Below are 68217 nucleotides of genomic sequence, written 5' to 3'. Positions count from 1 at the left end.
CGGGCTGAGTGGCGCCCAGGTCGGATGTCCCATCCTTGCGAGGGAATTTGGGGACGAGGGCACTCCCCAGCATCCCTCAAGCCTGTCTAAAAATCCGGCTGTTTTATGAGCCCCCAGGCACGAGCTCCCCCTTTCCCAAGGGAAACCATTCCCTGTCCTGCCCACAATCTGCACTGGGACGCTTTCAGCCCATCACCTTCCCTTCCATACCCGCGAGCACCAGCGGCAGGGCTGGGATGTGGATGCTGGTCCCCTGCCTGCCCCGCCTGCCCTGCCCACGAAGGGTTACAGCCAGCCCGGGTTGCTCCGATTTCACCCTTCCATCTGCTGCTGGCCTTTTTGGTGGGTTTGAATTATTTTTCATAACAATGCTGTGATACTTTATATTCGGCACACCCCAGCTGGGGAATAGAAAGCGGGTCCGGGCTGGGAGCACCCGACCCAAAGGCAAAGGTCTCTGCAGTGCTTCCTAAAAGCTGGAAGCTGCCTGCTGCGGGCATGGGAGAGGGACCGGGGTGGTGCCATCCTCCCGGGGAGCTGGGGCTGCTGCCAGCACCCAGGGCTCCCCACTTGGGCTTTGGTGGGGTCAATCCTTCGTTTATAATTGGTGGTGAAAATTAAACAGGAGCCCTGCAGCGGGCAGGGGAAGGCAGCGGGAGCAGCCCAGGGACAGCGCTGGGAGCGGCTCGAGGTGGGTGTCACCTTCCTGCAGTGTCCCTAACCTGGTGGGGACCCTGGCCGAGGGCCCCCGGCGCGGCGGCTGCAAGGAGGCGCCTTTGGAGCGGTGGCGGTGGGGCGATGCCTGCGGACGGGACCCGCCGAGGAGGGAGGAAGGCTGCCGCGGCCAGTGGAGCCAAATTTGGTGACTGGAGGGGGCGGGGGGGGGGCGCAGGGTGTGACGGGTCACCCTGGCAGAGGCTGAGACTCCTCCTCTGCGGGGAGGAGGACAAAGGATGGAAGCGGCTGCCCCGTTGCAACACATCCCCGGCGAGCACAATGGAAATGCCATCCTCCGTCTTGTGAAACAGGAACCTCATATGATCTCGCAGAAGGCTTGGGGACACTCTTGTAGGTCTGAGCGTGACGCTCCCCGGGCTCCTTTCTCTGCCCGCAGGGGGATAGGGAGAGCGGGGAGTCCCCCAGAGCATCCCTGCCCTGGTGAGGACCCAACTGTCACCGCTGTCCCCTGCGGCACGCTGTACCCGCTGGCAGGCGAAGGTGATGCCCTGCCACTCACCCTGGGGCCAAAACACCCCCAGGTTCCCCCCCAGCCCCACCAAAACACCGTCCTATGTTTCCCCCACGGCCCTGCCGAGCATCCCCCTCCTGCTCTCCTCGAGGACTCCTAAATAAACTTCGTTCTCCCTTTATGTTCTTGACCCCAGATTTAATTAGACCCCCATTTCCTGCCTATATGAAAAATCACTTCCCCGAGCAGGTGGCTGCGATACCGCGGGGGCTGTTGTTGTTTTCTTTGGGGCGGGGGGAAGGTGGTAAACGGGGGGGGAAGAGTTTGTTGTTTATTTTTATATTTACAAAGCGCAGCTTTTTCCTGGTGCCGGGCATCGGAAGAGTGGCAGGATGTGACCTTCATCCATCTCCCCCTCGCTCACACAATGCGGCCCCGAGCACCGCGGGCCGTCGCCGGCTTTGTCCCCCCGCGGGCGGCGGGCACCTCCCGCGCCGCCCCGCCGGCACCTGGCGCCCGCCGGCACCGCTGCCCCCCAGCTGGGCCCCGCCGCTCACACCGGGAGAAAAAGGAAAATAGAAAAAAAAAAAAGAATCAGAAAAAAAAAAAAAAAAATAATAGCAAGGTTGCCGGTTTCCTCTCTGGAAAACAAGCTGGAGCTGAGCGGGGCAGCAGCGTGGGAAGGAGGGAGAGAGGGGTCCCCTTGAGCCCCTGGGGAGCCTCCCCTTCTTGGGGAGTGGCCTGGGCACGCTGCCTCCTCCTTCACTCCGTGTGTGGGGCAAAGCAGCATTTTTCAGCCAGGCCTGGGGCAAGTGAGCCCTGTTCTCCCGTGCGGGGGTCAAACACACCTTTGGCCCCGTCCAGACGCAGTCCTGGCATAATCCGGGGCGGAAGGCAAGGAGGGGATGCAGAAAACATCTGGTTCCCTCACCCTGACATCGTGGGGAGCCCCCAGCAGGCAAGAGCCCACCCAAGCCCCAGCAGAGACTCGCAGAACGGGAGCTGCTCTCTGTCCCCATCCCTCGGAGCATCCCGATCCCTGCAGGCTCCAGCTGCCGGGATCTCTGCGGGAGCTGATCCCAGCAGAGCCACAGAGGTGCGGAGCTGGCAGTGCCCGGCCTCCCTGTGCCCAGGGCGGGAGGGATGAAGACATAATGGAGTGCGCTCTCCTTGTTTTCCTCCTTCCCACGAAGCACCACGGTCCCTCAGCCTCTCGGTGTGGGGAGGGACCCGCTCTGGGCCCGGCCGCACTCGCTCGTGCAGATCAGAGCCTGTGGTGATAAAGCTGCGGGGACAAACCTCTGATGTGACCCCAAACCAGCGCTGGCATCCACCAGTGGTACTTGCTGGTGGCAAAGGAATTGCTGCAGGGTTTTACAGGGACAAGGGGTCTGTCACCCCAGAGCATCTTTCCCAGAGGGTCCCTCAGCATGGCTGAGCTCCACTTGGAGCTGCACAGCTCTGTCCAGGGGGCTTGAACAGGGGCTGGCACAGCCAATGTGACCCCCCCAGTACCCAGTACTGAACACTGCCAGCTGGCACAGGGCTGGCATGTCCCAACCTCCTGGTCACAGCCTGGATCCTGGAGCAGGGGTAGTGCAAGAGCATGGCATGGCACAGCATGGAATGACACAGCACAGCACAGAACAGCATGGCACAGCATGGAATGGTGTGGCACAGCTTGGTATGGCATGACACAGCACAGTATGGAGTGGTGTGGCATGGGAAGCATGGCACAGCATGGCACAGCATGGCACAGCTTGGTACAGTTTGGCACAGCGTGGCACAGTTTTGCACAGCATGGCACATCACCAGGGCTGTCCTTGCTCTCACAGAAACGCCAGCACCTCAGTCTCACCCTGGCCAAGCATCCAGCAGCAGAAAGGAGGGCTCATTAATTTCTCTTTTAATTCCCCAGCATCCCCCATCCCACTACCTGGTCAGTGCCCTGCTCAGGACCCCAGGCAGGAGCAGGTGCAGTCCCAATGGGGTACAGCACCCAGCAGCCCAGAACAGAGCACCCTAAAACCCACTGGACCCCCACCAGCACCCAGGGAGCCCCCCTGGTGTGCTGGGCAGGGGGTGCCCACCTGGGCACAGGGCTGGGTGTGCTCGCACAGCGCTGGCCAGCGCTCTTGGTTATCCTTACATTTGGCATCAGTTGCTTCCATTGGGCTCCATAGGGGAGGGAGAGAGAAAAGGAAAACTCAGCTCAGGGCGATTTAATAAGTTCAGTGTTACGAGCTGGGGAAAAGCTGTGGAACACACAAGTGGTAACGCAGGATTAATCTTTCCTTTAGTCTTGGGAATTATGTTTTCATTAATCCTAATTTTTCCAGATGTTTCACTCCTTATACCATGTTCTTCAAAGCCTCTGTGGCTGCAAATTCTAATGAAGCCATGAGAACATTTTAAAGAGAAAGATTCAAAGCTTGAATTGCTTCCTTTTTTTTTTTTTCCTCGGGTTTTTCTTTTTCTTTTTTTTTCCCTCCCTCTTTTCCCCCCGGTTGGGCTGTCGGGGAGTGCATGCGTGTGCGGTCCCAGCGCCTCCACATGTTGTGTTACACAATGTGCTAACAAGATGGAGAAGGCCACTCGGACCGCGTGATGCCGGGGTGACGTCTGTTGGGCTTTGTGTCCCCCCTACCCGGCAGGACCCGGCTGCGAGGGGCTGGGGAGGAGGGGGCTGGCCCCCAGCCCGCCGCCTGACAGCCGGCACCGGGGCCCGCGGGGTCACAGCTGCTCCGGGGCTCCCAAAGCATTCCCGGTGATCGCTCCCGGCTCCTTCGGGCAGCAGGAGGGTGCTTGTTGTGGCACCTCCGGAGGGGATGGAACAGAGTCGGGGCTGCGCGGGTAGCTCGGCTTTGTGGCGGGGTCTTTAGGGAACGGGGAATTTTGGGGTGCTCCAGGCTGGAGGGAGCTGGGGTTAAAGAGTGATGCCAAGGTCAGGGGTGTTGTCGGCAGTTTCTTCCCATCACACGGCGCTGCCCTGCAGGGATGAGCTTGGAGTTCCTGCTCCCCCCTGCCCAGCAGCCATCTGGGTGCCAGTGCGTCGCCGCTGGGTGATGGGAGCACCCAGCCCCTTCACTGCCACAGCAGCATTCCCGAGCCTTGCTCCCCTTCAGGCTTCCCTCTGCATCCATCCTCAGCCCGGCACAGCCGCAGGATCCGGCCGCCACCGCCCGGTGTCCCCTCCTCGCCGGGAGCCCTCGTCTGACGCAGGAGGTCAGGCAGGACGATCGTAACCATCCTGCCGGTCTCCAGCACCCGGGATTCAGATCCATGTACTTATATGGCCTGCAGAACGCGGTGGGAGCACGACCAACGTCTGGAAATCCAGATATGACTAGATCCCTTCATTAGTAATTTCTTGTACATGACTTTCTAGACCATGGGGATTTGTTAAATTTGCAGGAGTGTTTCTCACAGTGCCATGGACTGGCTGCTGCCAGCATATATTGGCTCGGATCTGTCAGATCCTGTTGCCTTATATGACCCTCGGTTAATTCAGCTTTTCTTTGTATCCAGCCCTCAGCGGGGAACTCCTCCAGCAGTCCCAGCGTGGATCCTGCTAAAATGGTTCCCCAGTCCTCCTGCCATAAAACAACTGCCCCCCCCCAGTGAAAGGGGGATGTGGGGGGTGGAATTCAATGCTCCCCTCCCTCCCTGCTGCCCAGGCCCTCGCCAGATGCTTCCTCCATCCCTTGTCCTTTGGTGCCAAGAGAAAACTCGGCGTGCCTGAAAACGCCACTGGAGGGATTTGACCTTCTCCCCACAGGGACCGTGGCATCCCAGAGGTGCACCCTGCACTGTGGGGTTAATCATTCGCTGCCTTCAGAGGTGCTCCAGGGCTTGGGGGGGACTTTCACCTTCCCAGTGACCTCTTGGAATTCTGACCTTCTTTTATGGGTGCCATAAAGGTTATTTTTTAATCTGCAACCTAGCAGGGTTTCCCCCCTCTCAGCTGCGGGGTCTTTGGTCTGGGGAGTACTTGGGCATCACTGCTTTTTGTGCCTCATCTGGTTTGGGAAGTGGAAAGGCTGATGGGATGGCCTTTTTCCAAGGGAAAGAAATTGTGGTACCCAACAGCTCATCGAAGGAATGTGGTGTTGGTTGGCCCTGTGGATGTGGCAGAGCTGAGGGTGCTGCTGTTGGGGATGTGAGGTGCTGTGGGTCACAGGGAATCCCAGAAGCCCAGAGACACATCCCAAATCCCCAGGTGCTGCCAGAGCAAGACTTCCAAGTGGAAAAAGATCGTGTGTCCAAGGACATCCTGCAGACTCTGCAACTCCCTATTGCCCACTGGCTGAGCCGTGCCACCCCCTCAAGCATCCCCTCCCCAGGCACTGAGCCCAGCCCTGCACAGGAGCTTCCCCCTGTGTCCCCAGCATCTCCTGACCCAGCAGAGTCCAGTGAGGGACCCCGACCTCCTGGTGCCCCGCAGAGATGATGGCCAGATCCAGGAGAGCATTTACATCTCAAACTTCCCAAATTGCTCTTTGTCCTCTCCAGCAGATCTGGCAGTGCTGGGATGCTGCAGAAGGATGCTTCCCTCCAGCATCTTCCTCCTCCTCCTTGCAGGAGGCACTGAGCCATAACCTTGAAGTCTTCCAAGCACTGTGTTTCTTAAAAGACCTGATCCATAGCTTTTCCTTTTAGCATTTGATTTAACCACACCTTAAAAAAGCTGCATACCAAAGCAGGAAGAGGAAGGCTGAGATGCTGTGGGGAGAAGGAGAGGAGCAAGAGGGCAGCACCCACCTCTAGCCACACTGAGGGAAGCCCAAACTCTGCTGACCCAGAGCCAAAATGCTTCCTCGGCTCTGTAAGAGCAGCCCAGCTCCTCCATCAGGAGCACAACCTGCTCCAAGCATCTCCCTGGGCTTGTACATCACATGCAAAGGGACACAGGCAAGGAGCTGGGGGCTGAAATCCCCTTACTTTAACCATTTTTATACCAGCAACCAGGGGAGGCTTTGCCTGCACCCTTTGTCCTTCATGCCACTGCCTGGTGGAGCTGGGAGCTGGCAGCAGCCATGGGAGGTGGGTTGGGCTGTGCCCCTGTGCAGGCAGAGGCAGGAGCAACAGGAGCATCCTGCCTATTCACCCCATCCCGTGCCATCCCATCCCATGCCATGCCATGCCATCCCATCCCAACCCATCACCATCCCATCCCATCCCATCCCATTCCATCCCAACCCATCCCCAGCCTCCTCAGGGACAGCAAAGATCCAAATGGCACCGTGAAGACCCCAGCCCCACATTTCCTTGGGTGAGGGATCCCCATGGGAGCATCCACCACCATCAGCAGCACCAGCCATGCAGCAGGGACATGTTAGGGGCAGACAAAGCATCCCAACTCTCATCCCAAAACCCCCAGTGCTCCCACCACCCCTCAGTTGCTGTTGGCCATGGCTTGGGCGCAACGCAGCCCCATCTCACCCATCAAAGGCATTGCCTTCAAAGCACCACCTCCTCCTCTCTGTTGCCCCCATTTCCAGCATCTTTGGGTTGAAAAATGGCCGGGGAGGGTTTGGCAGAGGAGCCTCGTGCAGATTATTCAACAATTGTTTCCCATTTTGCGCCCTCGCCTGCCTCATCCTTCAGTAACAATGACGAAGAGCGGCGCGGAGCCAGCGCCCGCGGCAGGGGTGTTGAGATCAGGGACAGCACAAAAATATCTCCTCTCTGGAACAAATATTTACCAACCCTTCTGCCTTTTGTTCTTGTGGTTCTCATATATTTTTTTTTAATTTCTTTTTTTCCAGACATTCACTGGCAAAATGTCACACTAAGCAGCAACCCAGAAACTTCGGGGTAGCAGCTTGGCTGCTCTGAGCTTTGTTTTTCTCGCGCGCTAATTGTTAATGAACATCCAGCCATTTAAGCCAATGCAAACCTGTGAGAAAACGATCTTTGCAGCCCTGGCTTTATGAGGCTGTGCAAAATCCAAGTGGTGGATAAGGAAAACGTGCATCATCCCACAGAATGGGGTGGTGGCAAGTGCCAGAGCCAACCTGGAGTGGAACGTGGCAGAGCCAGAGCGGGAGCTGGCGTTGTCTGAGCTGCCAGCATCACTCCCGGGCTGCAGCAGGGAGGTCCCCATTCCCGGATGGGGATAAGTTCAATGGGGGTGAGTGCCATGGCACCCCCATCCCTGGCCAGCTCCTCACCAAAGTCCTTCTCCCTCGTCTGCCCCACCACAGGTTTTCCTTGTTTCCCTTCAAAATCATAATGCCTCTCATGTCCACTTTTATGGCGGCCAAACAAGAACATGTGGTTATTGTATGGGTGTTGTGTTTAAAGAAAGGAGGGGCAAACCCCTCCTCTTCTGGAACATAAACTTAGATCTTTGGTTAATAATTAACCGTGGCCATAAAATCCCAGATGCAGGAGCAAGCAGAGCGCACCCCAGCAGCGCTGCTGGGCTGTCACCTCACACCAGTGCCCTGCTGACCACTGACCACCATCCCCTCCTGTCCACTCCAGGATGGCTGTGCCATCCTCTGCCAATCCCCGTCGCCTCCTGCCCCTCTTCCTGGGGCTTTTCCAGGGCGCCCTGCTCCTCTTCTTTGCCCTCTTCGTCACCTATGATGAGCCCTCGGCGCAGGCAGAGGATACCAGCTTGGTGACCAACCAGGTCTACAGCACCTTCCCCTTCTTCCAGGACATCCAGGTGATGCTGGTGGTGGGTCTGGGACTCCTGCTGACTTTCCTGCCCCGCTATGGGTTCAGTGCCCTCACCCACAACTTCCTCCTGCTCAACTTCTCCGTGCAGTGGGCGCTGGTGCTGCAGGGCCTGCTCCACCACTTCCACCATGGCCAGATCCACCTGGACCTCCACAAACTCCTCATCTCTGAGTTTGCTGCTGTGACAGTGCTCATCTCTGTGGGGGCCATCCTGGGGAGGGCCAGCCCCTGCCAGCTGCTCATCATGGCCACCTGTGAGATCCCCATCTACCTCGCCAGTGAGTGGGTCATTGTCACCTGTCTGGGCGTCCTGGATGTGGGTGGCACCATCACGATCCACGTCTTCTCCTGCTATTTCGGCCTTGGCGTGTCCAAGGCTCTGTTCAGGGCAACGCAGCAGCCACCGCACCCCAAGGAGACCCCAACAACCAGCTCTGACCTCGTGTCCCTGGTGGGGACACTCATCCTCTGGGTTTTCTGGCCCAGCTTCGTGGCTGTCCTCTGCCAACCGGGCGATGCCCAGCACCGCGCCATCCTAAACACCCTCCTGGCCATGAGTGCCGGCGCCATCACCACCGTGGTGGCCTCCAGCCTGCTGGAGAGGGACGGCAAGCTCAGCCCCGGCCACCTGCAGAACGGCAGCCTGGCCGGCGGGGTGGCCATTGGCGTGGTGGCCGACATGGCCATGCCACCAGTGGCCGCTCTCGCCCTGGGCAGCCTCTCAGCCGCGGTGTGTGTCCTGGGCTTCAGGCTCCTCACCCCGCTCCTGGCCAGGAAACTCACCCTCCACGACCAGTGCGGCATCCACAACCTCCACGGCTTGCCCGGCATCCTGGGCGCCGCAGCCAGCGTCGCGGCCGTCCTGGCGGCACCCAAGGACACCTCCGGGTCCCATCCCTCCCAGCTGTCCCCCGCTGGGGGCAATGCCAGCGAGGCGGCGGAGGGACAGCGGGGGGACCGCGGGGCGGGCGGGCAGGCGCTGTGCCAGGCGGCGGGGCTGGCGGTGGCCGTCGGTGCCTCGCTGCTCGCCGGGCTGCTCACCGGGGCCGCCCTCCGGCTGCCCTGCCTGGCCCGGCCGCCCGAGCGGCTCTGCTTCGATGACTCGCTGTATTTTAAGATCCACGATCAGCCTGAGAGCCCGGGGCCAGACGGCAGCGCTGAGGAAGGAGCCCTGGCTCTGAAGGAGCAGGTTTAGGCGGTGGCGTTCGTGCAGCAGCAGGGAGGGCCAGGGAATGTTACCGGCAGGGTCAGCAGGCAGGAGATGTTGCCTGCTCTCACTCCTGCCCCATGCCTGGGGCCAGCTGTCGAGGATGCCGGCATAGCTGGGTCAGCACCGCAGCACTGGTCACCTCTCTGTCCTCCTGCCCTGCAGCTGCAACCCCCCTCCCTTGTCCTAGGGGCTCCCAGCATCCATTCACTCCCGGCAGCAGCCAGACAAACGACCTGCTCAGGGTGTCTCCCCCAGGATGGTTAATAGTCCCCGAGGAGCCCAGACGGCGGCTCTGCAGGGCACTGCCTTCGGCTGCCTCACTCCAAGCCAGCGGCATCACCCTCAGTGCTCACCCCGGCCCTCAGCTCCCGATTCCCCTGCCCACAACGGGCAGCACCTGGAGGAGGCTGCCAGCTCAGGCCACAGCTACAGGAGAGGAACTCAGCATCCACTGCCCGGAACGTGGAACTGCAGCAGCAGGGAGATGGTCCCAAGCAAGGGACTTTACAGCGACCTGATAACCTGAGCTGGGCAATTCACCCTCCAGGAGAGTTTACCAAGGGAAGCGCCAACCCTTTTTACTACTGGTGCAGCAACGAGGATGCAGCCCAAGCACGGCGAGGAGCCTCGGAGAGAGCCAGGATGCAGGAGGCACCCGCAGCCCACAGCACCCTCATCCCACCCCGAAGCTGGAGCTGGGAAAGCTGCGCCAGCATCCCAGGAAGAGCAGCGGCCCCATCCCATCCCACCACGGGCAGCGAGCCGCTTCCACCCCGCGGAGGACAAAGCCTGCGGTCCATGGCTGGCATGCGGCAAGCTGGGAGCGCGGGGCCGCATCCTGCCCGGAGAGCGAAGGCTGTGATTCACATCCCCCCCGCCGCGATCACCGCTGCCCTGCGCCCCCACGGATCCCGCTGCTGCCGAGACAATGCGGGCGATGCTCGCGGGCTCCCGAGGGGGTCGAGGCCACCGAGCCCCCCAGCGCTGGCTGCAGGAGTGGGGGGCTGTCGGCGAGGTTGGGGGTCCCCAGCCCTGAGCGGGTGGGAGAGGGGCTGGATCCCTTCCACCCGGTGCAGCCCCAGGCGGAGCCAACACCAAGAGGGAGAGAGGCTGGGGAATTCGCCCTCCAATAATCACAAACAGGCTTGGGGGGCCGGGCGTGTTTGGTTAATTGTTAGAATAAAATATTGCCGAGCTCTGACAAAGAAATCCTGCCCCGCAGCCCGGCGCGGCCGAACAATGGGCCCCGGCGCAGGATGCTGCGGGCTGAGCAGTGGGGCCAGGGGCCTTGGGGGCGGGAGGCAGCTCGGTTCCCCCTTCCCCAAACGAGCCCCAGAAGCCCCTCATCCTCTCGGCAGCTCGGTGTGGATGTGCCCCATGAGAGCGTGGAGCCATGGGAGCGGGGACCGGCCCTGCCCCTCAGTGCCTGGCTCTCGCTGGATGCCGGGAGCCGCCGGGACCGGGGCCCGCCCGGGGAGCCGCGATCCCATCGGGGCCGGATCGGCAGCGCCAGCCCCCGTGAGAGCCCTCGCTCCCGCTGAGCCCGGCAGCCCAGGCCCGTGGCTGCCCCTGCAGCGAGGCCTGCCGGCTCCGACGGCAGCTCCGGCACGGGAGGAGGGACACGGGGAGGAGGGACACGGGCAGGAGGGACACGGGGTCAGCGGCACCGGGGCTCGGACACCCTGTCCCGGAGCAGCCGTGGAGGGGAGCCACATGCACAGGCGTTTACACACCTGTAATCACACACACGTGTGTGCACAGCCCCGCACACACCCACAACACCCCAGGCGTGTGCCCAGACACACATGCACACACACAGAGACATAGGTACACACCTGCGTGTGATGCACACACACGTGTACACACCTGCATGTGAAGCACGGACACAGATGCACACACACATCTGTGCACCCACTCACACCCACACGCAGGCACAGCCCCGAGGCTGCGAACCTCTTGCTGTCGGAGACACTGGAGCAGCCGCTTTCCAGCATCTCCCGGCCCTTCCCGGCGAGGATGAGGACGCAGGCTCCCGCTGAGCAGCCCGCGGCACCCAGTAGGGGAGCGAGCAATGGGGGCGCAGGGAGGGGAGCACACCCGGAGCCGGGCCTGGGCACACCCCGCCTCCCGGCTGGCATGTCCTGGCACGGGCACCCCGGCACGCCGCGGCACAATCTGGTCGGCAGATGCTCCAAAAACCAGCAAGAGGCCCAAGAAATGATGGGGGGGTGGGGGTCAGTGCTTTCCCACTGCCCACAGGGGCTTTGGGCACCCGGTGACCCACAGCCAGAGGTGCTGGGACCCACCTGGGTCATGGCACAGCTCCATCAGTCCCGGCCGTCCCTCCTCCCCGAGACCCACTGTGCTGTTCTGCCTCTGGGTGTGCTGCCCAGAGCTCCCCGCTCCTCCAAACCAGTCTCTCTCCAAAGGATGGAGCAGTTAGATATTTTGCAGAGCCTCCAGCGTTTATCACACTGTAAATCTGGGCTTTCAGCAGCTTCACGAAGCTGCAGGGAGATGGGAGAGAACAAAACGCTGCTCTGCTCCATCAGACACAGCCTGCGTGTGCCAGGGCTGCCAGGGCTCGGGCCCCCAGCCCCGCTGCAGAGGGAGCGAGGATTGAAGCAGAGGGCTTATGTGGGCAAGGGTCCCCCGGAGCCAAGAGCCGAGCTGGCACCCCAAGATGGTGATGGCTCGGGGACAGCTGCTTTTCGGTGGGACAGTGGTGGTGGCGAGGGCTGAAACGTGCCTCTGTGGAACCACAGCAGCCCCTGTCCCCCAGGCATGGTTCCTCAGTGTGGAGCCCTGGGAAAGCTTCCCACGCACAGTTCCTGGGCACAGTACCCCGGTGTGGACCCACAGTACAGCACCTGGGCATTGCACCCCTGTACCCCACTCTGAGCCCCCATCACCGTCCCCCAGAACAGCGCCTCCCTCACTGGGCTCTGCTGCTGCCTCTGAGCATCCCCCAAGCCGGGCTGGGATGCAGCCCACTGGCCCTGGCACGGAGCACCGGCCCCCATCCTCGCCCCTATCCCTGTCCCCGCAGCCACTCCACCAACCCCCATCTCCCAGCGGGACCCTGCTGTGATTGCAAAACAAGCGGGGAGGGGAGGAAGCCGGGATTGTGCTGCTCGCACAGTGCTCGGATGCAGCTGGCAGAGCGAGCCGGCGGCGCAGGGCACGAGGCGGGGCTGCGGGCACGGCCAGGAGCCCCCAGCCCCGGCGTCCCCTCCGCTCCAGCACCCGTGTGCAGCCTTTGCCACATCCCTGCAGGGGCTTGCACAAGGGCACACAGGGACCCCGGGCGAGGCAGGGGCCGGCTGGGCCCTGAGCTGCTGCCAAGTGCCTGGCACAGCACAGGGGGACCGGGGGGGCCGTGGCAGAGGCTGGAGCCACATCAGAGCGGCCCCCCCGGAGCAGCCGGGAGCGCGCGGTGCTGCCCTCGAAGGAAATGCGCTCACTCCCATGTGCTGCACACTTGGGTTCGCCTCGCTGCTATTTTTATTTGACTTTTCAGGGCCTGTTTCCTTTTTCCGGCTGTTTTTGCTGTGATTCCACCATCGCAACGACCTCGTTTTTCCCCCTCCCTCCCTGTTGCTTCTTCCTTCACTCTTTCCTTCCTTTCCATGCACTCGTTCCCACTGCCACACCAGGTTCCCAGCAGCAGCTGCCTGTGAGGGAAGGGCAGTAAAGGGAGGTGGTTTTTGCTCTGGTTTATCTGGGAAGGTGCTGACAGGTCACGAAGGGGGGACTTTGCTCCAGCCTTGATAAAGAGAGAGGCTGGGAGTCACCCTGTCCCAAGCCACCATCCCGATCCTGTTGGTGCATGAGCTGTCAGGTCCTGCCGTGGCCCCCAGCCTCACCCATGGGATATCAAGGGTCAATAGGGCTATTTTGGGATGCTAGTGGTTTGTGGACCGTGGTTGGGATAAGGGAGGAGGAATAAGAAAAAAATCCTAGGAACTGAACCAGTGCAAAACCTCCTGTGGGGGCAGCAGAAAGGGCAGTGCTGGCTCCCGAGGAGGAGGATGGAGCTGAGAGGAAGGAGCCCAGGCGTTATGGGGCCAGCCGGGGAGGAGCATGGCTCCGGGAGACCTCTGGCATTGGGATGTGCTGAGTTGTGGCTCCCTGGATGGCCCCTGGCGCCAGCCTGCCCCGTGCCAGGCAGAGAGCATCTTCCAGGGACCCCGCAAGAGCAGCATTCCCAGGCTGCAGCCCCTGCTCTGACCCCCGAACCCGGGTCCCTGTCCTGCCCCATCAAATCAACCAGCCCTGCCTGCACCCTGCTACACCCCAGGGGCTCTGCTGTGCCCGGGGCAGGGAGGGCTCTCGCCCACCCATCCACCCCTGGTCATGAAGCCCTTCCAGCTCCTCCCAGCCCAACTCCCAGAGGCAGGGCGTGGGCAAGGACCCCTGAGCATCCCTTGCTCTTCCCTCCCCGAATCCCCTAGTTTGAAGCCCAGAAACCCCCAGGGAAAGCCGCCCCCACCTCCTCCAGGGGATGGGGGGTACCCCACTCACTGCAGCGCTCGCTGCCCCCCCGGGCACAGCCCTGCCCGGGCCGGGAGCGGTGGCCGAGCTCAGCGGGGCCGAGGGCCGGCGATGCTGGGGTGGCCATGGGAACACTCGGCGCGGGCAGTGCCCGGCTCCGCTCCGCACGCACAGCCCGCTGCTGCCATCTCGTGTCCTGCACAGCCCCGCAGGGCTGGGAGAGCAGCCACGCGGCGGAGACCGGCTGGGGAAACTGAGGCAGGGGCACGCTGCAGGCCCTCCTGGCTGTTGCTCCAGGGGAAATGTCCTTCCAAAAAAGCAGCTCCTGGTTTCCATCGCCCCGCACCAGGGATGCGGATAGAGGGAGCAGAGGCAGGATGGGCAGGATGCCACTGTGCCCTCCACTGCTGAGGGCTTCTGCCTGGGCTTCCACGGGCCCGGCCCCATGGCCAGAGCCAGCACTGTACCAGATCCGTCCAGGGCACAAGAGCCTCTGGATCACCAGATTAAGCACCCAAAGTACTTCCAGGGAAGGAGAGGTTTTATTTCTGGCTTCCCAGAGGCTGTTTGCAACCCAACAAAGCAGTGGAGGCCACAGGCAGGGTGCTGGCAGAGCACAGTGACAAGGGAGGATGCTCTTCACTTCACCTCACCCCACACCCCACCATTCCCTCCCTGCTGGGGCACCCACAGTGCCAAGCACCCCGTTCCCTCCACAGTGCTGCCTGTCACCGAGGCTGAGCCTTGGCCTCAAGCCCCCACACTGCCTGGCATTTTTGGATATCATAACCGCCCAGGCTTCCCCAGGTACCCAGAGATGAACCTTTACTTCCCTGTCCCCTGTGGGTGCCCGGCTGCTCTGCACATCCCAGCAGTGCCTCAGGGACACCTGTCCCCGTGCACAGCCCTAATAACCTCAGAGCCTTGCAGGTGCACTGTGGCCTCACCTCCAGCAGAGCCCCCAGGGCAGAGCCATGGCCCCACATGTCCTCGTTCTGCCCCAAAACACACCCATTGTCCTCAAGAGAGCAGCAGGTGCTGCAGGGCCAGGAGCAACTAAGAATCCACACCTCGCCTTCTCTTTTTGGTTTTTTCCCTTCTTCTTCCCAGTGTTCCTGGTGCTCCAGGTGTCAGCCACAGCCATCCCACAGCAAACCAGCCTGCCAGCCCCAGCCAGGAGTGCTGGACGGGGTGCCTGGGCACCGCTTGGAGCAGGAGGATGAATTCAGCTGGGGCACCTGCTGGCAGCAGCCCCTCTGCCCTCAAGGCTGACTTTGTCCCAGGTTCCCAAACAAGGCAGAGGCAGCCCCGGGGCTGGAGCAGCGCATCCCCGCGGCGTGCGGCGCGGGCGTCCCTACGAGTCCCAGGATGTTTGGCGGGGAGCGTGCAGGGCATTGAGCTTCTCCCAGCATGTCGCCAGCCTCTCCGCCTTCCTGCCGATCTCCCGCAGCTGCTTCCTCCTGCGGCCGGCGGCTCCGTGCCGCGGCGGGGCCGGGGCGCTGCGCGGTGGGCTCTGCGGTCCGTGCGCCGAGGGAGGGGGCAGAAACCCCCCCCACATCACACGGACATTAGTCAGGGGACAAAAGGCACCACACACACGGCTGAGGTGGCCAAACTGCCTATGGCCATGGCAAGGACACGGTCTCAGTTCCCCAAGAGGTCCCAAATGTGGCTGTCCCTGACTGAGCTGGCGGCGTGCACCCCGCAGCACGCCCACGGACACCAGATGAGATCTCCGGAGCAGCAGCAGCTCCATCCCACACCAGCAGACCCCAGGCAGGGTTGTCCCCAGCCAATGTCCCCAGCAGTGGCAGGGAGGACAGTCCCAGCCCTGGGCCAGGGTCAGGCAGAGCTGGGAGCTGGCACTCTGCTGCCCTTGGTTTTCCCTGCTGGTGCTGCCATAGGGATCCTCCTGGATGGGGATTCCCCAGCAGAGCCTCAGAGACGCCAGAGGGACCCAGACCAGCCCTTAGGGGAGAAATTCCAATTCTTGCCTCTGAGCACTCAGGAGCAAGAGCAGGACAGGGTGAATGCACCCACAGGGTGAGCACCCCACCAGGACAAGGCCCTGTGCTCCCCTCAGCCATGGCACATGTGGAAAAACCCACTTGGGAGCCAGTGGTGAAACCCCACCAGCCTGGCCACAACTGAACCTCCCTCCTCTGGTTCTTCTGAAGCTCCCGGGGATGGATGTGCAATCAGCATTCCCCAGCTCCCAGAGTGAAGCAGGCAGAGCCTGGAGACTCCTCATGGGCAGCCAGGAGAGCACAAACAAGGCAAGCTCTGCCCACAGCCCTGGGAACTGGGAGCCACTGACATGGCTGGGAAGTAGAGGGCTTCCTACCTTGCTGATTTTCCTGCAGTTCTCCCGGAGCACAAAGTTGGTGTTCCTGGCCACCCTCCAGACCGCCAGCTCCTCGGGGCCCTGCAGGGTGCCGGCCCCCACCTCCCGCAGGGACATGCTGATGTTGTAGATGGACAACAGGATCTTCTGGTCCTGCAGAGGAGAAGCACAGGGCCCCGGGCAGGGAGAGAGGCTCCGTGGCTCCCTGGGGGCTCAGCCCACGCCATGCCCCAGCCCCGGGTCCCTCCGTGCTCACCTTGTCCGAACGACAAGCGGGCCCGGCCCTCCCGCTCCTGTGCACCGAGCCAGTCAGGTTCCTCTGGAGAAATAAAGCAAGAAGATCCAGCAGCTCGCAGGATCAGTGCCTCCCACTTGGACAAGGATCCCCCATTTAAGCACAACCCTTCCCCAACACTGCTGGCAAAGCAGCCAGCTCCATATTAAGCTTCCCTGCCCACATCCCTCATCGGGGTGCATCCAGCCCAGCAGCATTCCCAGGGCAGGGCTGGCCCCAGGCAGAGCCCTGCCTCGGCTCACCAGGTTCTGGATCTCATGGAAGATGACGGCGCGGTACTGCCGCAGGATTTTGGCGATGCTGCACCTCCTGCCTCTGCTCAGCACGGCCACCAGCAGGAGCAGCAGAACAGCACAGGAGAGCACCCGGGGGAAAATCTGCCAGGGAAGGGCTCACAGTCAGCTGGGGATGAAGGAATGTCCTGGGCTCTGCCTTCAACCCCTAGGCAGAAGCTCCATTGGACCTGTACCTGAAGATGCAACACGTGATGGAGGAGCCTCAGCTGCCTCCTCTCCCAAAGAACATCCTCCCAGATGAGCCATCTCTCCTTGGGGCAAAGCCCTTCAGAAACTGCTCCAGCCTGAGCCCAGCCCGGCAGCGCTGCCCATGGCACACACAGAGCTCCCTCTGATGCCAGCAGGTGGGTTCTTGGCACAGAGCTATGCCAGGGGCCTGCGTCAGTCTGTGGGGCTCATCCCTGAGCTCTCTGCCCCAACATGGTTCCACTAGATCCCCATTTCATGCCTTTTCAAGACCAGAGAACCTCAAGTGCCAAAACCCAAGGAGAGCAGAGAGGGAGCTGCTGGGCTCCTTGGAGAGGAGCTGGAGGCAGGAGCTGCCCGGAACTCACCAGCATCACCCATACCTCAGCTCAAACGAATCCAAATACCCTCAAAAGGATGCTCCCACACCTCTGCTGCATGGACGGAACTAATACAGCCTTTTTTCCAGCTTTCCCGCAGCTCAGGCTCATCCCAGGCTTGGGGGCCCTCACCACAAGCAGCACAAGCATCTGCTCTCACCAGGACATCCCAGCTGCTGCTGAGCTCCTGGCTCCAAACCTCCAACAGCCCCGTGCTGGCCCCTGCAGAGCGGGGAACCCCAAGTGGTGACACCTGAGCTGGCAGAGGGGCACAGGAGGGGTTGGATGGGCCCTCCGAGGCAGGGATGAATCCCACGGCTTTGAAGAAAAGCCAGCACAAGCTCAAGTGACCAGGACTGGGGATATTTGAGCAGCCCAGCAGCAGCAGAGTGAGGATGGGGAGCTCAAAATTTGTTCCAGGAAAGGAACCCAACAGCTCAGCACGTCTCCACATTCTTAGCGATGGCACAGCCCTGGGGCCCCATCCTGGCATTTCTATCATTTCACATTTTCAGGAAAAGTCCCCCCAAACACAACCCCCTCCCAAACAACCTTCATGCTGCAGGTGTCAGGTCTGGGCAGGTAGAAAGCAGCTCAGCTCCTTCCAACTATGCAACCCCTGTGCTGCAGCCAAAGCGAGGGGGAAGGGGCCACAGCTCTGCCTGCAGCCTGTCCCTGCTGCTCCCCACCTCAGCTCAGAGGTCACTGCTTTCCCCAGCACCTCTGCACTTGCTCTTCTGCTCCAAGAAGCCAGAAGGAATCATTTCCCTCACTGAATTCCAAGCCCAGGCACACTCCATCTGTTCTCTTTGGTGGGAACCTGGGGGTTTTGTAAAATCCACACCTGCTCTGTGCTCCCTACTCAATCCTGAGCTGGACCTGGCTCCAAAAGGGTGAGGAAACTTTTTCCCATCCTCTTGCAGCTAAATGGGAGTGATGGAGGCTTAACTTAGCACAGTTCTGGGAACACATGGACACAACCATCACCTTGGAGCACGTGCAAAGAGAGCAGCAAACACAGGTATAACCAGCAGAAATCCCACTGGGCTCTTCAGCATCCCCCATCACCACACACTTTTCAGCAGAGCTGAGCTCTGTTTGGGAGCTGTGAAGGGCAGGGAAGAGCCTCCTTGTGCTGCTGGCTTTGCTCCCTGCAAACTACTGAGAGATCTTGCCCCAGAGGTGATTAAGCAGAGAGCCGAGGGTATAATCAAAGGAGAGCACTGCTTCCATGAGGACACCCTGACCAAAGTCTAAGGGTTGCTCTCCAGAGGTCTCCTCTGCCAGGAAGGCAAGGCTGTGCAATTCTACCATGAAAATGGGAATGACTTCCCTGAAGTGGTTTATTAAACAACTGGGACCCAGTTTCAGGAGAAAGCACACCATTTCCAGCATTCCAAGACAGCCAAGCCTGAGCTCAGTGCTCAGCCCAGAAGGAAGTGCAGAGTAGTCCAGGGAACAGCCAGGGCAGGAGGTTAGCAGGTGCTGTAGGTGCTTCACCCCACCATGGGAAGCAGGAAACCAGCAGTGACAAGAGAGGGATGCAGGGAGACTGAGGTGGCAAATCCTGCTCCTGACTTCTCCCCTTCAGGATGAAGGAGAATAAGTTCAGCAGCTGATTTAGGGTTATTCCTTCTGCCTTCACCCCCATCCCACAGCAGCAAGCTACAGGCAGGTGGCACATCCCTTCCTAGGGGAGAGCTGGCAGTGAAGGAGCAGCCTTGGGAAGCGCAGGACAGGCACAGCTAATCTCATCCTCACTCTAATCCTCCAGCAAATACAAGGAGATAAGGGGAATCACCACTGTTGATAGAGCAGCTCCTGCTGGCACTCCTGCCAGCCAGCAAGGGGCAATTCCTGCCGCCAGCCTGGGAACCCCACCGGGGTCACCAGGTCCTTCCAGCCACCCAGCCATTGTCTCCCCGAGTCCCTCCTACCCAAAGGGACTCTGTCACCACCCAGAGCCCCAAGGCAGGGACAGACCCTCCGTTCCCCACCTCAGGACCAGCCAGACCCAAGCCCCATCCCAGTGAGGTCTAAGCCTCATCCCAGACACAGCAGCCTGATCCCATCTGGACCAGCTTCTCCGGCCAGACCCGAGCCCCTTCCTCACGGAATCCCAGCTCTGTCCCATCGCAACCCCTCTAAGGATCCAAGTCCCATTTGGACCCAGCCCAGCCCCATTCCAGCTGCTCCAAACCCTTTCCCAAGTGGTCTGGCCCCATCCCGACCAGTCCGAGCCTCTCTCCCGGACGGTCCAAGCCTCATTCCAGGAGAACCGGTCACCTCCCGACAGGTCCCAAGCCCCACCGCGGGCGCTGCGAGTCCCACGCCGGCCGAGCCGACCCCATCCCGGCAGCGCGGCGGGCTCCGCTCTATCGGCGGGCTCCAGGGAGGGGTGTCCCGGAGAAGAGGAAGGGGGTGCCGGGGACAAGGGGGTGTCCCGGAGAAGAGGAAGGGGGTGCCGGGGACAAGAGGGTGTCCCGGCGCACTCACCATGGAGCCCCGCGGGCGCGGCCCCTGCGGCGGTCCCGGGGAGCCCGGTCCGGCCCCGTCCCGCTGCGCCGGGGCCCGCGGTTTGAACTTGGCTCCACGGTGGGAGGGGACGGGCCCGGCCGCCGCGGGGGGGACGGGACACGGCACCGCCGCCGGCCCAGCCCCGGCCCCGCGGGGGAGGCCGCCCGGCCCCCCCGGCCGCACGGAGGAGCGGTGGTGCCCGGGATGCGGGGCAGGGTGGGACAGGGTCCCTCTGGCCCGGAGGGGCCGGCAGGGCAGCAGCCCCTGCTCGCAGCCACCCGGGGATTCCAACCCACGCGTGTTCCTAGCCCCGAGCCGCACGCTCTGCTGCAAACCCCGGCAGTTTCGATTTCTGTTGGCGTGGGGCGATTCTTTCGCTCCGCATTCACAGTGGGAGAACACTGACAACGGCACCAACCCATGGCAAAAGTGACTGTCCAGGGTGAGACCCCCAAAATACCAACACCAGGAGTGCCCTCGTGGTTCCAACCAAAGCCCTCTCCTCCATCCCCCTCTGGATTTTGTACCTCACCCCCAGCCCGGGCACAGAAATTGCCCTGACTCAATTTGTATCAATTTTGGGAAAAACTGAACTGAATGCAACAAGGCTCCGCCGAGGAGCTGAATGTGGGTGATTGAGTAAGAAATAGAACAAATGGTGAATAATCCAGCTCTGCTCAGCTTGGTGAGAACGTCCCTCCCCAGGAAATGGGACCCACAGCACACTGCAGCATTCCACTGGGACAGGACCCATATAACTTCTTTATTGAGCTCTATATATAGCGAAAATTCATGGGTGCCATAATCCATTTAGAAACCACCAAGACATCTACAAACATTAAAAGTCTCTAAGATTGATGGTCCCTTTTAAGTCAGAAAAAATAATCTCCAAGCTAAGGAATGTAGCCCGAAGGAAAGGGAAGCTGCAGGTACCAGGAGCAGGTGGCCAAAGGAGCCTGATCTTGTGAGAAGGTGGCACAGTGTCCAGCAAAGGGTCCCTTCCTTGGGGCTTCCACATCCCAGAAGTTCCTTGCAAGATGTGGTGGTGCCACCTAAGCAAGGGGCAGGGGTTGCATGAGGATCCCACCAGTGGGTTGCACCTGTGTTATCTAGCTAAAGGGATACGCTCCCAACACAAGTCAGGAATCTTCCCAGCAGGAAAAGCCACATCACTGCAATTCCCACTTCCTTTTCCCATTCTGCAGCTACCAACACCACAGCAGCACTGGGCAGAGGGATTTATGCACCACAAGCAGCCAGCTTTCCCCAGCACATCACTATACTAGGAATCAGAATGCCACATTCCTTGCCTGGAAAAGCAGGATATAGCCCCCATGGGAGCACAAGAGGCTGAAGGACAGCACACATTGAAAACTTTTAAACTTGTTTTTCTCCTGCAGTTTCTGCCTCAGTCTTGAATCCTTGTCCAGCCAAGTTCCCTTGCCACGTCTAATGCCTACCCTCCCCTTTGAACATCATCTCCATTCCCTTTCCCAAACTCTTCCACTCTCTTCCAGCAATGGCACAAAATCCCTAAGCAAGAGCCTCCCAACTCCCAAGGCCTCTCACTCACCTTTGGGAAACTACAATTCCATGGGGCATCTGTGATCTACACCCTTTCATCAGCTGCTCCAGAGAATGCACAAGAGTTTCCATTAGGAGCCCAAAGAAACAAAGGCTTTTGCTTCCAGACCAACCGGGTAGCAAAAGCCTTTCTGCTCCAGCATTAGAAGATCCGTTTTTGGCTTCTCACCCGTTTTGGCAAGAGGCTGTAGCCCAGCTTGGTGCAGCCACCACGGGCAGGCACCTTCCCAGAGTGGTGGGAGCCTGATAAGTCCAAAGGTTTCTGCTATCAGACCCCCTCTTCCCAGTCAGAATCACACTCAAAGACAACAGAAGGAAACAAAAAACAAGAAGCTGTATTTTATACATATTCTCCAACGAGTAATAAGGGAGTTTCTCCTCCAACTAAATACATGGGATAAAGCACATCCACAGACAGACCTGGATACAGCTGCTATAGCCTCAGGTGTAAGACTGTACAGCTTCTCATTCTATGATCACAAGAAAGGAGGTTGGGGTAAAAATAGTACACATCACAAGTGTAGAAAACTGAAGACAGTGTACAAAGGGTCCCAAACACAAAGCTTTCCCTCTCTTGAGTTTGCTTTTTTCTATCTGCACTTGGAGGGAGCCATCCCAAACCTCCCAGCCACAGGCAGTCACAGCTGTGTAACAGCACAGTCTCCCAACAACTTTAAATAAATGTTCTTCATTCAAAAGGGCTTTCAGGGATTGCTGAGTTTTGCCTTGTTACTTCAAACCACCACTGTGCTTAATGAACTCAGATACCTAAAAGAATAAGCTTTACTATATACATTTAAAAGTTGAGGAAAAGTTCTCTAAAAATATGCTTTTGAATTTGACAAAATGCTCCAGCTGCTCAGGTTGGAGGAAGACCTCCAAGCTGTGCAGCAGCTTGTTAGCAGAGACCAAACTAAAGCACCTAAAGAAGAGGAGCCAGCCCAGACCTTTCCCTGTGCTGCTAGGCTGCTCCCAAAACTCCACCCATCTCCTTCAAGGACACTCAGTGTATTCCAACAGCAACAACCCAGATCTGCTGACAAGGAACCAACATCAGATGGGCCAAACACTAAAGGGACAGGGAAAACATGCCAGGGCCAAGAACAGAGTTCTGCCACATGTCAGAACCCATACAAGCGCTAATTAAAGCTTGTGTTTGCAGGGGGAATCAGGAATCAACATGGAAATGCCAACAGAGCCTCACAAGACTGCTCCTGTCTCCTACGACACCAGCTACAATGTTCCCATGTGCTGCAGAAGCTGATGGCCATGCTGGGGAAAGAAAGAAGCAGCTTTTCCTTTTGGGAGAAAGCTCCTTCCTATCATCATCCATGTCCTGTCCTTCGAAATCTGTGCCACTGAAAGGGCACCACGAGCTGGTTAAGTCCTGCGGGAACCTCTGAGGCAGTTGAGGCCAGCACTCTCTAGAAGGTATTTTTCAGCTTGGCTGCCACAAGCACAAGAATTTCTCCAATCTTTTTCTGCCAATTCTCTATGTCCTTGGAGACATCACACCAGAGCTCTCCGTGGCGAGGTTCAGCATTCTCACAGCGCTTCCTCACCTCTTCTTGTTGTTCCTACAGGGAAGAGAAATGACAGTTTGTCCTGGTTTGCTCCAGAACACAGCCAGAAACTGAACCCTCCCTGATTCAAACACTCTTCTGAAGATTATGGTGGGGTTTGGGGTCTGTTATTTTCAAAGGAAGTGCAAGTCAAAATTCAGAAGCAGCAAGTCTCCTGCCTGGCTGAGCTGCAGGTAAGGAAGTTTTGGCTATTGCAGAGAAACTGCAGCAGAAACTTCCGGTGCATTACCACCTGCAGGAGCTGTCAAGTGAAAGGTCTCTCTGAAGTCAGAAGATAAACACCCCCATCATTTCAGCAGTAAAAACTGCTGCAAGAGATTAGAGTTGGCTGTTCCTCTGGCTGTGTTCACGTGCAACCTGTACCCAACACTTGGGAAGAAACGGCCCCAGTTACACAAACCCAGCACCACAATTCCAGCACAATCCCCTCTGAGCAAGCCTGACTTTTACAAGAGGAAGATTCATTTCAGAGATTTTTGCATGACCCAGCAGGACTGTGGACAGCAAAGCAGCCTGAAACACAGCTCAGCTAATGACAGCACCTTTGAAAAGCCACCACACAGGCCTGTTCATGCTCATTCATGACCAGGCGTGACACCCAGCCTCCCCTGTCACCACACAGGCGGGAGCAGCGCTCAGCCCAGCACTGCAGCAATCCCAGGACTGGGCAACTCCTGCCACCCAGGGATTGCTGCTGCCTCCCCTGTTCCCAGGCCCACACTTACCTCTGTGCCGTGCTGGAGCTCAAATTTGTAAAAGAAGGCCCAGGCATCCCCCAGGTCAGAGTCTATCTTCACTGTGCGGTGGAACCACTCTCTGGCCTTGGTTATTTTCCGCTCGCTCCAGAACAGCCTGGTGGGAAAAGCAGAGGGGAGCTGACAAACAGCCTCACTTTAGAGGAAGATGGCAACCCACAAGAGTTCCAACCTAAAGGCTCTGCAGGTGTTCCAGTTCTTTGCTCTCCCAGGAAGCAAGCAGCAGATTTTTAGGCAACTTGCAGACCACCCTGCCCCTGGGAAGGGAAGGGAGTGAGAGGACTGAGAAGAACATTGAGCACTTCCTATTCACTGCCCCACGGCGAGGCAGGACAACTTAGAGGATAACTCTAAGCACAGAGAGGCTCTGCTGAGAGGGGAAGCATTGCTGAGCTCCACCTTTGCTGCCTCAATTGCTTTAATTTTGCTGTTCTAGATTTGGTGTTGAAGAGACAGGATTACATGCCTACATCTATTCCCACTCCTTCAACTTCTTTACATTTCAAGTCAATTTTAGCATCTAACAATTAAATAACTTCCAAAAGTTGGTAACTGACTGCTGTATGGTCACATGCTCACACCTACAAAACCTGCTGGAGTGGAGTGGAGCAGACCTGCCTTGTCAGCCCCATTTTCCAAGGAAAAACAAGTATGGAAGCTTCTGCACTCAAACCCCAGCCTGGCACAGCCCCACTGCTGCCATTTCATCCAGGCACTGGTCAATGCTGAAATTTCTCCCCAGTAATGAACAAGCTGAGTCAAGAGTCTCTCGGTTTCACTCCTTTGCATTAAAGAGTTCATTTGAGCTGTAAGGTCTTTATCAAATCAGCCACCCCTCATAAAGAGCTTAGCCTGTCATAAAATTATACAGCTTGTGTGATTGTTTTTAAGCCCTATAATACTCTTGATTGTTCTGTGTTAAATAAACTGTGATTTACAAGAGCATGAACAATGATAGCAGAGGTTTAACACCTGCAAGTAGTGGCCATTTTCAGGAACATATTTAACAAAAGTTTGCCACAGATGTGTGACACTCTGTACCTACAGAGGCAAGTCCTGATGGGTGGTGGAAGCTGTTTATGTTGGGATTAGCTGTTAAACAGCCTGAGGTTGCACCAGAAGGGGCCTGGGAGCAGTTGCCATAAAGCAAAAGTTAACATTTTTCTCACTTGCTGCTAAAGCTGAACAAGTCAGCTGTCAGGATCTGGCAGAACCCAGTGTTGCAGTCACTGGAGTGTATCCTACAGTTTTCTTTGGCTTATAAAGTAGAGTTGTGAAAGAATTGGGCAACTTCTAGCAAAATGTCTCCTGTATTAACCTCTTCTGCTATTCACAAAGGGAGAAAAGTAAGGTTTTTTTCCATCACAGCTGCCGTAAGGCTGTTCACACATCAGAGCAGGATGTGGCACACGTCAGTTCTAACAGTGGGTTTTAATCACTGCAATCCTCACAACTCAACCTGGACAAGAAAACAATTCCTACTAGATTATCTTCCCATTTCAGAGAAGCAAACTACAGATGGTGGTGGTTTGCTTTCTGGGAAAGGGCACAGCTGAAGAACACTGACATAGGGGACATTCAGGAGCAGAATACCTAGCTCAGAATTTAAAAAGACACCTGACAGAATCTAGGAGAGAGAGAAAAGATGAAAACTACACAGTCAGCCACATAAAACTTGAAGAATAACTCAAAAAAAAGTCTCTATGTTTACAGATACTTAAAACATATCCTGAACCACTTAATAAAGCCTAGTTCACCTGACAGCACAGGGAAATCCTCTTCAAGGGACAGAAAGAAAGCAGCTTGCAGGGTGCCAATACCCACCACTGGCTTTGTGTGAGGGCATTGCTGCCTGTGCCAGTCCCAGACCCACCAGAACAGCTCGAGGGCAGGCTGACCTTCCCCACTTGGTATCAAGGGAGAGATTTGCACAGTTACTAGGAGACAGCTGGAGAGCTGCTCCTTGCTTTGGGACTTATTAGAGCTGCTGCAGCCAGAATCACATGGCTGTGCTGGAGTGCAGTGCTCCATCCTGGAAGCAGCCACACACAGACATGGATATTTTTACTGCATCAAGCACAGGAACTCACTTGGCCACAGCCAGCAGGACATGTGGGTCATGTTCACACTTCTTGAGAGCATCCACACTCTTGGTCTTTCGTTGCGGTCGCGCTTCAAGGAAAATTGCTTCTGACCACAGGATTCCTTAATCAAATCAAGTAGGAAGATTGTTTAGTGTTATTTTGAGGTTAACCCTCCCCACCCTGGCATCAGGCTAGTGCTGTGCATCACAAGCAGCAGTACAGCCCCCACCTGGTGGTTATTCGCCCCCAACCTCATCCCAGACCACTCTTTCCACACAGATACTTCATTCAGTACTCTGAATTTTTAGCTACTGAGTGCACCACACTGGAGCTTCAGCTCTGGGGGTTTCTGTACCACAATTCCTGCAGCTCCAGCACTGCCTAACCCAGAGCTCAGGCTCTTCATATGACACACTGCAAACTCTGGGACAGAGAGGGCAAATCAGCATATCCAAAGAGAAAGGTATCTGTCTGTTTGAACAGGCAACTGCAGTGGCAGAAGTCTCAAAAAGTGCAAATACAGTCTGGGAGCAGTTTCAAGGGTGCTGGAGAGCACCACAGTCTTATTGATGCTGGCTCCACACACGTTGATGAAGGACAGAGTAGATCCAGGAAAGCTGGGTTTAATCCCTAGCTCCTCTCACTGCCAAAAGCAAGGAAGGAAATATGCTCAAGGGAGCATGAAATCTGCAGTTTCTCATGTCAGCCAGGCACACCTGATCACTTCAAAGCAAAGCCTGAGAGCTGGTGTCTGCCAGGACTCCATCAAAGCACTCTCACTTCCCATAAACGGCACCACGGGAACACACACGAGCTTTGATAACTGCAGTGACGGACAGGAGAGAGACTCTCTTCTTCTTGCACTTTACATATAGGATCACAAACACCATAATATTTCTATTTTATTCTTTGTGCAGCCTGCCACCCATCAGGAACCAATTCAGCAACTGATGGACCCAAACCTCTGGTTTACATGATTGCAGGTGGCCAACCAGCCAAGTCCTGAGGGCTTTGGTTATGGTTTGTTGAGGTCTCAGATAAAGTTGGAAACAATTGTTTAAACAAAAACTGAGATCCTGCTGCCCGCTTCCATAGCAACAGGCAGATCTGTAAAACAGCCTGTGATGACAAGCACTCATTAGGTCATTCACAAAAACAAAGCAGGATTTTGGGTGGTGCTGTTTTGATGACCCACTTGCATGGAGAGTACCTTGCAATGAGTTTATCGTGTCATAAAAGTCACTTAATTCCCAATTATTTTACTGAGACTTAAGCAGCCACCAGTTAAACATCCTTCAAAACCTAGCCTGAAGGCAAGCCAAGTCTTGCCCTGAAGTAAGTTACTACAATTTGTAGTTATGTGACATCTTCTCCCCAAAGACGTCAACATGTTTAAATAATTAAGTCTTCGTGCAATTCTGCCCCAAAATAGGGATGTGATAGGCACTTTATCCTCCCATCCCAAGAGGCAAATGTTTCCATTGCTGGTTAGAACTAACTGACTTACATCATATGACCTCTTAGCCTTTTCTTACATGAGCTAAAATAATCAAAAACCAGGACTGAACATTTCAGTTCATGATCCTCTAATCATGACTGTGGTGGAAATTTGCTGCCTGCACAAGTGGTTAAACTCACAGTGCAGTGCAACCAGCGCAGGCAAACCAGCAACAGGGAATCTCCCAAGGCCAGCTGTACTCCAGAGGGACAGGGAAAGCACCATTCTTTTTCCACTGAACTTCCTAACTACAAACACTTCTTTCACTTTAAACCTTTGCAGACTTCTACCAGCTTCCAAGAAAAGCCCACCCATATCCAAGATGCTTTTGCAGGAAACCTGGGCACACACTGTGGACCACGGATCCAATAATATACTGGGGACTGCAGAAATATGGAACAACACCAATGCATGACCCCTCAGGTGTGAGAGAACACAAAATAATTTGGATTGTTCCGGAAGACCCTCAACATTTCCTTTGCAGAAGGATGACTGCCACCTCTCCAAAACACCATACTCTGAGCCCTGGCCAGAAAGGACATCTTGGGAAAAAATGTGCTTCTATCAACTGGGCAAAACAATTGTGTTTAAGGTAGAACTGAGACCCAGCTCACCTGAATTGGGGCACTCTTGCAGTGCCTTGGCCATCAGAGTGTTTGCAATGTTCTTCAGCCCAGCTCGGTACTCCAAGCGCACAGACTCCAACCTGGTAGGGAAGAGACTCTGATGATATTTATGACCACATTCACTAGGCTGAAACAAACACTGGTGAAGGTCACTGGAAACTGAAAACATTTGCCCATATTCTGAATATGTGTAGGTGACTGACATCTTCCCATTCCTCTCCATCTAAAAATAAATGTGACTTTTATTCCATAATGGCCCAGATAAAAAACAATCTGAAACCAGGACTGTAACAGCAAGGAAAGAGCCCTGTGTATGCTGCATGCTCTGTACACTACAATATCAGTAAAGAAATAACTACTCCCCAGATCCTTACAATAGCTAGCCAAGACCACCAAAGCTTTTCTCCTATTCAGGCAAATTATTAGTCCAGAAAAAACTCCAGGGTGGGCATGGTCTTAAGTCCCAGGCTCAAATGGCTGAGATGATGTGAAATAGCTGTCCTGAAGAACAGATCAAATTTGTAGCCCAAATTCAGTTCAACTCTACACAACTCACCAGAGATCTGGATTCTTTGGATTCTTCAGGCGAGACTTTTCCAAGATGGCTCTTGCTCTGGTCAGCTGCCCAACTTTCTCCTCCAGCCTGGACAGCAAAAGCCACAGGGGTATGGAATGGGGGCACTTCTTCAACTGTTGTTTTAAAAAAAAGTAGGCTCATAGGTAAATTTGAAAAAAAATCTTGTAATTCCTATAGAAAAGAATTTCCCTCCCTATATCCTCCTGGAGAGTTTAGCAGGAGACCGAGTTGATTACATCTCTCAAATTTCTCCAGTTAATCTGACAGCACAGAAGCAAAGTTTTTCCTGTATCCAAAATAGTCAGATACATCAGGTATGACTGAGCTATCCCAGCAGTAAGAGAAAGAACACACCTCCCTTAACACAGCCACAATTTGTGCTCCTTCTGCAGATGGAGGGCTCTCAAACATCCCCAAACCACAGCAGAGTGTGCAGGGAGTCATTAGGATATGCACCCTGGCAGAAACCTGTGTCCAAATGACTTTGATGGCTGTGGACTTTGAGCATTCATACCCAAGGACACCAATTACCATTTAAAAGAGAGAGTAGTGCTCTGTAGGCCACCTCCTTTCACAGTGTGCATCTAAAGAGCTGCTGAGGAAGATTTTCTTTTAAGAGTTCTGGTTTTAGTCTTTACAGGTCTTAGAGAATTACTGTGCAAAGCCTTTTTTCCTGCCTGTGAGGAGTCAGGCATACAGAGAACTCTCTCAAGCAAGAAAGTCAATCTTGCATATGGGTAATGGGTAAAAGAAATTCTTGCTTATTTCTTTTTTTTTTTTTTCTTTTACTGTTTTGATCAATGACAGAAATCATGTCTTTGCCCTCCATTTTCATTCAAAGACAGACATCTCTCCATGCCAGCAGCACAAAGCAAACCTGCAGTAACATCCATCTTACCCCTTGATTATAAGCCTCCCGTGCTTTCTCTACCAGCTCTTTTTGTTCCTCAATTTGTCCTTTCATCATCCACAATTTGGGGAAGTCCTCATAGTGCTTCAGAGCTTCCTCACAGAGCTCCTGGGCTGCAGCAATGTTCCCAAGCACCCATTCCAACTTCACAGACTTCATGAAGACCTGGGAACAAAGCAGAGCTGTTTACCACCAGCAGCCATTAGAAAACCATTTATCTGCCAAAGCAGCGGGTTCCCACTTTCATGTATCCTTTCATGTATCATATTAGAATGTTATTGATTACCTACAGTTTGAAGTAAAATAAAAATTAACATATCAGTGTTAAATAATAGCAGGAACAAGTAACAATAAGAAAGGTAAATGCAAATAGTAAAGGAGTTAGAAAAGTGTGGTCCACCTGTATCTCACCTATTTACATAATTATTATCATAGATCTGGCATTTGCACTATCACAGAATCACGGAACGGCTTGCATTGGAAAAGCTGTATTTGCATAAAGAGCACAGCTTTAACAGCACAACCAATTAACAAACTGAGCCTCCTTCACCAGCACAATCTGATCTCCTCAGATCCAAGCTACCAAGACAACCTTTTCTTATTTATGGCTTCAGGCTCTGCTGTCCTGCTCATTACAAACTGGTACATGTGCTTTTCTGTCCCCCAAATCCTTCCTTCTGGCTACGCAGGGAAGTCACAGCTATGAGAAATATATTACAAACCAAACTCTGATCCCCATCCTCCCCATTCCCAAACTCCCCCAGCTGTGACCTCACAAGAGAGGCATCAAGTCTGAGAGCAGAGCTTCAGCCCCAGCTGCAGAAGCTCCCTGACTCAGGGAGGAAGAGGACAGTTAAAAAGATGTAGGATGTAACAACTGAGGGGGAGGAACAGAGGACAGAGATCAAACTAACTTTTCATTTACTTGGACAAGTTAAAACGTTTTTGTACGAAGAGCTGAAAATGGACAGTTTATCATACCAGAGGTAACTGCAGATAAACACAGGAGTGTGACTTTAAGCAGCAAACCACCCCAGAGCTGTCTTTAGTAGAAGCATAAGTGAGTCTTCTGTGAAAGCATTTTCTCTTTTTTCCAAGACGTGCTTTTATGCAAAACAAACATTACACAAACAGCTGTAAACTGGGAATTTCCTGACTTTTGCCATTTGTGTAAAAAAACCAATTGAAACCCTTCACTTGATCCTGGCCTTTTTTTCCCATCATGCCATGACTTTGTGTCGCAATTCGAAGCGCTCGGCAAAGCGGCCGCACGCCCCGGAAGGCAATGGCAGGGAGCCATAGGGTCAATCCCTACGGCCACAGAACTGAAGGAACTCCTCCTTCCGTCCCAAATCCCCCGTGGGGAAGAGGCCTGAGCCTCTCCACACGTCCTTACCCTTGCTGTGGGGGCACTGCTGCGAGCCTTTGCCAGCAGCCTCCTCGCTCTTTCATACTCATTGTTCTCCGACTCGAGCTTCACGGCAGCCAGCCAGATCTCCTCGCTGTTGGGGTTGGCCTGCAAGAACACAAAGTGACAGACAAATGCACACAGTGAATCAACAGCAGATTTAATCCTCTGTTTGATCCAGATTAAAATTGAAATCAGAGCTTTGTCAATCCACAGTAGGATTTTTTTCAGTGCAAGCTCCTCCCAGTCTTCTTTGACCTTTGAAGTTTATAGAAATCCTCCAAAACAGATGGGCAACACAAAGATATATGCCAGTTTAGAAGTTGGATGCTTCTCAATTGTTGAAAAGCAGTAATGCTTGATCTTCTGAACTTCCAGTTTAAATACTGAAAACATCACAGGGTCTGCCACAATGAGACCCTCATTTCATTACCCTCAAGCAAAAAAGCTGCAGCTTTAATTCCCCACTGAGGTCTGTGAAAACTCTTCCAATAAAAGTCATTTCAGTCAAGAACTTTTCAGCCTAGTAACAAAGAGCACCGAGAACAGATTAAGGAAGTATCTTTTACCTTCCATTTCAGGACCTGTCTTTTTTTTTTTTCTCACTTAGCTTTTAAGCCTAATTCCCAGTGTTAGAAACACTCTGCCTGTCTTTGCTACAGCATCCAGCAGGCAATTCCCTTCATTAGTGGGTCTGATCCAAGACATAAGTAATGCAGTGACCTCATTAGGGCAGACCACAATTCTTCCCTTGAGGTGATCCAAGACAACAGGATTTTGATCCATGACTGGCGTTGGTGGGAGTCATGCTAGCCAAACTGATGGTTTGCAAACTCATAGAATCACAGGCTGGTTTGGGCTGGAAGGGACATTAAAGATCATCTCATCCCAAACCCACGGGTAGAGATGCCAGGCACCAGACCAGGCTGCTCAGTGCCCCATCCAACCTGGCTTTCAACACCTCCAGGGATGGGGCAGCCACAACCTCTCTGGACAACTTGTTCCAGCTCAGAACCTGGTGTAGAACTACTAAAAGAGCAGTACCACAGTCTTGCTTCCAGCTTGCTGCTATTTTACAGAACATTTTGCCACACAAAGCAATCACAGAACAGCGGAAGTCTCCATCACTCTGAAAGGCAGCAGGAATCAGGTGTTGACAGAAAAAGCCTGCTCTGTATTCTTTAACTGTCACATTTAACACCTTCTGACAAGTGTAACAGACCCACCTGGAAAGCCAGGGCCAAGATGCTTCTGGCTGCTGGCACATCTCCTGCCAGCCATTTGGATTTGGCTCCCATGAGCCACAGCACCTCTGCTTTGGGACAGTGAGCAACAGCTCTCTGCAAAAGGGCCTCCAAGGATTCTCTGAAGACAAGAAACAGCAAGTTACAATCCCCTCCAGGTACTGCCAAAGGCAAGCTCTCTCACACCATTTCCACTATCACTCAGTGTGATAAATAGTGTTGCAAAGTCCAGTGTTGTAAACCTTGATAAGTTGTTTCATAACAGGGAAAGGGTGGGGTCTTTTTTCACAAGGGTTCTGAAATCAGCATTCCACAAACGGCTCATTGTTCAGACACCTTTGATAGCTCTGTGGAAAGAGCCCTCACACAAACAGCTCCTTTCTCTTAAAGAGTCATTCTGCTTAAACCTTACTAGAAGCTGAGACAGAAGGTTTTCAGAATTATCAGATGAGGTTGGCTTGATCTTAGGCAATTTATTTTTTTCTCCTCGGGCAAATACACTTTTCAGGTAGAACATGGGGCTTAAAAGCCAGCCACCACTGGGAAATATGGGAAAACAACATCAAAAGAGAAGGTATATTTGTTCCCAAAAAAAAAGGCTTGAATGAGGAAGAACTCAGCATCTGCAGTCACTTCCACAACACAGCCTTGTTGGCTTTATTAAAGATGATTCCATGTGTATAAGTGGCCTACTGCAGAGACTGTTTGCCTTAGTCTAAGCTGTGGGCAGAAAGTTTCTGACATGTAAAGCTTTGTGAATAAACTTTAAAAAGAGCCTGAGGTGTAACACTACAACACCATTCTTAATTCAGAATGTGATACACATTCACAGTGTTTAATCAGAAAATACCAGAGATGCTTGGACACATTCAGCTATGAAGTAGTTTATCTATGAAAACTAAATAAAACACATTTTAGGTGATTTGTATCCCTATATTTTTCCAGAGGTGCCTTCTCAAACACAATTGTTCCTACCTTGTCTCTTCACAGCTATTTTTACCACATAACCCCTATTGCCAAGAACCATTTTATGACTTCATAAAACTTAAGGATGTTGTGAGCACAACAATAACAAAGAAGGTCAGACCTGCAAAAAACGTCAGTTTCATCCAGCTTGCACCACACACCAGGGACCATGCTGTAGTTTTCCTTCATCCCCAGCCTGTCCCCACTGTCACAGGGATTGTGCAGCACACGTACCTGGTCCCATGGTTCTTTTCAAAGTAGGCTGCTCGCAGCCACACACTCTTCTTGCTCGGGAAGACTTGCAAGGCATAGGCATAAATGGCTCGGGCACACTCCAGGGCATTATGAGCAACACACTGAGGGAAGACAGATCAGGACTAAGTCAGCTTAAGGGAGCACTGGAATCGAGAGCAAGCAGGAATTACACATGCACAATTCAACCCAGAACTCAGTAACTCGGTGTAATCCATGAATTGAGGCATTAATAGGGAACAGAACACTTACAATCAGCTTTTTAAAAGGAAGCAGGGAAGGAATTTCCAAGTATCCCTCTACAGAGCACAAGAATCCCTGGCCTTTCAATGGGACTGACACTCACAGGCCAACTTGAAACATCAGCAAGGCATTGGAAAGGATCTCATGTTAGCACTTCATTTTGTTATTTCACAGGCAAAACCCTAAGCACCACAGCATGTGCCCCCCACTGCTCTGAGCCCAATTTAAGGCCAGTGAAGTTGGACATTTCTCATGCTGAAATATGATTTAGTTCTTAGCACATGTTCAAACTATTCCCCTAAAGCAAAATAAGCCTGGTAAAACTTTTACCCACTCTCTTGTCCAGTCTTACATTAACTCCTGAGCTACAATGGTTATTCCTTGAAACTCAGCTCTCAGCTCCTTTACTCATAACTCAATCTCTGTTGATGTCTCACACTCACCAAAAAAAAAAAAATCCATACCAAGTTAGCAGACAAGCTATACCAATATCAAGTTTTTGTTTAGTAAAAACTCAAATCTGAATAAAGCTCTATAATAATCTCCTGAGGACGAGACTGGCCAAAGGCAGGCAGGTGGTGTGGGAATCACATCCACTTTCACTGACAAAGCCACTTCCCAGGCACCAATTCAATTTCCTCTAATGAAAAAACACAAACCCACAATGAAACAAAACCAACAAAAAGCAGCATCCCAGCTGGACGTACACTGTCTGCATCTTCCATCCAGGTGTGCTTCCGATCTTCTTCCTCGATCCCAATCCCGATCACAGCTCTCATGATCGCCTGGCATGTGGCCACACTTCCAGCTTTATCACATTCCTCGGCGTCCTAGGAACAACAGGAAAGCCCTGCTCATTCTGAGAGCTCAGCACAAGAGGTTAAAGTCTGCAATGGCAACTCCTCCTGGCCAAACACAGAGACATTGTGGTCACTGCCACAGCACAAACATCTCATTGCTCAAACACGCCCTGACACTGAGCAGGAGCCTGCAGCCACGAGGAAGGTGCTGCAGCTGTACACAGAATCATTCACAAGCTGGTTAAGAAACAGATCACATCAATTCCATCCACTCAAAAGGTGACAATGTGTAATCTTTCCAGACTCAGAAGTCTTTTCCTACAGCTCCACAACCCTGGGCGGACCCGAGCAGGGACCTGGCCAATAAAAAAACCAAAATTTCACAAGGAAGAACTGTAACATCAAAACTACTGACCTTCTTTCAGCTTTGAGATTAGTAAGTCTCAATAAGGGCTTAGCAATAACTAAATTTGAGAGTATCCCATCAAGCAGTGTAAAGCCAAAGGTGCAAAGACTCTCTCACCAGACCATGTATGGAAAAGTGGAGTTTCCTGACACCCAAAGCTTTCAGAAAGCCAAGCATGTCTTGCTTAAACTTGTTGAAAAGCCCTCTGATCAGATAACAGAAAGGGAGCAGCTCTAGTACTGAGAAGGAACTCGAGAACACAATGATGCAGAGGCTGTGCTCATGGATTTTTTTAAAGAGAAGTTGAAATTAACCTTTAATTGTTTTACTGCTGTAAAGGAAGTCAGAATTCTTTTAGATGCTAACAAGGATATCCATTTAATATTAAATACTTCATTCATTATCAATGCTCTTAAGCAGTGTAAGATTTTGCTGCCTTGACCCACTGTAAATTGTTTTAGTAGGAAACTGTTTTAAAAGACTTATGATCAAACAAAGCACAGAACATATTCAGGAGGAAAGAGCTTCAGTACAGGACTAACAGAATATTTCTTACATGCTGCAAATGCAGTATTTGTATTGATTTCTCATAATGCCACTTGACAAAGACTTGTGGGGCAAACAAATACCTGTCAAGCCAAAAGAGACATATGCAAAAAAATACATAAATCTTTCACTGAAGGCTTTAAGCTTCCATCCTACTTAAGGCAGCAGCTGCTTCAACTTGAAGCTACTTATCTTGCATGACAGAAGCAAACCAGACATTTCTCAGCAAAACACATGTGATGTTACCCCAGGGTGTCACTTATGGCCTTGACCCTGCTCAGCTTTTTAGTCTCATCTCTTGTCTCTTCACAGGGACCTCCACTGACAAGCCAGGTGCAAAATGACTCTGTCCCATAACCATCAGCAGCCTTCAGAACAGAACCTGAAGAGTCCCCCTGGGCCTTCAAGACCGAGCACATACCTGTATCCACTGCTCCCTGTTGATTTCCACCCCATTAGCCCTGAGAGAAGTGATGGCTCTGTCAATGATTTTCTCCACCATCTGGGTGTTTCCATTGGCTTCCTCCAGTTTGGCAGCAGTGATCCAGATGTGACGATCCGTCGGGATGTTCTCCCGGGCTTTGTTAAGGACTTTACGAGCGTTCTCGTATGTCTCCAGCCTTGCCAGCGCCAGCCACAGCTGCGGAGCAACAAAAGATGGATTTGAGATGAGAACAAGGAGATGACAAGGCTGCTGTACGGCAGTGTCAGCCCACAGAGATAAGCAGCTTCACGCTGCTTGCTACTGGTTGGCAACAGTCCTCAAGCACTGCAAGGAGGCTGTGGAATACCAATGGAGGAGAGGAGAAACAGGCTGCTACTGCCCTTGGAGCTCAGTCCTGATCACCTCTGGGTATCATCCCCATCTGCTGGGCTGTTATACTCCTATTTTCTGTTCACATCACCTCTCAAACAGCTGAATTGAACACTCTGGTTTGGTGTTTCAGAAATGAGTAACTTTTAGATTCACCAGGTTAAAGGTTCACTTGTTTTCCCAACTGTCGAGGCACCACACATGGACACAAACATGGCTCAGTGCCTACAGCAGGCACAGCTGTGCACTGCCATGACTAACCTAACAATTACACAACAAAATGAGGCATGTAATGACCACCAGACAATTAACTCCAAAGGAAAAAAAACCACATTCCACTACTCATCATGTCCTTCCCACTGTGGCACAAAACACATGGGAGAAAACCTCATGTGGAGAAACACTGCTCACCCTGCCTTGTGCCTGCAAAGCTCTGCTGCCAGCCTAAAGTGGGGTGTAGGGGGTTTTTTATTTCACTTTTTTTTAAACTCACTTCAACACTGGTTGGACAGCACTCCACAGCCCGGCTCAGCATGATCCTGGCATCCTCAGGTTCCTCCAGCTCCACGGCTGCTTTCCACAAACGCACCGAGTTTGGAACATGCTCAAGGGCTAGAGAGGCAAAACAATTATGTCAACAGTGATAAAATAGTTCACCAATGAGATCTGTATTTTCTAAACATGATATAATAAAGGATTTGTGCTATTACAAGGTTGGTGCTGGAGGAGGGAAAGGAGGGAATTTACTTATTTGAGCTCTTGCTTCAACAATGAGAATTTAAAATCAGAAAATAAAACACTTAATCATTTTAATTGGAAACAGGTTTTGGAGAGCCAAGGGCTTTTTAGTTGTACATGCTGTAATTGCATCCTCCTCAGTAAAACACCTGGCTGAACAAAGCCTCCAGTCTCAGCAAATGAGCAGATGAAGTTCTTCAAAACTGGGCAGCTTAAATCCTGCCAGGTCTGCCTCTATAGAAAAGGAGCATCTTCAACACGAAGTAATAACACAGCCTTGTTCCTTACACGTTGAAACTGCCCCTTCACAATGTTTTCCTGTAAGCCTCTCCTGACAGCTCAATGGACCCCAGCTTCACTTCCCAAAAAACTGCTGTCCTGCCATGCAAATGTAAAACAGGGGTGCATAAAACCTAAAGGTCTCGCTGACACTAAGCCATGAGTACCAAGTGTGCTTCCAGCAATCCAATATGGGCTCCATCTAATTAGGATTCTTCAAGGATTCCTTAATCTTGTCCAACAGTTAGCTGCTGCTGGTAGAACTGCATTCTCTGCAGCCTGTCCTACATGTGCTGTCTGAAACATTAAATGCTAAACAACTTTCCTCAGCCCATCTCGTTAAGAGCGATTGAGAAACCAAAGGGGTTTTTAGCCTTTTGTCACTCCAATTCACACCCCAGACTGCTGAAATCAGCTGCATTGCAGCTTTACTTCCACTGCTTCCATGGTGACTGTACACAAATGTGCCATAGTTACAGAGGACCGAGCACATCCCTCTTCAATAACGCAAGCACAATCACAGGGACACAAAAATGAGTGGGAAAAGGCATCTAAAACCACTTGGGAACGAGCTGGGCTTCCAGGCAAGGCTGTTCTTTGAGGCATTGCTGCAGAGGTACAGTGCTGAGCCTCAACTCAGAACATATCCAACCCTGACACACACACAGATTTACAACAAGCATTAACCATTTGTCTCCAAGTCTACAGCTGCAGGAGATTTTCCTGAAGAATTTAAGTGAGCAATGTCAGCCTCCAAGATCTGAAAGCATCACTCTGCAGGACAGTACATGTTTTCATAAACACAGAATTTGGTTTTTAGACCTCAAGCTGTATTTCAGCCAATCAGCTTGCTGGGTCTCCAGTCAGACTGAGGCTTTAAAAACTCCAGAGGTTCTGCTGGATGGTAGGAATGCACTCAGCAAGCAGAGAGGAGAAATGTATTATGGAAGGTCACACTTCAGTGACATTACCTGGCACTCAGGTTTTTTTATTTTGGAGAAATAATGGGTTATGCTGCCACTTAAGGCTCCAGCTCCACATTACTGATGCTCCCTAGGCAGCAGAGGAGCACTGTGAAGCTGTTAACAGGCAGAAACTGGGAAGAGAATGATAAATCCAGTTCCATTCCACTAACAGCTTTGTATCAAGAGATTAGGTAGGTGGTTCCAAAACGGAATGTTTTTCTCTTCATAAATACAGTGTTTGAAGCAAAGCTCAGTACTTAGTGGGTAAGTCATTGCTCTCACACAAGACCCCCCCCCCCCCCTTATCTGAGCTGGGCTCATAGATCTATTTCTGCTCCTTTAAAAGTGTTTTTCTGTTCAACATCTGTGACTGCTCCTGAGAAGGACACGCAGTGTCACAGGAGCAGCACTTCACACCACGTTGCACTGCAGAGCCAATGGAAATGAAAAAAGCTAATGAATAGTTAATAGCTGAACTCTTTAGAACTTCAAATCCAGCACCTTTGAGATGCCTTTCATCCAGATGTAGTAAGAGGTCATTTCACTAGAGATCTGCAATTTTACATGCAAGAGGTAAGAGGTAAGAGGTGGGAGGCAACTAATACCTTTGAACCTAAACCACTCAATACTGCAGACTGCTTCACAATGATTCTGTAAATGTATTCAATCCAGACCCTCTTCCCTGTCTAGATTAAAGGCAGGAGATGTAACTAATACAATTCAGTAGTCATGAAGGAACTAATCTCTACTGCTGCAGGCCCAGCTACTTGAAATAATCAAGAATTCATATTTTGAACTTCTGAGGAAGATCTGGGCGCAGTACAACACAACAAACTGCTTTTGAAGAGATCATTGTTTGGAAGAGACAGTAATTCCATGAAAGAGGAAAACCTCCAAGTGCAATCAATCCAAGAAAATGTAAGGTTTCAGGTAAGCACCACAAAGAAAGACTTTTTGTCCTTTTGTCAAGGACAAAACTTGCTACACTAAAGCAAATCCTGCAGCTGAACAGGCTGAATGATATGAGAACCCCAAGACCTCTAAAGCTCCTCCAGCAGCAGCTACTGAGGCATCTAACAGGCTACAAGCAAGTAGGAACAATCAGTTCCAGTATCTTTTCCAAAAAGTATCACAAGGTGACATCTAGAGCACTTTTTTATCCTTAGAACATCATTTTTAATTGCTTTCATCTGCTTATCTAATTGTGATCAAGCTGGAACTGGCTTAGGTAAGTGAAATACCATTTTGGAATTGTTCAGTACGGCAGCTTTCTGCTGAAGAATGTTTTACAAACACTTCAACACCTTTGTTCTTTGGCTCAACAGCAGCAAGTTTCACCATTAGTACACAAATTGCCAACTGTAATTTCAACAAGGAAGCAAAAAAAGCAGCTGAACTTACGGCCACATCTTGAACAACTCACAACACAATACAAAGAGTGCAACGCCTCCATTCCCTGAGCCCACAGGAGCTCTCACCTTTCCTAAGGACACGTTTCTTGGCACGGATGTCAGTCTCCAGCTCTGCTGCTCTGATATAGATCCGCACCGACTGCGGCAGGTGCCGCACAGCCTGGGCCACCACAGCCTTGGCTGTATCTCCAGGCTGAAGCCGAGCAGCTTCCAACCAAACATCTTCACTCTGTCAGGAAAAACAACCCAGCCTCCTTAACCTCAGAACAAGAATCTAAAGGCACAGCTTCTGGCTAAGCAGGTGTTTGTAGTACAGTAGACAGTGAAGCTGCAGCAGGCAGAGCCTCAATCAAGCTTGAGAGATTCTGCTGCTGATGAACCACAACTTTTTCTACTATCCCACAAGGATCAGCAGGGAAGCAAAGCAATTCTGACCTTAGGGCACATCTCTGTTCCTTTCATGATGAGGTTTCGAGCCACCTGGAGTTTGCCAGTGACCTCCTCCAGTCGGGCTGATGCTATCCAGGCTGGGGGATGATGAGGATTGGTCTCTCGGACGGATTTCAGAAGCAAACGGGCTTTTTTGATATCACTAAAGGAGGAGGGAAAAACAGGAAGGAAAATTTTCAGCACTTTGGGAAACAATTCTCCTGAATCAGGATGTGCTCAGATCCACAGTAACTGTGACCTCAGATTTTTCCATATCGGAGACACAAACTACTTTCTACCAAAACAAGCTCACAAATACACACCAAAACAGCCAAATCACAGTGAAAACCAGTTAAGTGTTTAAGCAAGATTTTTGGGAATTACAGCTGGGCACTTGCAGCCAGAAGCTGATAAGCCCAAGCACTGATGCAAGTCAAGAATTAGCATCAATATTTGCACATACTGCTCTGACTTACAGAGCAAGTCTTTATGAAACACATGTCAAGCTCCAGGCTAAAGAGGTTCTCAGAGGTCGTCAATCAAGCCTAAATTAGCAGCACAAACGTACAATTAACCAGGTTATTTCCTGGCTGGCAGGCAGCCACACACTGCCATCACTCTGGCATGGAAATAGGGATGGAATGGAAACAATCTCCACAATTGATGCATCCAGGTCAGACGCTAATACCTCAGCTAAAAGACTAGACCAGATCTCATGTTAAAAGAATTCATCCTCAAAAACTCACCTGGCATTTCTTACAAACTAAATGCCAGCTGAAAGCACCCACTCAGACAGATTTCCATTTACATGCAGGATCAGTGCCATTGCTAAGAGGATAAATCTGTTAATCCTTCTCAAACTTACTTGATATCTCCTCCGTGTGTGGGAATCATGGAATTCAGGTCTGTCAAATATCCTTTGGGGTCCACTACAGTCTGGCCACTCACAGAGTCCGACACCTGGGAAAGTCAAGTCAGAGCTGCTGAAATGACCACTCACAGCCCCTGAATGCCTAAAAAGACACTGTGGCTCTACAAAAATCCTCAACATTCATCTGTTCCCAAAAGCAAGGAAGGAGGAAAACACAAAGCCTTGCTCATTAGCTTTTTTCTATTTCTAAAATATACAATTTTAACATTAAAATCCAGACAAGAAGCAGGCTGGTGATAAGCAGTCACCCAAAGGTCTTGCAGCCCTGTCAGCTAAAGGCATTGTTTTTAGAATAACCAGATTTAGATGAGAAAAATCAATGATAAAGAAGGCAAAAATCAGTATTTTTCAGCACTTTGTCCTGCATCCCTACATAGGACAGAAGTGATGCTTCCACTGGTAGCATCCTGTGCTGTTTGCCTCAAGGGCACCTCTGCTATAACCAGGCAGCCTGCTCTCCCATAATGAAATAGAATTCCAGGGACAAACTGGTATTTCTCAGGAAATTCTATTCATTTTGAGGGCATGAAATCTGGGGAGACGGACTACACAATTATTTCACAGCTCAGCTGTCCTTGGATCTTCTAATACCCAAGAGAATTGAACACTTTTCTAAAACCAGTGACAGATCCTTACCTGGCTTAGCCTCATATCCATCAAGGTGTTTCTGGCTTGGCCAATCTTCCTCATATCCAATTCACCTGTCCCAGGTGTCATCAAGCCTGGTGTCATTCCTCCTGGGTATGGAGTATTCAAACCCCCTGGGTACGGAGTATTCAGTCCACCAAATTGCTATTAAAAAAAAAAATAGAGTGAGAAAGTCATTCCTAAAACCTCTTCTGAGATTTCAAAAATAATTCAGACTATTGGCTGATTTGCACTTCCCCAGAAGCTGCAGGACACGGATGACCAACCCCCACAAGTACTTCTGATATGGCTTCCCTGGATCCCAAAACATTTCTCATACAGGATTTGCAAATCTATAGGTAATTACTAAAGTTTAGTCAAGTCAGTGAAATAAGCAACGAGAAAGTGAAAAATTCCAGCACAGGCATCTGAACTTGGAACATTTAAAAAAGAATATCTGCAAAGAAGTCCCATGGACACCTGGAGCCAGTCTAGGGCCAGTCAGCTGCTCCTATAATTCTATGACCACAGGAGACTCTGGCCACAGAGCAATGAGCTAAAGTAGCTCATTTTTAGTTGACTGAAAAGCAAACCATTTTTAACACAATCGTCTCAGAATGAGGCAAACCATTAGGTGGAAGCAAACTTTATTTTCTGTTCCCTTTTTGCAAGACGTTATTGTAACAGAAATGGTTTTGCTCACCAAAGCTACCATCACCTTGCATTCAGCAAACAGGAAAATAAACACTTTCTTCCATCTTTAAAATAAGAGCCAGGTTTTCTCTGCTTATCCCCAGTGTTTTCTCTGGTAATGGCTGTGCACTGAAAGTCTCCAGCAAGCACACGACTTTAACACCCAGAATTCCTTTGGCAGACTCACACACCACACCAAGTTCTTCGGTCAAGTATCTTTTCCCCAAATCCTAGTTTAACACTCATCTCTAACCCAGTCTGGCCCAGCTTGCCCAGGTTTGCTGTGTACTCACTGTCTGGCGTGGGTCCACTGAAGTGTGATTCTCCCCTGACTGTAAATGCTTTGCAAAGAAGCTGTCGGGGACAGGAGTCAGCTTCTCGTAACGAGGATTCCTCTGCCGCTTGTTCCTGGCATCCCCAACCTCAGGAATACTCAGCCACTCCTCCTCAGTCACCTCTGCTAATTTCCGCTGTTCAGACAGGAGTTGTCATCAGTATTTGCTGCAGAAATGGCATTTGAAGTGCTCTAACTCTTTTAATAGATTTATTTTCTTGAAATAATTCAAGATCAATTAAACATTTAAGGGTCAGACTTTTTTCCTAATCCAATGTACAAAAGAATGAGATGCATTTAATTGGAATTTGGTTTTAGTCCAGACTGAGATTCCAAATCAATTTTGTTATTAGATTCAGTGCTACAAACATTCAGATTAATCCTAGTGCCTGGAGCATTGAGTGCTTTACTACTAATCATTAGACAACAGTTTAAACAATACATTTTATTTAAAAGATTTAGAGTCAGGAGATTCTGCTCAGCTACTCCTGCAATGCCAACAAGTTATCAGTTTCCCTCAAAGACAGAAGTGTAGCACCTTCCACAAAGCACAAAACAAAAATGACCAATATCAAAATCTGCAGAAATTTCACTGCTTTGTGTACCCACATGACCAGGGTTTATTCTTCCAACAGAAAGTAATTCTGTACTGGAGAATATCAAAGTACTCGTTTGCCAAGACACAAAATCTGAGCAAAGAAACAAACACACACAAAAGAACACACAGCCACCTCTTGTATCTCATAAAAAAGCCACATTTCAGACATTTTTTTCCCTTACTTTCAAGTCTGAGAACTGCTGCTGAATTTTGGGTCGTTCCATACGGTATTTTTCTATTTCCTCTTTTTCTCGTTGTTCCCTTAGGAAAAGGAATACTGAGGTTATGCTCAAAGGATCACTTGGCAAGTCATTGATGTGTCATTAAAGTGTTGACATAACAGAAAAACGTGTTTGATAAGAGTTAGGGCATTAAAAAAGGCATTTTTTCCCAGCTTAGATTATCAGCATTATAACAAGAGATCCTTTATCAAATAAGAGAGTATTACAGTGTAAAACAGACATCTCCAAGTGGACTTCAGTCTCTGAACTCCTCTTAATGAATTTAACAAGTAACAACGTTTACAAGCATGAGGTGACTTCTCTAACAATTTCCAGTCCACGGTGCAGTCTGTGATGCACCAGTATCAGCTGCTCAGCATCTCCCCACACCATCTTAATGAACTACAGCGACTCTTAATTAACTACAGTGAAGTAATTTAACCACATCCACTATCAAAGCAAGTGGTGCAAAATACCTGTCATCCTCAATTACCCAGAAAACACCCCCTGCCAGTGCTGTAGCTTATCCTACCTTCTCTCCTTCCTGCGTTCATCCATCCTCTTATCCAAAGCTGCATAAATAGCATCTGCTTCTTCGTCATCTTTTTCATAGGGGCCACTTGAGAACAGGCTCCCAGCGTAGCCGTTGAACTGGGAAATTAGAGAGAGAGGAAAAAAAAAAGAGGAAAAAAAGCAGTTTTATTAAAGTTCCTGTTATGTTCCTGCAACAGCCAACAATCACCTGAAAATGCATTCACAGGCTGCTTCTGACAATATTGCATCAGACTAACACATCCCTGAATAAAAGCATCCTCCTTCTACCACACCATGGTGGTGTTTATTCCCCCTCGCCATTTGAAGCAAAACTGCTACAAAATTGCTTCTTTCAAAATTGCTTCTCTCTCTGAACCACCTCTATTCAGCAATAAATGAGATCCCAGGATAGAAAAGCCATTCTCTTCCATTAACCACTTTCTCTTTTTACACCAATGAAAGCAAGCAGAAAGAATATCACAACATTCGACCAACCAAAGTGGGATTTAAACACAAGAGGCTACACAGGCCACTTAAGGACAATATATGGCACAGAATCAAAGAGTGATTTAGCTTGGAAAAGACCTCCAAGATCATCAAGTCAAATCTTGTCAAAGCACACAAGCACAAAAAAAATACAACCCCCGAAATACTTGAACTAATTCGTATTTATAGATCTTTTCCCAAGACTCTCAGGGCTCTGTATCAGTAATTAAACCACAACCCACGGAGCAAGGCCACAACAAAAATCTGTAAGCACCATGCCATTGTGCATACTGAGGTCTCAATCAATAAATAAAAAAAGGAAATGTTGCCTGCAAACTACAGGAAATTCTGGGTTTGAAACCTCAGCTAAGAGTGGGGCTCTTACTGACAGAAGAAGAGGACACAGTGTCAAGCTGTGTCAAGGGAAATACAGGTTAAATATCAGGAAAAAGTTTTTTCCAGAAAGGGTGATAAAGTTCTGGAATAGTCTGCCTGGGGAGGTGGTGGAGTCACCATCCCTGGGTGTGTTTAACAAAGCCTGGATGTGGCACTGGGTGCCAGGGTTTAGTTGAGGCGCTGGGGCTGGGCTGGACTCGATGATCTTGAAGGTCTCTTCCAACCCGGTGATTCTGTGAATTCTGTGAGTTTGCAGCAAGAGCAGGGAGCTCAGGAACTCTTGTTCCAGCTGGAGGAAAAACATCTGCAGGATGATGAAAACCTCCTCACCTCATCGTAGTTGGTGTCATTCAGATCCTCATCATCATCATCTGCGGTCTGGTTCTTCTTCATCTGGTCGCCCACGGTTCTCTTGCCCGGCGGCGCGTGCCGGTCGTCCACGGGGTCGTTGGCATCGCGGGCAGGGCCGATATCAGAGCGGGTGGTGAAGCCCGTGGCTCTGCAGGGACAAACCAGGGGCTGCTTAGCCCACTGCAGCCCAGCCTGCCACTCTCACTGCTCAGGACAGGCAGGGAAAATATCATTCTTTTGGGAGAACGGCATCAGGCACTCCCTACGAGCAGCATTCGTAACGCCGCGGGGGAAACGGCCTTAGAATCACGAAATGGTTTGGGATGGGAGGGACCTCTGGGCTCACCCCATTCCAACCACAGGCAGGGACACCTTCCACTATCCCAGGTTCCTCCAAGCCCCGTCCAACCTGGCCTCAAACACTTCCAGACACTGGGCAAACACAGCTTCTCTGGGCACCCTTTTATAGCGAGAACTGTCCCCACAAATACACTGTAACCACCCAGCTCATGGCTCTGCCACCCATCCCATGCATGGCCTCCTTCCTAAACTCTGTGCCTAGGGCTCTCAGCTGACCCTGCAGGCTGTGGGGCACCACGGGCTGGGGGTCTGGGCAAAGGGATGGGGCAGCTGGAGCTTTTCTGAACCCCCACACTCACCTGGCAGCACCTCGAGGGGCACAGCCAGCAGGATCTCCCCAGGGAAGGCAAGAGCAAATCAGTGGGGGACGAACACAACTCACACCCAGCAAAGAACGCCCTGAAAATGGTCCCAGCCGCCACCAAACCTCCTCACTGTTCCCTCAACAAAAGCCCCCAGTTTGACCATTTTTCAGACGGTCCCATGCACACACAGTCACAGAATCAGGAGGGACACAATCCTTTGCCGCTCTGAAGCACCCGGGAACTCATCCTCGGGGCCAGGCTCGCTTCTAAACACAGACCCGCCCAGCTGGAGAGCGACCGCGAGCCATCAGGAAGGGACAACATCGAAAAGCCGCGCGGGGCCACCCCCAGGGGACGGGGATGAGTGGGGCAGGGAGGTGGGACCCAACCGGGCAGCGAAAGGGCTCGGGAGAGCCCCGGGGCCCGGCGGAGCGACCGGGCTGTGAAGGGACCGGGGCGGGGGGGCCAGGCCAGGCCTGGCGGCGTCTCACCCGCGGCCCAGCCCCGGCACGTAACCCAGGGGCGCGGGCATGCCCAGGAACGGCTTCTTCTTCTTGTTCATGATGGCGATGGCGGCGAAGCGACACCGAGGCGAGACCGAAGTGGGTCCGGAGCAGAGCCGGGAGAGGCGGCCGGGAATGCGGCGGCGGCGGCGGCGGAAGCGGCGGCGGGAGCAGGCGGGGCGGCCCGCGAGGGCAGAGCGGCACTTCCGCTCCCGCCGGGGAGCAGCGCGGCCCCTGGCGAGGAGGAGGTCCTGAGGCGTGATGAGGAGGACGGGGATGATGAGGATGGAAAAGTGGGAATGAGGATGATGGGGATGAAGGTCATGGGGATGCTGAGCTGTGCTGTCAAATGGAGTTTAACATTTATAGCAATTTATTGGTTTTATTGTTATTAGGAAACGAGTAACTGCTGAGGAATATCGCAGGCGGCGAGCGGCCCTGCAGGGAGCAAAGCTGACACTTTTGAGCTGTGTTTAACAACCCCCGGGCAGAATGGGGCAGAAAAGGGGGAAAAAGGGCCAGGATCATCCCAGGAGGGCCTGGAGCTGGACAAAGCCCCCGTGCTGCTCACCCTTGTGTCCCCCAGCCCTTGCTTGCAGGGCTGTGAGGTGTGAGCCTTGCTTCTTCCTTCCCTCCTGCTAAAAAATTTCCGAGCCAAGTTATCTCTGGGAGCAGGAGCCGGTTTTCTGCTCCTTCCTTCTGAGGGGGTCTCACTTCCAACTCTGCTGTGTGGTGACCGCAGGGATGGCCATGCCAAGGGCGAGGGGTACAGGGTGAGGTGAGCTCTCCCCCTCACAAACGTGAGGGGCTCTGTCATGGAGAGACCCCCTGTGCTCATCCCTCCTTCCCGAGCATGTCCCAGGAGCTCCTGCCTCAGTTTCCCCAGCAGAACCCCTGTGCTGGTGTCCCTCACCCACCCTCACCAGGGCTCAGGGTTAACCAGCTGCCACCTGTGGAGGCTCGGGGTGCCCTGGCGCCGTGTCCAGCTGTCCAGAGAACTGGCAGCTCCTCGTCCCTCGGGAGAGGCTTGGGGACACAGGGAACAAGGACAAGGGCAGGGTCAGGGCTGAGCAGGGACGGGGCTGTCCTGGGGCCGGTCCCATCCCGCAGACCCCTGCCAGCAGCAGCCCTGCCAGGCCTGGGAGCAGAACCCAGCTGCGGGGAAGATAAATAGCCCCATTTTGCATGCTAATGGCATCCCAACCCCCAGCCGCTTCCCATCAATCTATTTTTGGTTTTCGCTGGAGAAAAAAAAAAATTAAAAAATAAAATCCCTTTTGCCAAACAGTTGGGGTGGCGGAGAGGGAGGGAGGCTGCAGTGCCCCAGCTCTGCTGTCCACCCTGGGGTGAGGGCAGAGCCCAGGGGAGCATCCGCAGCACCAGGGAGGGGTGTGGGACCCCCTGACTGCCCAGCCTGTCCCAGTGAGCCCAGACCCCTCTAAATACCCAGAGCAGCATCCATGTTCTAGCACATCCAATGTCATGGAGCACCAGTGGGCCCTCCCTGTGGGCTGGGTGTGGTAAATTTGGGGGGTTTTGGAGGTAAATTGGGTTCCCCCACCCTGCCACAGGATGAAGGACCAAGGGGAGCCCATCAGGAGCCTCCCTGACCCATGGATGGATGGGGACAGCAGGGAAGTGCCCAATCTCTGCTGAGGTCCTGAAAAGCTGCAGGAATTTCACTTTTGGGATGATCTCCTGAAAAACAGAGCTGAGGTGAGGGATGGCAGCATGGTGACCCCAGAACGTGGCTGGTGTTAGGGCTCTAAATCTTCTCTCTTTACACAGCAGCTCTTATGCAACAAGAAAACTCAGAATAATTTATAGGTTAAGTAAAATCAACCATAAATGAGCTTTAATTGTCTCTGGGGGTGGCTGGTATGTCCTGGTGTGTGCAGGGGAGGGCACAGGCTGTGTGTCCCCCCAAGTCTGGGCAGCAGAGGCACTGGCAGCTCTGGGCTGACCTTCCCACGGTGCTGGAGCACAGCAGGGATGAGCTGCTCAGGATCCAGCCCTCAGGCATCCTCTCCAGCCCAGCTCGACTTTTTGGGCACTCCAGGGGTTTCTCCTTGGGTTTCATTTTGCTACCCAAGCCTGGCACTGGGCTGCCGCAGGAACGTGGCCAAAAGCCCAACGGGATAATTAATCAGCAATTATTCTGATTAATGCAACTAGGGGGTGTTGGGGTGGGAAGCGAGGTGGGGAGAAATGACTGAGCTGCTGCTGGGATCATCAGGATCCGGAGATGGCTGATCCCCATGGTGGGAAGGAGTCAGGCATCTGCACTGTGCGTTGCTCGGTCCTCCCAAAACACCTTACAGCAGGGTGCGAAGCACGAAGAAAAGATGTTTTCTCCCTGGTGCAACAAAATCTCAAGGGGTGAAGGGGCAGCAGCCCCTGTTAAAGTTGCAAATATGCTGCACTTTAACCTGCAGGGAGCTGCTGTAGGGTCAGCATGTTGGCAGAGTGCTTCTTACCACCCTCGTTTTTGGGGAGGGAATAAAACCCCAGAGGGATGAGACCACCCACAGCAGGTCACTCCTCTCTCCCGGACGCACAGAGTCATCCCACTGCTGCTTTGGGACTTCCCAAGCTCAGTTGGTGTGTGTGCGGCTGAGCAAAGCGAGGTGGGAGGGGATGCTGGGCACATCAACGTTCAGAATCGCTCATAAAGGTTTAAAACTGAAAAAAAATCACTCGGATGAGGGCAAGGACAAGCTCACCAAGGCAGATCCTGCCAGGGACCGGGATCGGGTCCAGCCCAAAGCCCAGCAAGGAACAGCCCAGCCCACGGCCGGGTCACTGCGGCCCCTCGGTCACACAAAGCCGCCTCTGTGTCCCCGGGGAGAGCAGAGGCGGCGGCAGCTTCTCCCGGGACAACGGGAAAACAAACCCCGGGGCTCTCCCGAGGCTGGGAATTCGTGTTTTTAAATATCACATAGCACTGCAAGAATGCATCCGCAGGGCAGGATCAGCGCTGGGACTCTTCCCAAGCAGTGTTTCCTGCTGCCTGCTTCTGACAATAGGAGACAGGGAAATGGCTTTAAACTAAAAGAGGGGGGATTTTGGTTAAATAGAAGGAAAGCTTTATTACAGCAGGGGTGGTAAAACACAGGTTCAGAAAGCTGTGGATGCCCCATCCCTGCAAGTGCTCAAGGTTGGGCTGGACAGGGTTTGGATCAACCTGGTCTAGTGGAAGGTGCCTCTGTAAAAGCCAGAAGGTTGGAATGAGATGGGATGGACTTTAAAGGTTCATTCCAACCCAAATTGTTCCACGATTCTATGAAAATCCCTGTTGCAAAACACCTGCCTGCGTGTCCTGAGCAGAAATCCAGCCCCTTCCTGTGTGCCAGTGCCAGGCACAGGGACAGGACATCCCAGAGATGCCAGGAATAGCTGGAGCAGTGTGAGCTCCTCAGCTGAGCCCTGAGAGGGCAAAGAGCCCAAATTCGGCCACTGAAGCCCCACACTTGCACCCTCGGCCAGTGTGGTGCTTGCTGGGTGGTAGTGCCATTGCTTTGCACTCCCAAATGGGATGATTACTTGGATTTCAGATGTGGAAGTGCAAGAGAAGAACAAAACAGGGCTTATTTTTAATCCCTGTTGTCTCAGTTCCTAAATTAACACTTTTGGAGCCTGTTCTCACTTGATTATCACCCGATGCCGTGAAATCCTCTGAAGACAGGATGTCCTATTTAACAAATCAACTCCGTATTAGGTAAATATGCATTCTGAAGTTTTAATTAGTCCCATGCTACGATACAGAGGTGCCCTGAGGACTCATCTGCAGCATCTGCCCCCCTCTTCATCCCTAGCTGAGCTCTGGTGTGCAGTGGGAATTGTGCCAGAGCCAGCAGCAGCAGGTGCCAAGATCCCACAGCCACTGGAAGGGAGCGAGGTGCCTTTGAGAGTCACCTCCAAGTCATTGGAGGCCTCAGTGACAATTAGCAAAGATTCCTAAAGGGTCTTCAACACGAGGCTCACACTCTCAGCAACCCAGAGAGCAGAGCTGGCACCAGCCGCAGGTTTGCTGGGAAGAATCCCCACGTGGGAGAGAGCTCAAGGGCACGGTGTCTTGCCAGCAGAATGTTAATGATGCTGCCCAAATGGGATTCCTTAAAATTGTCTTTTCATCTGGGAATGTCCAAAGTCAAGAGCTCTGGCAGATGGACAAATGTTTCCCAAGGTGCCTGGTGATTTGGTCTGCTGGATGAGCTGGAGGAGGAGGGTCCTTGTGCCAAGGGCAGCATGTCCATGGTCCTGCCCTCCACTGTTCCAGGTTCATCTCCCACAGCTGAGCCATCAGCAAAGCTGCTGTCTCTGGTCATCATTGCCCCGGAGTAACAGGCTCGGGTCTGGGGGATTGTCACTCGTTCCTGCCACCCAAGGTAGTGCAAGCTCCAACCACGGGCAGGGTAAGGAGTGAAGGTGAAGGTGAAGGCAAAAATGAAGGTGAGGGTGATGATGAAGGTGAAGGTGAAGGCAAAGGCAAAGGTGAAGGTGATGATGAAAGTAAAGGTGAAGTGGTGACGAATCCCCCAGCTGCTAAATCCCCCAAAATAACAGGTCTCCCATTTGTTCCCAAATTCTGTTATTCCCTATCCTTTCTGCTCTATCCATCTGTTCTGCACTCCCATCCATGGCTCCTTCCTAAAAACCAGTGTCACTTGCCCTCTCCAGTTCCCCCAACCTTTCTTCTTCAGTAAGGGGTGCCATTAAAATCATCTGATCTTTGCAGCACTGGGGTGACAACCCTTGGGGGACACCAGTTAATCCATCCCACTGCCCCCACCGGGACCAGCACTCCCTGCATCCTGAGAGATGCAACCAAAGGTGAGAGCAGAACACAGAGCACTGGGTAGTTTGAACTCTGGCATTCCCTAACTTCTGATTTTGCAGCCTGGCTGTGTGAGCAAGCAGCTCCCAGATCCCAGAGCAGCGTGCAGTGGCAATCAGAGCACGGCAAATCAATTCATGCCAGGCTGTACCTTGCAATGTAAATAATAAATCGGATTCAGTAGCATTGAATGCAGCCCAGAACCCTGAAATTGGGCTTGGAGAAAATAAGAACTTGAGGCTGCTAAGATGCAGCAGGGCGGTGTATGGTCATTAGCTGTGAGATGCTGGAAAACTCCGCTTGGATAATGGTTTTCATTTGTGCTCATTCTGGGCACTGGGATAACAAGTGCAGCGCTGGGATGGTGGCAGTGCCCAGCCCGGGGAGAGCCCTGGTGAGGATGGGAGGATCCATCCTGCTCGAGCTTCACTTCCCTAATGGAGAGCAGATGGCGCTGGATTAAATTATTTTGGCCCCAAAAAATTACAACACATGTAAAAATAAAACCCTGTAATTAGTGGGAATTTCATCAGGTTTCAGTTGGGACAGAAAAAGCCAGAGAGCAGCGTTCAGCTGCTGCAGAGTTGCAGCTGGACACGAGGCAGTCTCAGCACAGGGAGGGCTGAGCTACTGCAGGACCAGTAAAACCTCCCCATCCCATCAAGTACCCGTGATCTTCTTAAAATGCTTTCTTCTCTTTTTTTTTAATACAAAACAGAATTAAAATATTATTCTTGTGTGTTCTGCCCTTGCTGGGCATTGATTGGGAACCTGGCAGAGGTGGATCCTGTCGTCCTGCTGTGTCCTTGCAGAGTTACATCATGTGTGTCTTCTGATTGGATTAAGTTGCAAATTCACAATTTCACATGGAGAAACAATATTGAAAAGAAAAAAGCCAGTCCTCTGTTCTGAGGGAGAGGAGGTGATCAGGCTCTCAAATAATTACAGACTGCCTTGAAAATAACCGTGACGTGCCAAAATCCAATTAGAAATATATCTATATAAACCTCCAAATGGAAGTGCTTTCGTTGTTTCAACCCCTCTCTGTGTGCCAGAGAGCAGCAAAGAGGGAGCAATGCCTTGGATGTGCTCTGCCAGTAAATCATGAACCTTGGGAAGGTGCCGGTGTCACACTGTGAGTGACAAGAGGGTCACCTGCCCAGCCAGGGGCCAGAGGACAGCACAGGTTCCTCCTGGGCTCCGTAAGCCAGAGCTCCGATGTGACCTGCAGCATCCCCACCCTCCAACGCTGAGCTTTGGTTCTTTTTTTATCAGCATGAAAATAAATTCTTTTCAGGGAGAGATTTTCATAACACTAAATATTTCCTTGCCTGGTTGAGATAAGCACCATCCATCAGCCCGCACCAGGCGGGAGGCTTCAGCACGAAGCTGTTTTCAATTCTATCTCCCTGCAAGTGCCTCAACAAATTCATTTTGAAGTCTTTGCACAAAAAATTGGGGGGGGGGGGGGGGGGGGGGGGGTGCGGCTAGGGGAGTGGTGTTGGGATTTAGGAAAACCTTTCCGTGGTGTTTAGCTTGGGAGTGTCTGTTCCCAACCCATGGGGCTGCAGTGAAGAGGGGTCCCCAATACCCAGCTGCATTCACAGCCCCCAGGCCTGTGGTTGGGTGCCATGGGGGGCTTTGTGGAGGTGAGATCCCAACAGAGCAGGATGTCCCAAGGCCACCAAGACCACGTGCCCAGGCACTGATGGATGTGTGATTCTGGTTCCTCCCCCTCGCTGGGTGCTCCCTTTTCCTGCTGATGAGCGGTTTTCATTAACGAGCAGACAAGCAAAGCACCAGAGAAATTAGCCACTTTTCTCCTTGGACAAATAACTTCCGTCTGAAGGCTTTTCATCTCCTCCCTCTCATCCTCGCGGGGCGCGGCGGGAGGAAAGCTGATGTTTAATTACTTCCTTTATTCTCTGAAAAACGAACGTGCTGAATCATCCCCGCCTCACACCCTCTCCAGAGCCGGCTGTTGGGAAGGGGTGGGACCCACGGGAACACTGGTGCCCTCCCTACCCAAACCCATGTGCATGTGCAGGGGAAGCCTGTTGGTCTAGAGCTCACCGGAGCCAGTGTCCCCAGCTTGTCCCCTTCCCACACCATCACTGCCTCGGGAAAAGGAGCCCTGGCTCATGCTTTGAGTGTCCCATGCTGTGTCTTGGTTTAAGGCTTTCCCTAAAAAACTGTGTAACTCCTGTTTTGCTGTGGAAAGTCCTCAACCAGGCATTAAAAGATCCAAAATCAGATCAAAACCCAAGGCAGATTTGCTGGGGCTGTTTAAAAGATGCTCCACCACGAGAGGGATTGAGTGACAGCCCAAGAGTGATGCTGGATGCTGTAAAACCAAGGATGGCTGGAGCACGGAGCAGGTGTGGGGACCACACCACCTCCCCAACCCTCCCCATGCAGCCCCAGGCTCAAGGTTTTTCTGAAAATCCTTTGGAATTTCAGATGGATGAGCAGGCTGAACTTCCCCAGGCACCCAAACCCCACCACAGTATCCCCAGGCATTGGGATGCTGGCCTGGCACCAGGCTCATTTGCAGATGAGGAGGAAACAAATTCCATCCCCTGGACACGTGAACCCTTTACTGGAGAAGTGCAATTGCTACCAGAAAAATCGCAGAAAGCAAAGGCTGGAAAGAGCGCAGCACTTATTTTTAATAACAGCTTGGTGTAATCTGCACACATTTCTCAAGCGACATCAGCCTTTTCCTGCCAAGGCCCCTCTTTAACCATATTTCTCTTGGAAAATTTCTGCCATGGCTCAAAAGCTCTGTGTGCAGACAAAGGCTGAGGGAGAAATGGGAAATTCAAAGGGATGGAGAACACGTTCTTTCTTTATCTGCCTGCAACAAGCAGCATTGCCCTGCCCGCTCTCTTGAAGCCAGAGGAGGAATGCCAACTCCCCCCAGGAATTCTCAAAGGATCTTCGCAGGCTACAGACAGGGTTTGGGGCCTGATGTCCCCACTACACACATGGTTTGTGACTCGATGTCCCTGCTCCCTGCCTGGCAGCATGGTTGGCTCGCTGAATGTGTCAGCCCTGGCCAGCTCCCAGCGCAGAGCTGAGCCAGCATCCAGCCTTGTCAGGGGCTTGAGCCTCATCCAGAGCAGCTCCTGATTGAGCATCCAAAATTTTGGAAAGCTCCTATTGATTTGGGGAGCTGAATTTAGTTTTGGCAAGCGCTTCACTCGCACACACACAGCTGCACAGCCTGGATCCAAGAGGGTTTTGTGCCGTAGCTATGCAAGGCTGATGAACAGGCACACAAACCCTGCCCGGGGCTGTGCAAGGTCACTGCCACCTGCTGCACCTTCCCAGCCCACAGGGCAGTGATCATCACACAATGTGCTAAAGCTGAGTGTTCTTCCTCTTAAAACAAGGGTGTAGATGCTGCTCTGTGCTGCAGTGGGTCTGCGACAGGGAACCCTTGGGAAGGTGGAGTATCACAGCACAGCCATCGGCTTGTCCTTGTCCTGGGCAGCCAGAGGTGCCCCCAGCCCTCTCCCAGCCCGGGGCAGGATGAACACAGGGTGCACAGCCAGACCCCGCTCCCTTGGTGGCTGCAGGGGCTGGCAGTGACAATCCCTGTCTGGGTCAGGTGTGACAGCTGAATGCAGGTACCTAAAAAAATACCTGTGGGATTGTCACCTAGGGTAGTGATGGTTGCTGGTGACACCGTTTAGCTCCATGCTGGTGTGCCAAGCACCAGTGAGGTTTGGTGGGTACCCATTCATTCTGGGACCACCCACCAGAGCTCACGCAGCACCCACGGGGGTGAGCGCCTTCCTCTGCCTCCCCCACCCAGGGAGCTGGAGGTCGGGGAGACCAGAGACATTTGGGGTGGAGGGAACAACCAGGTGTTTTCCGTTCCGTACCCACTGCAAACATGACAAAAACCTGTCCGTGGTGCCCACTGCCCCCTGGTGTCCCCAAGGACCTGTTCCCCCAGCTGGCGAGAGACAGCGCGGATGATGCCCCGGGCAGGGATCGGGGGGCGATGCTCGCAGCCCCGGCAGGAATGGGGGGATGCTCGGGGATCCTGGCGGCGGGCGGCAGCGCGGGGCCGGCGGCGGGCGGAGCCCCCGGGGGTGGCGGATGGCGGCGCCGCCCCCGGCGCGGACACCGGGGCGGGGCGGGCGGGAGCGCCCGGTGCCGCCGGCGGCGCGGGGGGCGCGGGGCTCCGTCCCCGCCCGAGCGCGGCGCCGCTGCCGGAGGATGAGCTGCGGCCGGCCCAAGGACATGGAAGGTACCGGGCGCGGGCGGGGGGGCTCAGGTGCGCCGCGGGACGCGCTTCCCTCAGCCGCGAACGCGGCGGGCACGGACCTGGGGACCCGCTCCGTCCCGGGGGCCGCCCTCCATCTCTCCCCGATGCTGTCCCCTCCATCCTGGGGGTCTGTCCGTCCTGCATCCCCCGGTGCTGCCCTCTCCATGTCGGGGGTCTCTTCTTCGTCCCTTCTCCGGTGCTGCCCCCTCCTTGCCGGGGGTCCGCCTGCCCTCCATCCCCAGTGCTGTCCTCTCCATCCTGGGAGTCAGTCCCTCCACATTCCCCTTTACTCTCCCATTCCGGGGAGAGTCTGTGCCCGTGCCCTACCCTTGGAATTGTGGAGTACCAACGAAATGGGCTGGAAAATTTGGCTAGAGCAAAGGGATGCAGGTGTGAGGACAGGGCAGGCAGGCCTGGGGGTGCTGGAGCAGGGCAGCACCCCCGGGAAGAGCATGTCAAGGTGGAGGGGGGCTCACTGCAGGCAGGGGTGTCCGTGCCTATGGGCTCCCACACCTGCCTCCTGCCAGGAGAACCTGCCCAGAGCCACCGGAGTCCTGCCCACTGCCCTCACCCCACACTCTCACACTGTCCAACCCTACAGAATTCCTCTGTCAAGGAGTGCTCAGGGACCTCCTGGCAGTACCATGGCAGTCTCAGGAGCACAGATATCCCAAAGGCATGAACATTCCCCTCAAACACTGTGCCCACTCCCTCAGAGTGTGCCCTGGGCACCCATCCTTCTGCACAGGGAGGACAGAGAGGACATCTACCTTTTGTTCCCTTCCTTCTCTGTCCTTGGAAGCACCAGCAGTGGGCGGCCACCAGCCTGAGCTCCAGCCGGGGCTCCCATCTCATCTCTGCAAGCCAAGAATTCAGAGGGAAGTGCTGGGGTGACACTCACCACACCCAGGGCCTGAGCCAAGTACACTCCAGGGGAATCTGGAGAGGCTGGAGCGGGTGTCAGTCCTCTTTGAGTCTGGTTTCATCTTCCTCAGATCTTAGGGAATAGCTCAGAGCAGGACCTGTTCTATCCTATAGGCACAGCTTCAAAGATGGGATGTGTGGGGACCCCAGAGTTCCTCATTGGAATGAGCATCCCTGGAGGCTCCACCAGCTCAAGCAACAGATCTGCCCTGCACCAGGGTGAAGCCACATGGAAGGGACAGAGGGGACCAGGGCAATGGCAAGGCCAGCTGAGCTCATGGCTCATGCAGATGCCACTTAAAGCAGGATGAGTTCTTCACAAAGCTGCTCCCTGAATTGAGCGAATTCCCTAGGTCCTCAGAGAGTCCTAGGAGTCCTCAGAGACTTCTGCTCCCATCCACCCTTCACCTGCCGGCAGGAACACTGGAAAGATGACCACCTCCCCAAATCCACCTTTGATTATAAGCAAATCCCTCGATGCTAAACATCTCTTTCCCTCCCAAAGGCGGTGTGAGGACCCACCCTTAAGGGTCGTCACGCACGGGCAGCCAGGCAAGCCAGCAAAGTGATTTCATTCCTTGTGGAGCTTGTTTCAAGCTTCTCCCGTTAATCCCGGGAAGCCTGTCTGACCCCGGCAAGCCTGGCTGCCCCCACTGCAGCTGCCTGCAGACATGGCCCCATCTGGAGGGCAGCTCTGTGGGACAGCCACACGGCATCAAAGACACGGGGATGTTCCTGAGGCCATGATGAGAAGTGGTGGCAGAGGACAGGAGTCTTTGCCTGTCCAGGCTCCCCTGTGCCCCTGCCGGCTCCTCCTGCAGCTTGGCTGTCTGCCGCCGTGTCCCCTGGGTGGGTCCTGGTCACCTGCGAGCAGGAAGCATCCGCGGAAATCCCCTGGCAGCCGCTTTGCTGGTAGTGATCAGCCCGGGGCAACTCGGCACCCGCATGGAAATGCTTTTGCCGGGGAATCTTGCCACATCCTGCCCCGAGGTGCCTGCCCGGCCCCGGGAGGTTTCCCATCCCTCTCCCCAGCAGCAGCTGCTGCTGCTCTGAGCCTCTCCAGCGCTCACGTTTCACCAGCCATAAAAGTGTCTGGAGAGGGAATGGGAGCGGGAGCAGCGCTGTGCCTGGTGAGGCGAGGGAGCCGTGGCTGTCCCTGTCCCACCGCTGCTGGTCTCCTTGCGGTGACCCGGACCTGGCCTCCCCCTCCTGCGTGGCTGGAGAGATGCCCAAAATGGATCAAAGAGCCATGGAAACAAGCCGGCGGCGATTCCCCGGCGGCAAGCAGGCAGGGGGGGGGTCACTCACGGGGGCAGGCAGACGGGGCACAGGGACCCGAGACCAGCTGGCAAGGACTTGGAATAGTGGGGTCACAGCGGCTGTTTGCGGACCTGAGCTGAGCTCTCCCCTCCCCACTCCAGCTCGGGCTCAGCCAGCCTGGAGGTTCCTGCATTCCCGTTTCAGGACCCAGCACAGCCTCTGCTCTGTGGGAGCCCCACTTCTGGCGGGACCCCAGCACGACCACGGCCATGAGAGCTCTGGCAGGAGCAGGTGCAGCCCACACCGAGCCCTGCGGCCCCTTCCCGTTGAGGCTGTTCATCACCACGCTCCTTCTTCGCTTTCCTCCTGCACCCGACCGCCCTAAGCCAGCGGTGCCCCCGGTGCTGCCACACTCTGCCATGGCTCGCCTGGCCCCTTTGGTGCCCGGTGGGCTCAGTGTCCCCTGCAGCAGCCCCCAGGCTCCCTGTCCACCCCAGTGCCAGCTGGCCCTGCCGCGGGATTAGGCGGCAGCACGAGAGGAAAGCGCCGAGCATCTCCCCGGATCAAACGCCCACGGGGCAGCGGGGAGGGGGCGTCATTCACCCCCCTCCCGGTGTGAGAGCGGCTCGGGGCCGCCCGGAGCTGCGATGAGCGTGCAGCCGGTGCTCAGAGGCAGTGGGAGGGAGGCGCTCGGGGGAATCAGTCAGGTGTGGACGAGGTATGAGGGGAGGCAGGGATGGAGCCGCACTCGTGACAGCGGTGCCGAGCGCTCACGCGCATCCCTCCTCCCGCCGAGATGCAGCAGGGCCGGCCATCCCTCTGCTGCGTCTCCACCATCCGCAGCTCGCAGGGACCAGCCGAGCCAGGTGAGGGGTCTTCAGGGCATGGCCGGGGGGCTGTGGGGCCAGCGGGCCTGGGGGAGATGCTGCATGCGCGTTCCTGGCCGGAGGGCACAGCCTCCGGCTCAGCGGAGAGGGGCGGAAGGAATGGAGGGCGGCTGGTTGCTCCTGGGGATGCTGTGGCTACTCCCTGTGCAGGACACGGAAAGGAGAGCCCGTGTGGGATGTCACCCCCGTGTCCCTGCGTGGAGCCAGCCCAGGGCTGTCCTGACATGGGGCTCCTCTGTCCCCATCCCTTCCTTGCTCCAAAACGCTCCCACATGCCCTGCTCACCGTCCCTACCGTCCCATGTCGGGTGCTGCCTGGTGATTGGAAAGTTGGGACGCAAGGGCTGGGCTGAGGAAACTGAGACTGTGGAGGAGCTGCTGGAGCCAGGGCCTCTGGACTGCAGGGCAGCCACTGCCTGCTCCAATGGGCAGCCATGCCCCCAAAGCTCCCAGAGCTGCCTTTCTTCCTGGTTCATTTTTCCTTTCCTCTTTCCCATCTGCTCCCACTCCTGGTGTTGCCTCCAGCAGAGTTTGCTGCAGGAGCAGAGATGCCCATGTCCTGCTGCTGGAGGCAGCTGCTCCATAGCTCCCTATGGATATGGGTCCTGCTGACGGCCAGATCCCCCTTTCCTCTACTCCCTGTAGAAAGTCCTGGGGAAGCCCTGGAACAGCTGAAGGACACATCTCTGGCAGCAGCCCCTCCAGGCCTGCCAGGTCCATATCTGCCACAGCACCCAGTGGGATGGGCAGGTTCCAGCTCAGGGGTATCCCAGCACAGCTACAAGGTGACAGGGACAGGACAGTGGCATCTCAGACATCCTTGGCTGGAGAAAGCACAGCCCGCTCTGGTCCTCACCCGACAGGCCCAGGGTGTCTGAGACTGCTGGAAGTCATCAGAGACATCCCCATGTCCCAGGACAGGTTCAGAGACCACTTCCCCAGCCATCAGATAGGTCCTCTGCCTCAGTTTCCCCATGGCAAAAGCTCTTAAACACACTGCTGGGTGTGTTTAAGAAACAACACTGTGTGATGTGGTCTGGGTATTCTGGGACAACCCTTTTTTGCTCTGTTTTGACATTTTTTGGCCAGTTGTTCTCCTATTGCATGAAGGTGTACTTGAGCAGTCTCTTTGAAACCTCTTCCCTCTTAAAGCCTGATAATTAGGAAAATGAGCTGCATCAGGATTTCTCCAGCCCTCCTGCTCTCCCAGGGTGGTTTGCCCTGGAAGTGAGACTCCTTTGGGTGCTGCTCTGCTCTTGCAGGTGGTTCATGACTTGCCTGGCTCCCCGTGGTGGGAGCAGGTGAGCTGGGGGATGCTCCAGTCTTTGCTTCCACAGATCAGAGCTGCTTATGTCAAGCTGTCTGGCTTTTATCCGGAGCAGACAGAGCGTGAGCCCCTAATACCCACTCACCCTCCTCCTGTGGCAGCTGGGTCCCTTCAGCCCCCCTCAAAGGAAAGCTTTGCAATCTCATTGTAACCCCAACACCCCCAGCTTGTTAAAACACAAGAAATTGGACTTTAATGACCTTTGTGAGTCCCTTCCAGCTCAGGACAGCCTATGATTCTATGAATAAGGGATAAAAAGCACTCGTTGTGGGTAAATGTTGCTTTGTGGTCGTTACTGAAGGGCTGGTCTGTGTTTGGCCATCACTGGAGTGCACAGTAGCTGTCTCCAGGCACCCGTGGTCTGTGCTGGGGGACCAGCCTGCATTCCCTTCTCCCCCAGGCTGCCCAGGGAGGGTTTCTCTGCTCCCCTTCCCTCGGTGGTGGCTGTTTGCTGCCAGCCTGGACCATGGGAAGCAGCTTCCTTGGGCCTCCTCCCGGTCCCTGTCCCAGCAGGGTGGCAGTGACAAGCAGGAGGTTCTCACCACGTGTCGGGGATCAGCTGCGGGTCCCGCGTCTGCTCGGCTGGCGGGTGTCAAAACAAGCGTCGCTCGTGAGGGGTTTGTGTGGGCAAACATCTTGTCGGGTGCCTGCTGGATCCCAGCGCCAGCTGGCAGTTCCTGGGCTGGTGGATATTCTTCTTGGCAATGGGGAAGGAAGGGAGGAACGGAGAGTTTTTGGAGAGAGGGGCCCACAGCCTGAGTTCAGCAGGTCCCGTGGAGCAGAAAAGGCACTTTTGGGTGCCCTATTATGGGGTGGATGGGCACCATGGCCGTCTCTCACCCCCCTTCCCTCTGCAGCCGCCGCTGCCGCCTCTGCTCACTTCAGCTTCTGCCGCAGCCTCCTGGAGCACACGGTGTCGGCCGAGAACCTGAGCTACCGCCTGCAGCGCAACGCGGGCAGCAGCCTCACCTGGCACGACGGCCGCAGCCAGCGCCCCGACGGCGGCCGCACCGTCAAACTCCTGCGGCAGCCGGGCACCGAGGGCTCGCAGGTACCCACACCCACCCGGGCATGCCAGGGCAGCACGGCTCCTCGTGTCTGCCAGACCCCCGCCGGAGCAGCTCCGCTTTCCCTGCAGGATCAGGCCTTCTGATCTTGTTTTGCTCCAAGTCCTCGTGATTGCTGGGTGTTTAGTTATAGTAATGTCATATATAAACACCATCATGTGTTTTCATCAGGCCTCGTGCTGTACTGGGGGGAGCTCTCTGTGTCACCTCCCCTCTGTGCATCACCTGCCCTCCCACCTGCAGCTGAGACTTGATATCATTTTGCATTAAGTATGCCTGGACCAAATTCCTTTCAATGCCTTCAAATGCCGAGAGCTTGTGTGTGTCTCTTAGCCAGGTTTGGACCATTGTCTTCCTGAAATTTGAGACTTTATTGTACTATGGAGGCTGTGAGCCAAAGGTTTCCATCCATTCGCTGCTGCAGCCACACAGGAAGAAAAATCATTCCTGCAGGTGGCTCCTGGTGCTTCCCAGCCCCTCCTTAACACCCTGGGAGTCGGGTGCAGAGTGGCACATCCAGACAGTGAATGCTGGAAAGAAAAGAGGGGAAATCCAACCGCCTGGCTTCCAGCTGCCAGCATGGAGATGCTTTTGTATCACAGGGCCTCCTGTCTGGTTTGGCTTCAGAAGGGAGCAGGGACCCCACAGGGATGGGTATGGTCGTGATGCTCTCAGCTCCAGGGGAGACAGTGCAGCTCCAGGGGAGACAATGTCCCATGTGCTGGTGGCACTGTCCCATCACCCCCAGGTGGCTCCTGCATGGGGACACACCAGCCACTCTCCACCTGCCAGCTGTGGCTTATCATGGTTCTCCCTCCTCCACCTCTGAGTGCTGCCCAGAAGGATTTAGTGAAAGGTTCTTAATTTGCTGTAAGTAAAGGAAAATGCCAGAGCAAAGGGAGGAGATGCAAGTTGCTCCTTGCAGTGCCCAGGGATGGCTCCCACCCCCCGGTTCACCCAGCCACCTCCTGCCTTCCTGCCAGAGCAGCCTCCCAGCCTTCCTGCCTGCTCTCCTCCACACCGGCGCTCGATATTCACGGCTGAGAGTTTATCAGAGAGACAGCGCGGCTCAGCGGGCTGGAAAACAAACCCACGATCCCTTTACACCTCCCCTGCCCCTCTGGGGAGCACAGAGGCTCACTCGGGGACCCTCCATGGGGAGCGGGGAATGCACCCGAGCAGGCAGCGCGAGGTTTAGGGATGCTGGGACGGTCCCCGGTGCAGGGCTGTGTCTGATGAGTGATGTGCGTGCAGCCGTGTGCGTGCCCAGGGAAATTGCCGGTTGTTTGTCACCTCTTCCCCCGTGCCTCGGAGGGTTAGTTGGATAATAGCTGTGGGAAGCTCGCGGTAAGCTCCCGGGGAGCTGGTTGTTATTCCCCCCAGCCCCTCCGCTTCTCATCATCACTCGTTAGTGAATCCAGAGCAAATCGCCGCCTCCTCCTCCTCCTCCTCCTCCCCACGGCACACTCTCCGGCGCGCTCAGCCGAGTGTGAAGGAGCCGCGCAGCCGGCGTGGGCTGGGGCTGCTCCCGCAGGCAGGCGACTCCCGGGATGCGTCTGGTGGAGCCGGGCAGCTGCCGGGGTGACTCCCAAAGGTGAGGGTTTGGTTCAGAAACCGAATCATGTGCATTGTCTATTGGATTTTTCATCTGCTTTGGAGACGGACTCCTTGCTTATTAACGTGCAGCCTCCCAACTTCGCCTTCTTCCCTCTTGCTTGGATGTTCCCAAGGAGCTCTGCTTGAGGAACAGCTCCTTTCCAAGCTCAAAGGCTCCCCTGGGCACAGGCAGCAGCCCCACCAGGCTGGCCAGGCTCCATGGCAATGCCTGGCACGGGGCAGGCAGCACATCGCAGCCGAGCTGCCCTCCACTGCCTCCCCTGCAGCATCTCTCAGGAATGTGTCATTAGTTTCAGTGACTGCGGGGTGTCTGGAGTCCCTCTTACACTAATTACCCTGCTCCTCTATTAGACATGCTTAATTAGCCAGTGTTCACACGCAGAGGTCGATGTTGGCACACCGCGGGCCACACGCTGCCGACCTTTCCCTGCCCGTGTGTTGTGCACCAGCTGCTTTCCTGCTCTGTCCCTGCCGTGCCCAGGGCATGGGTGAGCCCTGGCAGTCCAGTCCCCTTGTGCTGTGGGAAGCAGGAATGCCTTTTCCACCCCAATTTGCTGTGATCCAGCCCAGGACAGTCCCAGCAGTCCACTTGGGCACAAGTGGATGCTTTGGAGCAGCGATGTTCGCTGGTGCTGCTCAAGGATGGAGCCTCAACATCACCAGCAGAGGAGAGCTCACCAATCTCTCCTGGGTGCTAAAAGCAGAGAAAGGGAGATTCCTTCATCCTCCAGACCCATTTCCCAGCCAGCATGGCAGATTCCCTAGGAGAAGCAGGCTTGCTCCCTGTGCAGTCACAGCTCAAGATGAGTGATTTGCTCGGTATCAGCTAAGTCCGGGCTGCAGCAACCTTGTGAGGCCAGAGTAGCTGCGATGGGGAACAGAAAATGGAGCTGCCAAGTGGCTCAGGGTGAGACTGGGTGGCTCAGAGTGGGACTGGCCACTGCAGCAGACAGCTGGAGGGAGGGAAGGTGGGGGGAGGGATGCTGCCGGATAAGCCCCTCTCCCTGTGGGCATAGCTCAGGACTGTGCATGGCATAGCTCAGCAGGTGGTGGAGGTGGCCAGGGCACACTGGGATGCTGGGGACTGTGACCCTGCTTTATCCTGGGTGTCTCTGAGCATAGCAGCACCCCAGGAAGAGCTGTAGGATTCAGAGGCGGCCTTGGACACCTGGAAGGCTGCAGGACCTTGTGAGCAGTCAGGTCAGGGTTGAAGGCGGGTTGAGAAGGAGAGAAAGGGAGGGTCCTTCCCAGTCCAGGGCACCAGCTGGCTGCTGGCTGCTTTCTTGGGGACTGCTGGTGGGGATGGTTTTGCATCAGTTCCTACTCTCCTCCAGGATCTCACTGGCTTCATCCCCACTGAGAGCTTCCAGCAAATGCCCATCTCTGCCTGCTGAGGGGGGGACTCTGAGAACCCCAGGACATCTCCTGAGCCTGTGCAGTGCTCTGCTGGGCTGGGAGATGCATGGGGGTGGGGAGATGGGTCTCTTATCTGCAGCAGGAGGGCTGGGAAGTTTAAAGTGTTGGGTCTATATATGGCAGGACAACCAACTCAACCTCCCATCCCCACTCTCCGTGCCTCCCTTACTGGTTCCTCTGATTTCAGGGTGAGCCCAAAAACTCCAGAGGGTGTGGAGCCAAAGACTGCCGGTGTCACTACAATCCTATGCAGCCAACCAGCATCTCCCCCATCCCCATGGACTGATTTCAGTTTTCCTCCTCCCAGGGTTGAATCCCACTAATGCTCTCCCCGCCCACTCCCCTCAGGTCCGTGGCTGTGACCACTATGGCATCTACCACACCAGCCCCACGCTGGGCAGCCTGGTCAAGCCGGTGGTGCTGTGGAGCCAGCAGGATGTGTGCAAATGGCTGAAGAAGCACTGCCCACACAACTATCTCATCTATGTCGAGGCGTTCTCCCACCACGCCATCACAGGTACCGAGTGTCCTCGGGACTATTTGCCATTAGCACGTGCTCCTGGGAAAGGCTGTTTGGACACTGGTGGTTCAGAAGATGGACCTACCCCCCATTTCTGTCCCCTCTCCCCATGAGATGCAGCCAGGGTGAGAGCAGGGGACACAGTGACACTGACCCAGGCTGGGCAGGAGGCATTTGCCCCTAGGGTGAGCTCCAGGACAGGCGGGAGGTTCTTTAAAATTATTAAATTGGTTTATAAGAGAGGGAAGAGTCTTCTCATCACCTAGCTTAATATAATAATAGTATTATTAAAGTTTTTAAGTACTGAATTTTTTTGCAGAAGAGAAAAATGTCTGCCCAGTTGGAGTCCAAGTTTCAAAGGTCTTTGTCCGGGTCCAAATCCAACTCCCAGTCAAGTCCTTTGAGCAGACTCACCTCTAGGATCTGCTCCCTCCCCTTTGCTCCCTGGGGACAATGGCTTTGACCTCTGTGTAAGAGCATCATTGCAGTCCAACTTCAATATATGCGAGGCCAGACTGAGCTCTGCCAGGGCCAGGGGACGGTGGCAGAACGAAGTGAGGGCAGGAGCTGCCTGGGGGGTATGCAAAATCCTAATGCAAAAGCTCAGCCAGCCCTTGCTCAGGCAACAAAGGCAGCATTAGTGAGTGTACGCTGGGAAGCAAGGACAAAAGCTGGTTTAAAATCCCTCCTGTAATAGCTCCAGACTGGAGGGAAGTGGCTCGGCGGGGACCGGAGCACTAATGCGTTGTGATGGGCACCTCCATTCATTGCCCCGGGACGAGCAGCCCGCGCGGGGACCCTGCGCTCAGAAAACATCTCCTCGTGTGGGAGGAAGTGGAGAATGGAAAGCTGCTGCCTGCGGGGATGGGTTACAGGATTGTGCTGCTGATACCTGGCAGAGGCTGGGGACATGAGCTGCCACCCGGCGCTCTCTGAAAGGGAGGTCACGAACCAGAATGGTTTGGATTGGAAGGGACCTGAAAGCTCATCTCGTTCCACTCCTTGTCCAGCCTGGCCTTGGACACTTTCAGGGATGGGTCGGCCACAGCTTCTCTGGGTAACCTGTGCTAGGGCCTCACCATCCTCACAGGGATGTATTTCTTCCCAACATCCAGTTTAACCCTATCCTCTGCCAGCCATTCCCCCTCATCCTGTCCCTCCACACACTACTGCAGGCAGGGAGAGAGCACTCCCTCCTCCTTCCTCCATGCTGATGGGTTCCCCTTTGCATTGCCCAACCTGGGGTCATCCCCCCTGCCCGGGGCCGGCGGGGCACCGAGCCGTTCCGTGTTTGCAGGCCGGGCGCTGCTGCGGCTGAACGGGGAGAAGCTGCAGCGCATGGGGATCGCGCTGGAGACGCAGCGCCAGGAGCTCCTGCAGCAGGTCCTGCAGCTCCAGGTGCGCGAGGAGGTCCGGAACCTGCAGCTGCTCAGCCAAGGTAGGGCCAACGGGGCAGCCCAGGCTGGGCTGTGGCACAGGGGATGGGTTGTTCAGGGAGCACAGGGGTGAGTTGTGATGCACAGGGCCAGGCTGCCATGCTCAGCCCAAAATCTGTCAGTGGCGTTCTGCACGGAAGGGAAGAGATTCTCTGGGGCTGGTAGTGGGTGAGCTGCAACGTGCCACCCTGCAGGCTGTTTATTCCTTCCTCTCCTACCTTGTTCCAGCTTCTTTTGGAAATGTCTCCTAGCTGATCCGTCTGTTTGGCAGATTGCACCAACACTGTGAACCGAGCTCCGCTGGGACGGGCTGTGCATCGCCGATACGAGACCTGAGCCACACGCTTGGAATAAGAAGAGACAGCTTCCCAGACACTCCAGGACTCCTCTCCTGCTTCTTCCTTCTCTTTCTTTTAAAGGAATACATTCCTGTGCAGGGATGGAAGGTTTCTTCCAGCAGACATGGCTCTTGGCTGGAGGAAAATCAGCAAACCAGCTGCTGGGACAGATGATGAACTTCCATCCACCTGAGACTGACGGTTCACAGGGAAAGAGATGGAAAAAAGGAGATGGCAAAAGGCAGGGCTCAGCACTGTGGAGAAAGGGAATGCAGTGATTCCAGGGACAGCTCGGAGCCATGTGCAGGACACTGAAGCATTATGCACTTGGGCAACATCCCAGCACCCAGCAACTCGTGTCCATGCCTTGGAGCTTATTTAGGGAGCTTTGGTTTCCTCATCAGACTGGGCTGCCTTCCAGCGTCCGGGGAGGTGACGTTATCGGTAGCAAATAAGATGATACAGCCAGCCAAAAAATTCAAAGCGGGGCCAAGACCCCAGCACCCAGCTCCACTTGGTGAGTTAAAAAGGGAGCTGAGTCATCAGAGCTGGAAAATCTGCAAGTAAAAGCAGGTTGGATGCACCAGGAGGGTGCCAAGGCCTGGAGGAAGCTGTGCCAAGAGCTCATCCTTCATCCAGGCAGACGGGGGAGCCTGTGCAGGGGCTGGGGGCAGCAGGCAGGGGTGCTGCTGGGTGGTTGTGGGTGCTGCCCAGGGTGGGGCTGGGGGAGCACTGGATGCCAGGTCCTCCCCAGCTGCCGTGCCTGGTCCTGCTCTGTTCCCATCAGCTCTGCAGAGCTCTGCTCATCCAGGCATTGGCAGGTTCCTGTCCTGACCTCCTGCCTAAAGGCTGGTGATGGTGCCACCAAAGCCAGGCATCTTCCTGATGACCTTCACCATCATTACAGTGAAAGTGTTTGCTGTTGGGCCCCCATCTCCCAAACTCTCCCAAACAGAGCTACAGACTGCCCTTTTGGGCAGATAAGGAAAATCCATATGTAAATCAGGATTTTTGGCCAGGGTGGATGGTGTCACCTCCCCACATTCCACCTCAAGTGATGAGGGTAGGGCTGTGGGTTATGGGGGTCCAAAAACAGCAGCACCCCAAACCCCCTGAGGCATTGGGATGTGGAGGCAGGTCACGGTGCTCCCTGGCTGGGCATCCTCCTGCCTGCTTCTCTGCTGGTAATAAATTAGAGACTGTTATTTTAACTCACTGCTCTTCTGGCTCTTCCCACACCTGAACCTGCCCTGTGAGTTTGCTCCACTAGCCCTTCCTGGGGATTCTCAGGAGATGTCTACAGCCCTAAATCCCTCCATGCCAGGCTGAACATCTTCCCTCTCTGCCTGTGGGTCAGGGGTCTGTGACCCTCAGCTCTGTCTGCAGGGAAGCAGCTCCCGGGCTTTGCTGTGTGCAGCCCCTGGTACCCCAGGACATAGAAATTAGAATCTCCTCCTCTTTCCATCCTGACCTTTTCTAATATGCAGCAAAATTTGCTCTTCTCACCTCACAGAGACTCACGAGCAACAGAGCAGGGAGAATTTATTAAGTTTAAAGAAAAGTAGAAAGAAGCCAGGAAAAAGCCCATCTTCCCCACGGTGGGGTTTGTTTCTGTCCTGGTGGGGCAGTGGGAGCTGTGGGGTGACAAGGGGGCCAGAAGCCCTAAGAGCAGATCACTGCAGGTGTGTGCACATCGTTAGAGGGAGATGCTGAGCTTCTCTCCAGAGCTCGGGAGCTGCACAGGGAGAAATGCTTTCTCCAGGCTCCAGCTGGGCTCATGCAGTAAGCTGGTGGAGATTTGGCTTGGAATGCAGCTGGGGTGCACAGAACAGTGCTGGGGCTGCCCCGGACCCTCTGGAAAAGGCAGGGTTCCCCCCAGATGCTGTCCCAAAACCTGGCTGCCCCTTGCTGGGCTCCTGAGGATGCTCTGGCTCTCTCCAGCTCCTCAGCATGGAAGAAAGGAGGCACAGAAGAAAGCAGAAACCTGACCTATTGCACTCAGCCAGAGCCCCATCCATGGCCCTTGTTTGGGTATCTTTCTGAGACCCACCAGCACAGGATGAGGTGGAGGAGCAGTGTGAAAATGTATTCCCATGGCTGGCAGGAGGATGCTGTCCTGCCCCCAGTCCCCTGCTCTGTGTCTTTGTTCTGATAAGCGTGGTGATAGAGCAGAGCATCTCGGCAGGCTGGCTCTGAACTACTGCTCTGGCAGTGTCTGGTGCCACCTAATGCCCATGGCTTGTCCAAGGGA

At 53.9% G+C, this 68217-nt stretch overlaps 4 protein-coding genes across 4 annotated transcripts in view; 2 read left to right on the top strand and 2 right to left on the bottom strand.

The window, feature by feature from the left end:
* Positions 1 to 7679: 7679 nt before the first annotated feature.
* LOC119710404 (ammonium transporter Rh type B-like) lies at positions 7680 to 9074 on the top strand. The gene has a single exon (XM_038159398.1). The coding sequence runs from the start codon at positions 7680 to 7682 to the stop codon at positions 9072 to 9074; it is 1395 nt and encodes a 464-aa protein (XP_038015326.1).
* Positions 9075 to 14128: 5054 nt separating this feature from the next.
* Positions 14129 to 21086, bottom strand: C20H20orf204 (chromosome 20 C20orf204 homolog). The gene is made up of 6 exons (XM_038159397.1): positions 21062 to 21086; positions 19581 to 20128; positions 16465 to 16599; positions 16184 to 16246; positions 15928 to 16080; positions 14129 to 15096 (listed from the first exon to the last, which is right to left on the bottom strand). Exons 1-6 carry the CDS (start codon positions 21084 to 21086, stop codon positions 14938 to 14940), a joined length of 1083 nt encoding a protein of 360 aa, XP_038015325.1. The 3' UTR covers positions 14129 to 14937.
* Positions 20345 to 46236, bottom strand: PRPF6 (pre-mRNA processing factor 6). The gene is made up of 21 exons (XM_038159185.1): positions 46048 to 46236; positions 44871 to 45039; positions 43657 to 43775; positions 43086 to 43164; positions 42265 to 42441; positions 41288 to 41443; positions 40586 to 40680; positions 39727 to 39883; positions 39358 to 39520; positions 36391 to 36509; positions 35505 to 35723; positions 34039 to 34161; positions 33071 to 33192; positions 31853 to 31991; positions 30615 to 30734; positions 29207 to 29383; positions 28288 to 28421; positions 27720 to 27811; positions 25614 to 25728; positions 23494 to 23620; positions 20345 to 22762 (listed from the first exon to the last, which is right to left on the bottom strand). Exons 1-21 carry the CDS (start codon positions 46116 to 46118, stop codon positions 22610 to 22612), a joined length of 2826 nt encoding a protein of 941 aa, XP_038015113.1. The 5' UTR covers positions 46119 to 46236; the 3' UTR covers positions 20345 to 22609.
* An 11372-nt stretch (positions 46237 to 57608) lies between these two features.
* The window catches only part of SAMD10 (sterile alpha motif domain containing 10), a 14107-nt gene continuing 3498 nt past the window's right edge, over positions 57609 to 68217 (top strand). The window contains 6 exon segments of the mRNA XM_038159364.1: positions 57609 to 58117; positions 58119 to 58225; positions 60430 to 60623; positions 64021 to 64189; positions 65490 to 65630; positions 65900 to 68217. The exon segment at positions 65900 to 68217 is cut by the window's right edge and continues 3498 nt beyond it. Coding sequence (XP_038015292.1) covers positions 58080 to 58117; positions 58119 to 58225; positions 60430 to 60623; positions 64021 to 64189; positions 65490 to 65630; positions 65900 to 65964 — 714 coding nt within the window. The 5' untranslated portion in view covers positions 57609 to 58079 and the 3' untranslated portion in view covers positions 65965 to 68217.

This window comes from Motacilla alba, chromosome 20 (genome assembly GCF_015832195.1).
Source record: "Motacilla alba alba isolate MOTALB_02 chromosome 20, Motacilla_alba_V1.0_pri, whole genome shotgun sequence".
NCBI classification, from domain to species: Eukaryota; Metazoa; Chordata; class Aves; order Passeriformes; family Motacillidae; genus Motacilla; species Motacilla alba.
The sequence above is the reverse complement of the archived record's forward strand: the minus strand, read 5'-3'. Positions and strand labels throughout refer to the sequence as shown.

What these genes read in the sequence shown, in the direction of transcription:
- LOC119710404 (XM_038159398.1), top strand. Translation starts at nt 7,680, where the DNA reads ATGGCTGTGCCATCCTCTGCCAATCCCCGTCGCCTCCTGCCCCTCTTC.
- C20H20orf204 (XM_038159397.1), bottom strand. Translation starts at nt 21,086, where the DNA reads ATGGAGATGATGTTCAAAGGGGAGG. An exon ending in CGCGCCCGCGGGGCTCCATG is followed by an intron (nt 16,600 to 19,580) that starts GTGAGTGCGCCG and finishes CTTCCCTGGCAG; the next exon opens with ATTTTCCCCCGGGTGCTCTC. An exon ending in CCGCTTGTCGTTCGGACAAG is followed by an intron (nt 16,081 to 16,183) that starts GTGAGCACGGAG and finishes TCTCCTCTGCAG; the next exon opens with GACCAGAAGATCCTGTTGTC.
- PRPF6 (XM_038159185.1), bottom strand. Translation starts at nt 46,118, where the DNA reads ATGAACAAGAAGAAGAAGCCGTTCCTGGGCATGCCCGCGCCCCTGGGT. An exon ending in GGATGGAAGATGCAGACAGT is followed by an intron (nt 33,193 to 34,038) that starts GTACGTCCAGCT and finishes GTCTTCCCTCAG; the next exon opens with TGTGTTGCTCATAATGCCCT. An exon ending in TCTTGGCCCTGGCTTTCCAG is followed by an intron (nt 30,735 to 31,852) that starts GTGGGTCTGTTA and finishes GTGTTCTTGCAG; the next exon opens with GCCAACCCCAACAGCGAGGA.